This window comes from Chelon labrosus (genome assembly GCF_963514085.1).
Source record: "Chelon labrosus genome assembly, chromosome: 14".
Classification (NCBI taxonomy): domain Eukaryota; kingdom Metazoa; phylum Chordata; class Actinopteri; order Mugiliformes; family Mugilidae; genus Chelon; species Chelon labrosus.
In genome coordinates, this window is record NC_140347.1 from 26756995 (window position 1) to 26829083 (window position 72089).

The following is a 72089-nucleotide window of genomic DNA, read 5'->3' on the forward strand; positions in this document are numbered from 1 at the left end:
TTCAATGATAAACCACACCTTCTCTGTTTTTGAAGTTTACATTGTTGCATACACAAAATAAGGCAAGTAGTCTACTTTGTATAATTAAATACAACTGATCTGGTTCATTGATTCATGATCTGACAGTGTGAAAACTGAAAGTTTGGTAACTGATTATTCATTTGAGTAATAGCTTGATAAAATTGGCAAAAAGGGTGCAGTTGGTTACAGCTTAAATTTGACTGATTTTTGATTTGCTGTTGTAGCCCCTGTAATCTATATAATTGTAAAATAGTTTCTAGTAATTAAAGACGCACAAGGGGTCATATTTTTTTTCCTCATATCCTATAACTTTATAGGAAATTGAAATACTTGAATTGAAATACTGAAATAATAATTGCTAAATTAATTAAACAGTAACAATAACTGGTAATGTTTATCACTATGCTAGCAGCTGTGGCTCTGGAAGGTCATCTCTTAAGGTATGCTGCTTTCTTTCTGCAGAAAACCTGCTGGTCCAACTCTAGTGATGTCTTCTCCGTGGTGGGAGCCGTGGCCCCTGTCGGTCACAAACAGTAGCTCTAACAACAGCTTCTTTGATAATACCACCTGCTTCAGCACCCAGCAGAGCACCGTCCTCACAGGACTCGAATTTGGAGGAGTGCCACTTGTCCTTCTGATCAACTTCTCTGCCTTTGTTGTACGTTTCTGCCCGTCATATAATTCTGATCAAGTTTGCGACGTCTGGGATTCTTGTGACTTGAGTTATCTGAGGTTCTTTCTGTCTTGTTCTCAAGTCCAAAATGTATTCAACAAATGATTTATTAGTGATTTTAAAATCTCTTTTAATGTTATACTAGAACAAGTAAGCATTTTTCATAATGCAAAAATAAGCCATAGCAGTGATAAATTCCCTCTTTTCTTGCCACCCTCAGGTGCTGGTGTCCCTCTTCGCTATTATCAGGGAGAGGTACTGGGACTATGGGCGTTTAGCGCTGGTCGCAGACAATGACGGGTCAGTTAACAGTCTTGGCGATTAGTACACATGAGTAAACCTAGTTTATTTGTAAGATATCTTCTGGTTTGACAGTTTGACGTAGTCTTTGACACCAAACTTTGTGTACCAGGTTCACTGGGTCAAAACACCGTCGCTATGGTCGCACTGTGTCCAACCCTGAAGACCCTGACTATGAATTGGTAGGTAAAAGGACATTTTTGTCATTTAATCACCAAAATCAGTATTCAGAAAGAACAGATGACAAACAGTACTAATCTAGATTAGTGACTTTTTGAACTACACCTAGCTATATTTTAAAATCTTTATATCATATCATTTTTCAGTGACATGATATGGTCATGTATGAAGTTGGCGTTAGTCTCAACATGCTTTTAGAAGGTTGCAAAGAAACTACCAAATCTTTCAACATAATCTTTATAATGTTTCAAATATGAAACTCTTTTTCTGTTCAGGGATTCTGCTGTTGGCTCCCTTACATCGTCAGAATGGAGTGAGTGATGTTGCTCAATCTATGTTTCTCAATTAGTGCCTTAAGTTTATATCATCCTGCTTTGTAGACAATGTAGAGTACAGTATGTGAGGTATGCTTAATACTAATGAGTACTATATATGTGTGTGTGTGTGTGTGTGTTTTTCAGTAAGGAAAAAGTGAAAGCCAGGTGTGGCATGGATGCTGTCCACTACCTGTCCTTCCAGCGTCATCTGATTGTCCTGCTGACAATCATCACAGTCTTGTCCCTTGCAGTTATAATGCCTGTCAATATGACTGGAGACCTGCTGAGTGAGTTTGATATTACATCTTACATCCTGTGTCCAAAGCAAAGGAACAACAAGAGACTGTGTTGAATAGTGGCTACAGAAAGACATAATGATAATTACAAATTCAGCTCTTTTCAATGGATACATTTTTATGATGATTCAAATATACTGCCTGGCCAAAAAAAAAGTCGCCACCTGGATTTAACTAAGCAAATAGGTACGAGCCTCCTATTGCATAATTACTGCATCATGTTATTTAACCGCCAGTGATGCAATGAGTAGCTTCTCATTTTTTAAACAACCATGTCTAAAGACACATCCTGTGGTCATGGAAAAGATGTTAGTCTGTTTGAGAAGGGTCACATCATTGGCATGCATCAAGCAGAGAAAACATCTAAGGAGATTGGAGAAACTACTAAAATTGTGTTAAAAATAAAACTGGAAGGATATGAACTATCGTCTTCGAGGAGGCATTTCTACACTACAATGAGAAGGGAACTCAAGGGATTGGGACTGAAGCATAAAGATTGGGCTCTGGAGCAATGGAAGGAGGTCATGTGGTCTGATGAGTCCAGATTTACCCTGTTCCAGAGTGATGGGGGCATCAGGGTAAGAAGAGAGGCAGATGAAGTGATGCACCCATCATGCCTAGTGTCTACTGTACAAGCCTGTGGGGGCAGTGCTATGATCTGGGGTTGCTGCAGTTGGTCAGGTCTAGGTTCAGCAACATTATGTGTCCAAAGAATGAGGTCAGCTGACTACCTGAATATACTGAATGACCAGGTTATTCCATCAATGGATTTTTTCTTCGCTGATGTTCACAGGCATATTCCAAGATGACAATGCCAGGATTCATGGGGCTCAGATTGTGAAAGAGTGGTTCAGGGAGCATGAGACATAATTTTCACACATGGATAGGCCACCACAGAGTCCAGACCTTAACCCCATTGAGAATCTTTGGGATGTGCTGGAGAAGGCTTTGCTCAGTGGTCAGACTCTCCATCATCAATACAAGATCTTGGTGATGAATGCAACACTGGATGGAAATAAATCTGGTGACATTACAGAAACTTATCGAAACAGTGCCCAGGGAATGCGTGTTGTAATCAAAGCTCAAGGTGGTCCAACTAAATATTAGAAGGTGTGACCTTTTTTTTTGGTGGAGACTTTTTTTTTGGCTAGGCAGTGTATGAATCTAGCAGTCAAAATGCAAGCTGCGCTGTCCATTTAAATCAATCATTTTTTTCTGTTAATATTAATGCTGTCTTTGCTTATTTAAATATTGTTTGAAAAATGTGATTTATTTATTTCAGAAAATAGTCAGCAGGGATTTGGAAGGACAACTGTCGGGAATCTTCCAACGGGGTAACTACTATCTAATCAAGTTTATTTATATATCATGTTAAAATCACATGGAACGAAAGCAAAAATATAGGATCAATAATAACATAAATATACAGAACACAATTCAAACTGAGAAGATCTATTTGTAAAATAACATAATATATTTAAATTTATATTTTGAGAACTAAGAGCATTCAAAGGCCATTGATAACAGGTATGTTGTGTGTCAACGTAACATTTAATTAAAAGAGGACGGCTATTCTAAAGCTTAGGGGCACTCTTTCCCTTACCAAATAGCCCTGATCGTGGAATAAACAATTAGAAGAACCTTAAAACCAATGCTATATTTGACAGGTAGTCAGAGCATGGATACTAGTACTGGTTTAATGCTTCCTCTTTTACTAGTACCTGTTAGGAGCCTTGCAGCAGCACTAGCTCCAGGTGAAACAGTGAGGACTAACAGTGAGTGTCAACAATCAGTTCTTGAAGAGATTAATACAGTGGCAACAACGGTCATGTCTTTGAGCAAGAGGATGGACTTAAGTTTGTCAATATTCATCAGCTGAAGATAGCATCCTTTCACCATGGAGTTGATCATTTATTTAGATGTCAAATTCAAATGCCTAATGAAAAATGACATTGGGATTTCTAGCATGTCCATGAAAGTTAGATATCAATGGCCCTAAGTGGCTAGCTATACTCACTGTTGTGTTACCTCCTGGAGGCAATCAAAGGTGGATACAATGCAGGGGGGCGCAAAGAGACATTGTGTTTGAAGAAGATCACAGAATAGGGTTTCTAAAGCAAGCATGTACAAAGAAAATAAAAGAGGCCTCGTTGTGGAACCTTGAGGTACTCCACAAGTGATTGGGTAGCAAGTTACAGTGAACAAAACACTGGGAGCTTGTAACATAATAATGTCTTTATACATAAACAAAGTGCTAACTGGTGCCTAACATGTTTGCTTCTAGGAACAACATGTTATGGCTGCACACAGTGTTCGCTGTTCTCTACCTGGCCCTGACAGTTGCGGTTCTTCGACGATACACTTCAAAAATAAAAGGCATTCCCAGAGAGACAGTGAGTGCCCATCTACTCATTACACTACTCATTTTTTTTCTACACTGTATTGTACCAGCATAAGGAGGTAAGCCTGATGTAATGATTACAGACCACATTACAGGATTTAATTATTAACTAGATGCTGAGTGTCTCTCACCTGTGCTGGAGCCTAATGCATGTCATTCTGACCTTCTTTTCATAGGCCAGAAACACCTTGTTTGTGTGTTCAGTCCCTAAAACAGCAACAGAAGAAGATGTAAAAACCCATTTCACGTTAGTAAACTGAATGTTATACTTAACATTTTTTTCAGTTTCATGAAGCTGACGTTTTGTCTTATGTATGAAAAAAAAAGTTGTGACCGGTTCCAATTCTCAATGTCATAATACCGTTTTTTTTGTAGAGAGGCATACCCTTCTGTCCAAGTGTGCGCTGTGACCTTGGGCTATAACGTTGCCAAACTCATGCACCTTGATAAAGAGAGGTAAGAAAATCTGATTATTTTCTTTGTGCTAGTTTGTAGAAGGAAACATGGCCAAAGTCACTGACTAGGCTATGACCTGTAAGAGCTGCTAACTATGTACTCATTGTAAGTAATTGTATTGTGGCTAATAAATATTTACCTTCCTATGTGCAGTGACAAAGTACAAAAACGTACTAAAAGCTTTACTGAGCTGGCCCCTCATATAAATTTACTGTGTGGTTCAGTCTGATTGTTACTCTTCCTTGTTCCTCCTTCAGAAGAAATAGTTTCAAGCACCACTTTGTGAAGCACCTACTACGCTTAGGAATAAGCGTGCATTCATGTTGAGGGATGTTTACTTAAGCATTACTTAGTTAAACCAACTTCCGTGTGTTTGTTTCACTTCAGGATGCGAGCAGGAAAAAACCTGTGCTACTATGAGCGTGTTCTTGAGAAAACAGGGAATCGAGACTTGATCAGTCCCCGTTTGTGTGGTTGTGTCTGTTGCTGCAGCAGCGAGAAGGTGAGATGGAAAAGATGATCGGAAAATGAGTATGTAGATGTTTTAAGTTGTATGTTAAGAAAAGTTGTAATGGCTGCAATGCTCAAAATCTCAAAATCAGAGGCAGTGTATTAAGGAAACATCTGTACACCAAGATTTTACAATTAAAGAATTTATTCTGTGTTTGTGTTTTCTCAGGTTGATGCTATTGAGTACTATAATGCAAAAGAAAAAATCCTGCTTGAAGAGTTCAGACAGGAGGCTGAATCAGTGCCACAGAATCCCCTGGGGATTGCCTTTGTCACTTTAGAGAACGAAGCCATGGCCAAGTAGTGAGTATAAGTTTAACAATGTGTTTTTCTGTCGTTGCTTGCTGTGCAGAATGTACTAACTCTGTGAAATTTAGCTGTGACTGTATCAGAAAACCATAGATCTTGGTTTAAAATGGAGCAAAATGCTGTGACAAGAACATAAAAGTTGACACACAGTATGTGTCTGTGTGTTCTAGTGGCTGGACTATCATCTGTCGTGACTATGCTTGTTCTCTGAATTGTTATCTCTCAATTTTATTGTCACCACATGACTTTTTACCACTGCAGCATTTTGAAAGACTTCAATGCACTCAAGGGTGGAGGCACGAACTGCTGCTGCTGTGGTGGGGAGCCTCAACCCTCATCCAATAGCAAAGATCTGAAAGTCAGGAAATGGCGGGTCGACTTTGCACCACATCCCAAAAATGTGTTTTGGTAAGGTCTGAGGCACCAAGACTTCACATCACATGACTACTGGTGCCAATAGGGCTAGGCAGAAATCCAGTATCCCTGTTAGTGGAATCATACAGTGTTTTAGATTTTTTCTTTCCAATTAAACTAATTAAAAATAATGAGCATTCTAAGTTTCAGGCTCTTTAAGTTCTTGTAGATCTGATGTTTTTAAGTGCAACATTTTTATTGTATTGACCAGTATGTGACCTTGCATACATTTGCCTTATTGTGGCTTTATTGGTACAATGCAATTATTCTTGATAATACTGTGAATGCTGATTTTATGTCACCCACAAGTATTGAAAGTACTGCACGCAAGATCACACTTCACTATGCAACAAATCAACTATTTGTCCCAGTGTGAATCCTAGTGTCCTTGAGAATTCCTGAAAACGTATTCTTTTTATTATTAGAACTTATTATTATTTACCATCTGTTACAGTGAATTATGTCATCTGCTTCTTCTTTGCACTTTACTGTGTGTGTGTGTAACTGTCATGTTTCATATCCCACAGGGACAATCTCTCAGTGCAGGGTTTTTCCTGGTACGTGCGCTATGTGATGCTAAACCTCTTCCTTTTCATCCTGCTCACCCTCCTCACCACTCCCACCATCATTATTAACACTATGGACAAGTTCAACGTGACTAAGCCCATCCAGTATCTTAATGTGAGACTTAAATATGCACAAATCTAATTATTACAGATATGCTTTCAGAGCCACAAATCTTCAAGCTGTCTTGTTTTACACCCTAGAGCCCCATCATCAGTCAGTTCTTCCCCACTCTCCTGCTGTGGTCCTTCTCTGCGTTGCTGCCCACAATAGTGTATTATTCTACACTAGGGGAGGCACACTGGAGCAGGTATCACATCGACACACACAGTGGTAGTGCCAGGATTGGTTTCTGTCACCAGAGGTAATGTTTTTTATTCCACTGCCATCTGTGTCTCAGGTCCAGTGAGCAGCTGAGCATGATGCAGAAGTTGTATTTCTTCCTCCTCTTCATGGTGCTTCTTCTGCCCTCGCTCGGACTCACCAGGTAATTTGCATTTTCATCAATTTAAATCTAGATAAAATGTTTATCTGCAGTGAGAAACTCACATGAGGAACTTCAAAGCTTAACATTTTACTTCTTGTTTTGTCTTTCTGTTTTACCTATTAGTCTTGCAGCATTTTTCCGCTGGCTGTTTGATAAACAGTTTATCGCAGGTGGGAAGCTAAGGTTTGAGTAAGTAATCTTTTTTGCTTCTTTCTTCTTTAAGTTATAAGAAAAAATAAGTTTTTCATCATGGACGTTTTTACTGACATCATTCAGGTTAAGATGTGTTAAGATTTGTTACATGCATATGTTTTAGAATATAGTTTTATAGTTCATGGTATCTTGGTTGCTATTTAGTTTATGGTTTTTCCAATATTAAGTGTTTGTTGAGCTGCATTGGTTCAACTGTTGTCCTCTTTTGGATTTTCCTTACGGCAGGTGTGTCTTTTTACCTGACCAAGGGGCATTCTTCGTCAACTATGTGATCACAGCGGCCCTGCTAGGCTCTGCGATGGAGCTGTTGCGGTTGCCGGGGTTACTGCTGTACACCATTCGTTTAATTCTTGCTCGCTCTGCTGCTGAAAGAAAATATGTCAAACAGGTTTGTAATGGTGTTAGCTGCTACACTTGTACATTCAGAAATGTCTTTGTCCCCTTTGTCATCATTATTCTTTCATAAATGACTGCCACGTAGAATGAACTGAGGTGTTCCAGACATTTAGAAATATATCATGGGCTCATAACTAAACACCTATGCTGTCGCTGCCTGTAAACTCAAATCAAGTTAAAGGTTTGTAGTTTGCTTTTTCTGGCTCATCTCAACATTTACAAAATGTTTGAACTTCTTTTTACAGAACCAAGCCTATGAGTTTGAGTATGGAGCCATGTATGGTTGGACTCTGTGCGTGTTTACTGTCATTATGGCTTACAGCATCATTTGTCCTGTAATTGTGCCCTTTGGTAAGTGTTTAGAAGCATACACACAGCTTTCAGCTTCATGCTTATCATGTAGATTTTTTGCTTGAATCTTGCCTGATTGTGTGATGTTTGTTTCTATACCACACATAATACATCGCCACTCAATACATCCATTGTGGTTTCTTAATTGCTTTGTGTCTATCTCCAACAGGTCTCCTGTACATAATTCTGAAGCACCTGGTGGACAAACACAACCTATACTTTGCCTACCTGCCTGCTCAGCTGGACCGACAGGTCCACCTGGCAGCTGTCAATCAAGCTCTGGCCGCGCCCATCATCTGCTTAATTTGGCTTTACTTCTTTTCTGTCCTCAGAGCAGGTTAGATATAAGTGTGCAATTAAAACTGCAAAAAGCTACTACGAATTAAGATTACCTGAAAATGTCTGCCAACAATTGACCACAAGTGTGTAACCTTGATAAACACAGAGGCCAGTCCAAATAAAAACTATGTACATATTTTGGATGTTGTATGTAAGTTACAAAATTCTCCTTTTGTCAGGTGTTAAACATTTGTCTGTTAACGGGCCTTGTTTTTTACAGTAATGCTTACAATATTGCTTAAGTGTTCTATTTTAAACTAAACCTCTGGAAGGAATAAGCTAAAAAATGATTAGTAATGTGAAGTTGCCTGTACAGTGCATTTGTCAGATCAGGTTTCCCGATTTAAAACTCTATACATGATTCCGTATGTGGTGTTTCAGGTTTCTTGACTTCCACGTCTCTATTCACCCTGGTGGTCCTTTGTGTCACTGTCTTCATCTGTGTCAGCTATGCCTGCTTTGGTCATTTTAAGTACCTCAGTCCACACAACTATGAGGTGAGTGTTGTCTTGTATATGTTGTGGCTCCTTTATCGTCTTCCACACTGAGACTCATAATGGTTTGTGTTCTTTTTCAGACCAAAGAGGAGGACAATGATAAAGTAGACGGGGTGGAAGAAGACACCATGGTACTGTACATGTTCTTGTTTTCTTTTTCTTTTTTTTTTTTTTAACAAATTCCATATTTACAACAGCCCTGACCCTAAGTTCACCTCCCTGTGTATTCATTTGTCTTATTTGTCATCCTTCTGATGTTAGCCATTAACAAAGTAATGGAGATGTTGCTGCTAAAGTAGACTACCGGGACAAAGTTTTCATACCTGTTTCCTGGATCATGCGCTGAACTTTTGACCTATCCAGTAATTTTTGCGCATCAAGTTTGTTCGAGATACATCTTACTGAGTTTTATATACGTTTTAGGAGCCCTGTCTTTTCTTGTGTCAAAGTCATGTTTTTGCCTTTGTTTGCCTTCAAACACAAACATTTAGTAGTGCTTTATGTGTTTTCAGTACTCATCTTCTCTTGACTGCATATTTACAGATTTACCTTCCCAGAGTGCTTAATCCACAATCACCTGCCAACAACCCCCAAGGAACTGAACAACAGAAGTCTTATGGCTCTACAGAGGAAAATCCAAATTTCAGCTCCTGTCCAGTGGACGGAAGCATTTCAGACTGTTGAATGTATTTAAAAGTTGAGTCAAAAGTTGGACGTCAAGCTCTCCATGGTCCGTTTATAAATCTGCTTCCTTCAAGAGTCTAAACAAGAACTTTACCTCTGAGTCAGAGCAGCACTATGCTGTTAAAACAATTATCCAATATCTCTGTGTTAGTTTAAAAAAGATTCATGCAGGAAAGATGGTAAATATAAATTATTATTTGGGGAATCCATTTTCAGGGCACATGCAATAACAATAATAATAATAATACATTTTATTTGTGGGCGCCTTTCAAAGCACTCAAGTTATCTTACATAGAACAGCAATACATAAAGCATAAGAATAAAACACACAATGCAATACAAATAAAAGTAGATTTAAAAGTATATAGAAAAGAGATAAGTGTTCTTCAAAAAGATGTGTTTTGAGTCTGGATGTTTCAAATGTCAGGTGGCAGAATGTACCAAAAGTGTGAAGCTGAGCCACTGAATGGTCCAGTAGTCATAAAGCACAGTTACACTGAGAGGGACCAATGTATCAAGTCCTGTTTCACCAAAACCTCCTATTTACATGATATAATGGGCTGTAATGTTTGTATAGGAACAATGCAATTCCCTTCTTGTGCATGCTGATAATCAAATCCGCACCACAGATACCAAAGAGGTGGACACGCAGAACTTGCTGCTTGTTCCTCGTTTCGGTAAATTGAATCCAGTTTCCTGTTTGTATTTAATGACAGAGCACCTGCCAAATGAATAAGTCAATGATGCACTTTCTGTATTCCGTTTACTGAAATTAGCTCAATGTTTTTATTTTTGTAATATGAAAAAAAGACTTTTATCAGAATTGTGTTCTGTGTTATCAGGAAAGCCTTTCTTTTCATTGTTATGAGTGGTCAGATCTTTAGCATTAATGAAGGAATGTTTTTAGCAGGTCAAAATCTATTTGCTGGGAATAATGTCAATTTTTTATGTTTTTATATATATATATATGAATTTAACAAGGAATAAAATCCCAAAAGAAAACGTGGTCACTTCTTGTTTAAACTGAGTAAATGGCTTCAGATTGTTCATGTTAAGAGAAGCTTAGCCTTCAATATTAAAAAAATCTTGCAGTTTTAAGCGACAGGAGCAACTTAACGGTCATGAGCTTGTCATGTCAGTGGGTGGCACTGTTGAGCTGCAGTACTGTAGTGTAACTGCTGATGTATTCATAAAGCAGTAAAAGCAAGTATTACATTAAGGATTTCTAACTAATTCTGACATTGGTATGACCCAGTTGAGTGGGTGACACTTCCAGTAGCTCCAGCTCCTCACCTGATCATTTGCCATTGTCTCCTTTTCTGTTCCCTTTGCTTTTGCTTCCCTTTTTTTTTCCTGCCCTTTTGCCCTTTCTCACCACGGTGTCTGCCTCTGCAGAGAAACACCAGTGTTGGCAAATAAAAGGCTGTTAGGGTGCTGCAGCAATTAGCACAGTTGTTAAATGTGTGTAATGAAGTGCTAAGCTAACACATCTAGGTTAGTGGCTGTGGTGGAAGGAAAAGTTTGGGCTGTTGGACGGGGATCAGTGTTCACCAGAGGGGTCTCACAATACCACTTAAAGGACAAACAACTGTTGAGGAACAGCTATTGAAGAGTTTCATAATGGCTCACAGACGACTTCCTAGTCCAAACATCTAACTCACTTTTCCAATGTGCGCTTTGTGCCTTGCATACAGACTGCCTGTCAACAGAAAAGAATCCACAGTACAAAAGTAATGACGACAAAAACCACCTTGACTCTTTATCACACTTAACTGGATATTTAGTTAATGATTATCAAAGAATGTTTGAAAATAGACTTTGATTAACACCTATTTTAACATTTTGGAGCAATTTAAATGTCGTAATATCTGTGTGCGCAAATGTTACTGACAGCGCTTGACCTCTTATGTCAGTCAAAGATTAAGTATTACAAAACAGGCTCTTGTTTACTCTTTCTCAAGTGTTATTTTATCGTGCGATTAAGCAATAAAGACACTTTTCTTGGTACTCCATGATCTCCAGCATGCTGAAAGTGACGACACAAGCCATAAGATGTATATGTATATGCTAATATGTTTTTAATGAAGATCTAGTAATCAGACCAGCATACTCTGTGTGATTTCCATGCGAAGAGATTTGGAAACTGATCTTACCAGACATACCTCAAGAAAGTCACATGAGAAAGCTGTGCAGGGTCCGGATGCGGGGGCCGCTAATAACTTGCAGATATTTTCTCATGTGGCTCCAAGGATGAGCTGGTGAAATAGGTTAGAGTTTGATGTTAGACACCTGATATACTGTGTCTGTGTTTTGTGTACATAATACATGGTCGCTGCTGGAAGGACTTTTGCTAGCTCAGTAGAGCATACAAGCAATGCCGAGGTTGTAGGAGCCTGGGAAGAAACTGTCCAGCAGCAGCAGCAGCAGCAGCCAGAGCTACAGTGTACAGCTTTCCAAAACCACACATGCAACTTTGACCCTGTATTAAAAAACACCACAAATTCACTGGCTTTGCTTCGGCCCACACGGCTCTCTACTTCTAGTTATGGGTGTGCGAAAATCCCATCTAAAGTTTTATTCAATTGCACGCAAACTGGGAGTGGTTTGTGGCATCTTGTGTTCGGATAGCTCGCTCAGATGTTCGCAAATTGTGCGGTTTTACAAAAAAAGTGTTCGACATTTGGCCACATATACACGTCAGATACGTGTCTCATTCTCCTTTTCTCTCCTGCTTTATTAAATTAGAATATGTCGAGACAGACGTAACGTTTTTATTTGTATTAAGTTTGGTAAAGTTTCATTTGTATTGGCCTGTAATTTTCTAATACTCTTCCAAGTATTTCCAAAACGTTTCTTGGAAAAGAGCTATGTAATTTGGTACAAATTACAGGGAAAATTATAATGTCCTTAGGAGAAAAGCTCCATTTAAACCTGAGTAAATATTCATTCATTATAAATTTATTATTGGAAACTGGTGCTCTGTTATATGCAGAATTGTGCGCTTCCTTACTGAATATTGTGGTTTGCTAGCATCTGATTTGAAAAATAAAAAATAAAAATGATAGGAAACAGCTGAACAGCTGTGTTAGAATGAAATGGGAATGTTTGGGAAATTACAGATTTGTACATTAGGAGTTTATATATTAGCATCTTTTTCTAATCTAAGGTAAACTGAAAAAGCAGAAAACATTGATATTAGATAAAAAAATATATATATATATATTCAAAGAAGTGAGAGGTCATAGAATAAACTTTAACATCTAAGTCAGAGTGATAAAATCTTTTGATTATAATAATAGTTTGTTGGCACCCCAGGTCAAACGAAACTGCAGCGATTTAGCTGCTAAGGTATTACTAGCATACATAATACGCCCTTCTCTGGATCAAAATATTTACCAAGTGTTAATCCTAAACCTCTATGACGCTGTTTTTGTGTAGGTGTGCAAACCACTGAACTCTGTGCCCTGTGTGCGTTCTTGGTATTGTCGTAGTCTGTGCTTTTGTATACCGCAGACGCTATTATTTAGTCACTTCACTCCCTCACTCTCAGTATTCACTTAATTCTACACTCCCAGGCCACTGAACTTAAGAAAGAGCCACTGTGTTTGTGTGGGTGCATGTATGTGTGTGTATCAAACAGGAATTAAACCCATTTAGAGTTCTGAGGGTTTGGGGTCAGATTTCCTTCATGTCACCACCAAGATCGATGGATGTGACCTCTGACTGCTCCAATTTGTATATAAACATGGCACTGGCCAATCACCGCATCGCGTGGGATTGTGCCAACCAATGAGAGCCTCTGGCAGCATCGTGCTCTGTGGCACTCCTATCTTTTGTCCGTCAGGATTAGTGCCATGGCAACGCTGGTCGCCTGGGAGGTGAGTTTCCCAGAGCAGTGGGACAAGGACAGAAACAGACTGCTTCATTCCAAGTCTTACTTCCTTCCCGGCCAATTGGGAAGCAGCACTGGAGTGGTGTGTATGTGCGTGTCAGTCCAAAACTTCCACCTACATGGCCAACTCTAATGAGGTGCCATCCTGAGTCACAAGCTCAAAGTGTGTTTGTCTGTGTGGGTGAGTAGGTGGGTTGGTGAGGGGCTGTCCTTGTGTGTTCTTTTCTGTGTGGGGTACTCTGAAGAAAAGTCACCCCACTCTCCCTCCCTTTTCTCTTGGTGGACTACATTAGCCAGAAGGGCGGAGGGCCAGGCCCGGCAGCTGAAATCACTGCTGCTGCTGATGAGGCATGTGACTCCAGACCGAGGCCCCTTTGTTTGGACAATTACAGCCAACACACAGAGCCCTGGAAAGGCAGCGTGACATGGGAATAGACAAGCATGGGAATGAATGGACATCAGGAATAATTAAAACCTGCTTGTTGTGTTTTGTCATTACCGTTGTTGAGTGAGATCTTCTACAACGGGGTCCTAAATCATAACCTTAAGGATCTTAAACCAGTTTTAATAGAAGATTCATATTTTCTGTGCAACAGCCATTAAATGTATTTATATTTTGTAATTTCTCCTCTTTACTGTTGTTTTAATTCTGCCATGGTCCACCCCATGCCCCATGCTGGTTTCATACTGCTTTCACATGTGCAAGGGATTCATAGAAATCGATGCATGCACGTAAACCATGTTCCACCACCAGCTGCTGCTGCTGCTGTTTCACTTTAAACTGGTTGACTGCAGAAGGAAATTATGTATTTGCATTAGTAGTAATTTTACACTGCTCTGATATGGCTTGAGGTGAGTGAACTGTGAACTGCGAAACTGATACCACTGAGATAGGTGCGCCAACCTTAACGCATGATTACGCACAGCACATGCCCCATTTCCTGTGAGTATCCTGAGCATTTTAGCAAAACGCTAAAAGTGAAAGCTAGAAATATTACTGACCATAAATAGTATAGTGGTTTCTTTAAAACCTTAGGGGCTACAAATTTAAAGGGTGAGAATGAAGGGTGATAAATTAAAGCACATCCCACTTTTTTTGTTGTATTGTTTGCAAGCCTCACATACTTTCAGGGTATATAATTGCAGGGGTATATAATATACATGGCATGAATTAACACAGCGGAAGTCTCCACTATCAGGGCTAAAACAGGATCCCCATGCCGAGGATTATTCCAACACAAGCAGGCTGTCCAAAATCATTTGTTGGACAGTAGCCAATCATGTTTTTCTAAGTGTAACTTAAGCCAACTTCACGCTGCTTATTCTGGCTAGGACCACTGGATCAGAGCCAGGATAAGCCAAACAACTGATGTTCGTTCAGTGTCTCTTAAACAAGATTTGCTCCATACAGCGCTCAAAAGAGCCAGTGTTTCCAACTCTACTCAGTCTGTCTGTGTATATAGATGGTTGGATAGCATTACATCACTGCTATGAGCGCAGTTCCAATCAGAAGAAAGTAACTGGTAATGAATAACGCTAAGTATGGAGAATTTACAGGAAAAGAAGACAGGAAGTGAAAATGTGATGAGTGAAAGTTAAATTTCGCGAAACAACTGGATAATTACAAGGCCGCACAGCTGCAATGTCTGAAAGTCACAGGTATGTGTTTATTTCCTACGCTAGTGAACACTCGAATATTCAGACAAACACACACAATAACTGTGAGTATACAAGAAAAGCACCCTGTGTAGATTTCCCGGAACTGTTCGGTCATATTCCCATGAGACATGCAGTCACGTTGGAGGGATATACAGTAAGCATACATCCTGCCAGATGTTCACATGGCTTACCAGATTCTGTCTTCGAGATGCTGGTTGGAACTGTCAGGCATGAAACCGCCAGAGTCTTCAGCCTTCCCTTCCTCTGGATGCTTCCCTCTCTGAAAGACCTGGCTGAAAGACAAGTAGCGCCTGTGGCCGGCGCAGAGCCTTCAATCTGCATCTGGAGAACTCAGCAAGAGCCTGTTAGATAGAGAAACAAAAATATTCTACACACTACACCCTGTTTTCTAATGATCATGTACTGTATGGATAAGGACAGCACGGGAAATTGTATTATCTGTCTTTGATCCTGTTTCTTTACACACAAGGTATGCAAAGGAAATGTGAATACTACTTCTGCGATCAACTTATATTGTCAGAGAGTGTAAAAGCGACAGAATGAAGAAGATGAAGTGTTGGTATGAATGCTGATATGGCTTACTGACCCCTTCCATAGCTACCCGTGACACTTCTTTTAGGAGGCTCTGTTCCATTTAGGTATCTCTGTGAGGGAGCAGGGATATATTGGAATATAAATAAATACTTTGTTTTGGTTATGACATATCATATACGGCATTTCTGAGCTCACTATATGTTGGCTGATAAATGAAATAAAGCATTACCTCTTCTTTTTAGACATGTTCTTGTGTGTTTACACCTTCAAAAGCGCGGTCATCAATGCTCTTCCTTTGGACTAGTGATGTGTCATGCGCAAAAGAGCCGGCTCTATGAGCTGATGCTTGGCAGTGAATCAGAAAAGCCCATTCCCATTGAGTGAGAGCACTGTTTTGGTTTTTTTGGGGTTTTTTGCCTTTTGCTCGTTCATCTCAGCTCGGGTGAGGACCGGGGTGGAACTTTGTTTTGATGGGCACGCCATGTGGCCAATAACATGTGAGGACTTGGGATCATACCATTATGTGATAGAAGCTGTGGCTGACAGTAAAACAGCAGACAGCGGTGAGGAAGAGAGGATAAGCGCATGTATTTATGAGTGACACTCGTAAAGGAAGCAGAATCTGGCCGAAATTTAGTGTTTAGTGTTTTCAGTACAAAATGAAAATATATTTAGGTTCCACCACAAACCTGCACAAGGACATTTATACCATTTTTGTTTGTTTGCTTGTTTGTTTTGTGTTTTTTTTTACTGAGTTTGGTTCTGTTTTTGCTTGTGTGGATTTGATTGCAGAATTTCGTTCATTTGTATGCACAATTAAAGTTTTATTGAAATATTGAACAAAATTAAGAATGCTTTTGTAACAGAATGACTGTACAAAATGAGACAATTATTAGGTTTCTCATAAAAACATTGAATAAATAAAAACATTTTGAATTTGAATTTGCTGCACTGGGCTAAAATATTAGGCTATAAGTAATACTTACAGAGAAGACATTTTATTTACATTTCTTCTTATTTTTAAGGGTGTTGTGTATGTTTCGTAAGTGTTTTATTTAAATGTTGTGTTATACCTGTGACTCTTAAGTCGGGAGGCTATGCAAAATTTTGTTATGTTCTCATAATGACAATAAAGACTCTTGATTCTTGAAAAGAGCCGAACTTCCCATCAGTAGGAAGTGTGCACAGTACCCCGTGTACGTTCACAGTAGGCGTGTTCGACTTCATGCAGATCTGTGCAGATCTGACTTGACGTGATGCATGCTGGGTTGAACAAATTCATTTTAACCAATCATATTCGAGGTCTATGAGCAGAACAACCCAGCATGCATCACGTCAAGTCAGATCTGCACAGATCTGCATGAAGTCGAACGAGCCTATTTACTGCACCAGTCACGCGCTCACATCGGCGGAAGTGGAATGACGTAATGCGCTCGTGGTCTTAGTTTACAAAAACAATAACAAAACGTCAAACAAACTGAAACGTTAATGTTTATCTTTATTTTCTGACTTTGACATCTATTGATGGCACGACTGTTTAAATTCCGAAATAAATAAATGAATAAATAAATAAATATATAAATGGGGTAAAACTCGACCACCATGGCAACAAGGTTTGTTGTCATTAGCAACCATCACAACATTCGTGCCTGCAGTTAAGGTTAGCTCTAACGTTAACTGGCAAGGAGCAAGGAGTTAATAAAGACCAGATGACATTAAGATAAGAAAAACCTGCAGTATAAGGTCGCTAACAATGGATTCAAATTCATTGTACTATTCTTTTGAACTCGTTGCCGGGAGTGGCCTTACCTTAAACGTTGAGCAAAGAGCCGCCCTGCAGACGTCCCTGGTGATCGTGAAGAAAAACTACAAGTTCCATCGAGTCTTGTTTTGGGGGAAAATATTGGGATTAAAGGAGGATTATTTTATTGCTCAGGGGAGAGGAGAAGATGAGATGAAAGATAGAAAGAATCTGTACAGGTAAGTCAGCTACAAGAGTGATGTTACATGTTTCATTTTAGCCACCACACTTGTTTGGTTCTTTTGAACTCGGATGTGTGAAACACCCAATTCCTCTGGTTGGTCCTCTCCAGCTTCAACTGCATGGACTGGTTCCTGCTTCCATCTGTCACAGACTCTATGATTAAGGAAGTGTCCAAAGCTGCAAAGGGTCGCTTCATAGGAGACCCCTCGTTTGTGTATGAACATCTTGAGATCCTCAAGCAAGGAGAGGGGGAAGAGGCTGTAGAGGAGGAGGTGGTGGTAAGTGTGATCTGTGCTGTGTGCTTCCAAGTCACATAGCTTGCACCTGTGCGGCATCAGTTAAAGGGTTAAATGATGCTGTGGTCTGTAGACATAAATCCATCCACATCAACAGAGCATTGTGTAGAATAATAACTAAAGGCATTACAGGAATGGATGTGAGACAAAATTACTGCATATCCATATAATCTATCGCTGCAACAAGTGTTTTATATGATAAAGATTGATTCTGGCTGACATCAGTGTTATCTGTACATATAGCTATGAAGTTTTAGTTTAATTACTTACTGTTCTTGGTCACAGACCAAAGTGAATGAGGAGAAGAGGCTGGCAGCGACAGTTCATCTGATCGATGAAGAAGTGTCTGTGGTACCCCGTGGTGCCTTCGTCAAAGGTCCGCACGGCCTTGTCCAGATCAACCGCAGCTTTGGAGGTAAGTATACTGGACATCACCTGGTGTATGTTCCTCAGGGGTTTATCGGGACAATAAGTTGATCCTTTGTTGGCCTTTGATTGACTGCTGAACACCAACTAGAGAGCTACTACCCATTCTCAAATCCTGACTTCCTGTTGACTTAGCATCAAAACTTTGTTTCAAAAATTTGAAAAACACAGTCGATAGGTATGGGTAGAGCGGCAGATTTAATCATACACAAAACTGATGAAATAAGTTAGTTTACCCGCCAACATTGGCACAGTTCCTCACAGCACCCTACAGTGCATCGACAATACTCAACCCCACCTCGGGGTCCGCTTCTATCCTCCCTAGGATCGCCACTGATGTTCCCATGTCTTATTGTGGAGGGTTGACATCTGGTGCTCCATGTGAATGACCGATGTGTTTCATTTAGCATTGCGTTTATTTTAAACTGACTGCATACGCTGACAATGTATAAGATTTACCTTTCAAATCTGTGTTGTTTTGAAATTCCTCCTCAGGTCTCTCTGAGTCAGAGGCAAAGAAGCTTGACAATTTCCTGCACTTCAGCGAACCAAAGAATTTAAAGAAGAAATCCATCCTGGAGATGGGTGAATTAAACCCAGCTATTGACTTCTTGGACGTACTGAGTGATGACATTCCTAAAGGTGAAGCCACAGAGCTCAGTTTACCCTACACAGAAACATAGATAGATAGATAGATAGATAGATACTTTATTAATCCCAAGGGAAATTCAAGCATCCAGTAGCAGTTACAAACATTGAACATAAAATAGCAGTTACAAACATTGAACATAAAATACAAAAGCTATATAAAAAATAGAAAGTGACTAGAAATAAAATGTTTATACAACTATAAACTATGTTAAAAATATAAAGTGACCTGTTAGAAATATAAATATAAAGTGACCTGTTAGAAATATAAATATAAAGTGACCAGTAGAAGTAGAAGGGTTTTTTTTTTTTTTTTTTATAAATATGAGAGCTACAAATGGGAGAAAATGAATGAAAATCACAGTCACCAGATGTAGCAGGGGTAGACAGACATGGTAAATGAGAGTGTCCGGTAAGTAGGTGCAAAAGGTTTGTCCATTGTCTATTGTGTCTCCTGCCATCACTGAGAGCTGTTGTACAGCCTGATGGCCAGGGGGACGAAAGAGTTTTTCAGTCTGTTGGTGGAGCAGGATTGAGACAGCAGCCTGCCACTGAACACACTCCTCTGCCTGATGAAGGTGTTGTGCAGAGGGTGGTGGGCGTTGTCCAGTATGGACAGCAGTTTGTCCAGGGTCCTTCTCTCTGCCACTGTCACCAGAGAGTCCAGCTCTGTGCCCACCACTGAGCCAGCCCTCCTCACCAGTCTGTCCAGTCGAGCAGCGTCCCTCTTCTTGCTGCTTCCTCCCCAGCAAACCACAGCATAGAAGAGGACGCTGGCCACCACAGACTGGTAAAACATCTGCAGCAGTTTTTTGCAGACGTTGAAGGACCCCAGCCTTCTCAGGAAGTACAGACGGCTCTGTCCTTTCCTGTGGAGTGTGTCCATGTTTGTAGTCCAGTCCAGCCTGTCGTCCAGCTGCAGCCCCAGATATTTGTAGGTCCTGACCACCTCCACATCGACCCCGTTGATGGACACAGGTTGGAGATGTGATTTCTTCCTTCTGAAGTCCACCACCATCTCCTTGGTCTTGGAGGTGTTCAGCTGCAGATGGTTGGACCTGCACCACCTCATGAAGTCATGTCACATTTAACCTGTACTAACTAGAGCCTTTTATTTAATGATGCCAGAGATTTAAGAAGAACCTGCAACGACAACAGTATGAGAAACCAGCACAGAAAATATCAGCCTATGATCTGACATTTGCATGCAGTGGTACAATTAATTCCATAACCCATGCTACACTTCAGCTAAATGAGGTGCGATCTTGTGCAATATTGGTTCAGCCAAGCAGAGGCCTAAGTGGAAACACATTGAATCATTTTAACAGTAAAACAGTCGGTTAAGCAAGGCTAAACTGATAAGCGTAAATCCCCGAACCTTCTGATGTCAACCTACCAGCCAGATAGAAAAGGTTTTATGGGAACATCTTGGAACAACATCCCTTTGATTTAGCACATTGCATGTTTATGTACAATAACCAACAACCAAATGATTACTGCTGGATTTTAAATACTTGGGCTCTTTTGAGTTTGGCCTTTTGCTATCATGAGTTCCTCAGGAGAGCAGTATAAAAACAAGGACTAAAACCAGACATACCATCAGAATCCAAACAGATTTAAATGATTAATGAGATTGCTCACATTTGTAGGCAACAAAACTACGATAACACAATCAATATTATCAGTAGTTCTGCAAGTCTTGCCAAATGCTAACCGGAGCAAGTGATTATTTTAATATTCTTCCAATGATCATGCAGAAACTGCCTTTCCCGACACGGTTAATTCTCCACAACAGACAGACAGAGACTCTGTTGACTTTATTATTTGTCTAATGTATCACAGTGTGGTAATGTAGCTGAAAGCATGAAATGATGATAAGACATTGAGGTTGTGAGGTCAAATGATGGTGGAGAGCTCAAATACAGCATTACATATACTGGAAACACCCACAAGGCGTGTAAATGGGAATTTATTCATGCACAGCCGTGTCTAGCAATTCTTTGAGGTTAGCTGGTGTACTAGGCTGGACGTCAGAGTGAATGTACACATTAATGTCCTCGATGTAAAAATGTGTGTGTGAGAGAGAAAGAAAAAACAAAAAAATGTTTAGCACCCATAACTAAACATATAACAGATGTCTGGTTTAAGAGAGCTCCCTCGTGTGTATATGTTTGTGTGTGTTCTTTGAGATGATGCAGATGTTAGTAGTGTCATCAGCAAAGAGTTAACTTCTTTTTTTTTTTTTTTTAAAAACGGGACCCTTGGGAAAATGTGATATATGTCCACCAAAAGACAGGTGCTTTCCGCTGAGACCCTGAGCTGGGCGCTCTCCCCGTTTTTCGCAACTATCCTGCGAACTGTTCCCAGCTCCTGATTTACGTCCCTCTCCTCCCGCAACAGGCGCTACATGGTGCATATAAACGCGGAAATTCTTCACTTTTAATCGCACCATACTCCGAGATAAGCTCAAAAACAAGAAAGTAATGGAATGGTCCTACCGAAAATGCCTCCCTTTTGTGTAATCAAACCAATATTTTCTTAGTTGCCAATCCAATTGTTGTTTTTAATTCCCTCGGTCCTGATATTCACGGTCACACCCTAATATGCTGAGAAACAGATTAGGCAGCGGACATCAAAAGCACAAAGCGATGATTTATTATCCCTTGGCTGTTTCTACCATGTGACTAGTGCAGATTTCCAAAGATTACCGTCGCTGATTTTCAGCTAAGCTCCATGCTGCAGTCGGAGAACAGAATGTGGAAGCTTTCTGCATTCAGTATCAACTGTTTACGTGTCTCCTACATTTGTGTTTAGGATCGTGGAGTCTTCAATTTGAATACGCCGGCACAGTGTGCGTGCTTCGCAGCCTGCTGTGGCTCGGACTGACCTTTTACCATGTACCGATGACGTCGCAGCATGGGTACATGTACATCGGTAACGGGACGAAGAATTTGGACCTTTGTTTCATGCTATGAAAAGAAACATCTTAGATCTGTTCCAAGCTATATATTACCCATTATCCAATTCTTTTTGTCTCGTCATAAAGCAAATAAACTAAGAGGTATAGTCAACAACAGTTTGAGGCTCTGAGCTTTTTGTTCACATTCACAAAAGCTGTTCCTGTACAGTAAACACATGTTGAGGGGCAGAGTAAACACATGCTTTTTATTTGCACATCTGTGTTGCCTTGAGTATACACAGTCAACATACCACCTACTTTGAAGCCGTAACACTGACCCAGTTGTTGTTCACATTAAGTTGACAGCAAGTTTACTTCAAGGAAACCAACAGTCAGAATAGATGAGTCTGGGTGGGGCTGAGCATGATTCATTAAAAGTGTGACATAGCGTCATAAACAAAAGAATAAATACAGATGGATGAAGCTTTTAGGCCTTTCCCACGCCAGCATGATAAAAGTCAAGGTAAACTGCACAGATCGTTGAAAGACATGAAACTCCTCTGCAACCCTGAATAATGGGCCCACCCACTCTCCTCCAGTTGTTGCTCCAATTTGTCAGGCTTTCTGACCTTCAGTGTTTTAAATACAGGGGCTTAACGCCGTAACGCACGTTGTTCTTGAGGGCTGGGTGACCAACAGATATGCGTTTCTTACACCACTTCAGTCCTCTTTTATAGATGGGTTTCACGGAGTCGATGGACCAGCGAGTCAGGTACCTGTGCAATGAAACGAGAAGTAACATAATCATTGGCTTTACCTGCACTGGGCGGCCATTCAGATAATGGTCAGAAACAAATGTAGACAGTGTTTGTTGCCTCACCTGTTCAGTTGCGGCTTGGGCTTCTTTGGCACGTGGCCTTCTGGAAGTTTGGGTTTGTGGTCAGGGAGCAGACCTTAAAACACAGATAAGAAAAAGTGACACATTTATAATTTAAATATGTTGGAAACTCATAAAATACTTATTGGCCAATCACGGCTAAAAAAAAAAAAAGATTAAGATCGACCAGTTGAGCACTTGGAACTGAATAATGGACCCATTGTCACTGGCTATACAATGTCATCTGTGTAAACCAAGAGGACAAAGCTCGGCTTCAGTAGTTTGTGGTAATGAACAAATCGCTTAGAGGAAACCGACAAGCAACAACATGAGCTCAAAATGTCTCAGCCGAGTTCTCCTTTTGGCAGTGTCAGATTTACTGCCTTTGTGTCTACAGACACCACTGAAATGCACTTGAAATCCTTCCCAAAGGCTTGGAATGATCTGACATCGGTAACATTGCTTATCATGTGGCAAAACAGACAAAGTGATGGTCATCTGGAGAAGACGAAGACCTTAAAGCATGCACACAAAAACAGAGCCAGCAGAAAAGGTCACTTTACAGGTCAGTGCAAAGTTTGGAGGTTATGCTGGGTTCTCACGTAGATTCACCCGGTCCAAAATGTAACAACATCGAGGCTACTGTGATGACGGAGATGTCACAGCTGGACAGCAGACTGCCGGTAATCATCTCTTTTCAGAAACAAACATCTAACAAAGCACTTCTCAAGTGGCTTCAATAATATGAGAATCCATCTCAACACTGACCTGCTCTGTGAGCCATCTGCACACAGGCGGCAATCTTGCGATGCTCCTCTGCACAGAGACCGGTGATTCTCCTGGGCAGCAGCCCTCCATCAGACCTGATGAACTGACTGAGCAACAAGACGTCCTAGGAGGGGAAGAAATCAAGAAAGATTAGCAGCCTTTTCAACAGCTAATACACTTTAAATAATATCTCTGATAATCAGAGGCCAGAGAAAACATTTACTGTGTAGTTGTATTTGTGCTGCAGGTTCCATCTGTAGATTGGACACTTGGCTGTGGGATTTGGAGGCTCTGGTCCTGCAGGAATATCCAAGATTTGTCCTTCAATCTGACAGAAGACAAACATGCTACAGTTAGTCAAACAATACCAGCTGCTTGATAGTATGTGATGGAGTTGAGCAGTTGAGAGTGTCTATTTTTTTCTCCAATGATTTTCTAATTTAATCAGTGCCAATCTTTTTAAATTTAATTAACAGATTTATGTTCATTAACTCGAAATATAGCTTAGTGGGAACCGTAAAAAGATAAATATGAATGGAAAAGTTAGTCAACCACAGGCAAACAGTCAGGGGGAGGTGAGCTTCATCCATCCACTAAGAAATAAATTATCTACAAATGGTGAGTGTTCAAGACTGCAACTCGTACCAAAAGTGGACGCCCTTCTAAAAATCCCCAAGAAACATAATAAATCAGATAAAAGCCAACTTGAACATAATATCTAGAGAATTGCAGACATCTCTCTCTGCACCTTGGATACTTTCGCATGCTTCACCAATAAAAAGGAAATCCAACAGACATTAAAATCAAGGGAGGGATGCTAGCATGAAGCCTCTGATCTCTACATATGAATCCAGCATGACTTTGCCAGAGAACACCTGCACACAAAGAGAAAACTTTCTGGAGTCCATTGTCGGTTCAAAATTGAACCGTTTGGTCACACTCCAAACCAGCGTGTTAGGCAAACATCTGGGACCGTTTCTCTTCCTCTGGACCTGAATATGTCCACATGATCAAAGCTCTATCAAGAAATCAGTTGCCAATAAAAATTTGGGCCACTGAAGGAGGCACCAAGAGCTACAAATAGTTTTGCACGTGTCAAATTTAAGTTTTTGCTTAAAAGGATATACAGAATGTAAACATACAATGTATGTTTTCAAGTCCCTCTACCCCACTATACTATCTACCTCATGGTTACACACTCACTTGCCAGTTCGTTAAGTACACTAGTGGGGAACAAATGCGTTCTATTATAACATTCCTGTATTAAACCCTCCTTCATGAAGGATATGGTATTCAGCATTTGTATAAAATAACTGAGAAAGCTGTGTTTTCATTTTGGGGGTTGTAGTTTGTAGTGTTCCTCTGACACATGTTTCTGTTATTTTGATAACCCCCATGATAGTCAGTGGGCTAGGCTAAATAACTGAAACTCTTTTGTGTTTAATTCAATATAGTTTATAGTCACCACAGACAGCGTCCTCCATAATGTTGAATTACCAGCTTTCTGACGTAGTTGCAACATCAACTGGACATTATAACAGTAATAAACAGAGATTTAACGAGGGACATTTTCACTATTGTGTATCCATTAAATTATAAACACATAGATACAATACACAAAAATGTTTAAAATAATTACTGGTATACCACAGTATGCGTAACACACGAAAGATACAAAGTATATAAGTTTTACTCACAGTTATTGTGTTGCCGTCTTTCTTCTCCACCACTGTGAAACAGACATAATATAAATATCAGTCTTGCAGTTGCTATTTAATCACATGACATTCTATAGAGAAAAAAAATGGATGTTTATCGTGTATTTATCTTGTATTTTACTGCTACTTTATTCTTGGTGACTAAGGGCTGCGCTCATGGAAGAGTCAGAAAACAGCTATTTATTTTATGTAATTAGATGCCTCTCAGCGCCTTCTTTCACTCCTTTCTCCTCAGTCTCTACCTGACCCTGAAACTGATCTGTCATGGAGGTCTAGATACAACCAACACAAGCGTTCAACAGAAATCTGTTGTTGGACCAGACTGCTCTGATACATCCCCACGGTTTATTTACTAAGGCAAATAGCACATTGAGCTCAGAGGCTGGGACAGATTTCGTGTACTTATTTGGTATGTAATTAGAAAGACTGGTTTCTCACAAGATATCACAGCGATTAGTGTGATATAGGAGGACAGCACGAGACCAGCAGTAAGAGTGTGTCTTTATTATTACAGTGCGTAACATTACGTAGGACTTTACGTCTAAAAACTGTAGCGCTGCTAACACTTGCGTAAAGGCACCTGATCCAGACGCGTCGTAGAACTTCAACAGTGATCTTATTATTGTAAAAATGTATCTTTGCTTACCCAAAAAACATTTTATCGAGTCTTTAAGTGGCGATATGACGCCAGGATAAGATGCACCCAGTGTCTTAACGTTAACATGCTAGCTATCACGCCGACAGGCTAAAAACGTAGCGTTTGCAGAGAAGTCTCACCTTGGCGAATCCCTCTGCTCTGTACGGTTAAAGCAGACAGCTGGGGAACATTTATCCTTTGAAGAGCACCAAGGTTGGAGCCGGCAGAACCTAGTTTTAAACCCACAAGTGAGGTCCACACAGACCTCAACACACTGCGGGCCGCCATGTTTAACTCTTGACCTTCTCTCTCGTCTCTTCCTGTTTGATAATCTCGCGAGAATGAAGCAGTGACACCCTCGGCGATTAGCTTATACCGCCGTGAGGTTAAAAATAAATAAATAAATAAAATCATAATAAAACAATTTAAATTGAAATTATGTTTCAATACCATGAAGACTGTTTGTATTTTCCTAACGTATCTATTCAAACAAAAAAAAATAAGTTATTTGTCAAATCCCCTCACAATAAATGAATTATAGTTTAATGGATTTTCATCAAAAGCGTTACCTCAGCTGACCTAGTTTCATTTGAATATGAACAAAGATCTGAATCTAATTAATAAACTCACTCACAAAACACACTGCAGCCAAGAATCAAAACAAACTAAAGTAAACACAAGAGGGAAAAGCAACAAAGACACGACATGTTGAAAAGTATCCAATCTATTTAACACGGGAGATAATTCCCCAGGAAAGTGACAGCTACATGCAGATCAAAGAACAAGACAGATTTTTTTTTACAACCCTGAGACACATTCAGTATCAACGTACAATGGATTTGTCTGAAACACAACGCAGTGCAGGGAGGTTAATAAACTACAGCATGCATTATTGGATGCTTGAGATACTTTCAGCCTCCCGTTGCATTTCTTTAGATTCTTGGCTATAAGGTCAGCGTTCATACCTCTATTCATTCCACGATCATCAGATGAAAGTATGAGAGGCACCTACAGGAGCATTGTCGGAACATGTCAAGCTTTCCTTGCAGAAAGCAGAAGATGCAGGCAGACTCTTCCTGCAGAGATAAAGAGGAAGATGAGGTGTTTGATGTTTGATAGTGTTATCGCGGGAACACTATGCCATTGTCCAGTTGGCGTGTTTGTGTTTGCTGTTTTCAGGATTTATCTCATGGCTTTATCTGGTTGCATAAAAGAAACCTTTAACAGATCCTCAGCAGATCTCTTGCCTGCCTACAGCAACAGAACTGATGCCTTACAAAACTAATTTGAAAAAGATTTTTTTGGGGGAAATCAGGACCATGTGATAAATCTAAGTGCAGAAATATGATTTTGTTGGATCTTAAAAAACAAACAAACAAGAAATATATGTTGTAAAATATTGCCCTCTTGTTAATTTAGTGAATTTAATCATTGTCTTTGTTCAAACAGGTGGATATATATTTCCCCAACAAAACAATACGAATTATAACATAAAACAACTTCCTGCTCTTGAGCATTTTTCTATTTTCTCTTATAGCACAACAAATGGCACATGACAGAATGGCAGAAAATAGACTTCATAATAAGACCGTTTTGAAATTAAAGGCACACTATGGCGTTTTGACTGCCAGTGCTATAAAGCAGTTCAAACCTGTGTTAAGTTAACATGTTCTCCCTGCTCCTGGGTAGTTTTTTTCAGGCATACTATATGTGTTAGGTTAATTGAATCTAAATTGATCGTACGTGTGCATGCAATGCCTGTTTGTCTCTATGTGTTAGCTCTTTGATGGACTGGCCACCCGTCCAGGGTGTTCCCAGCTTCTTACCCGATATCACAAACCCCTGACTCTCTGCAGTAGCGGTTATGAATGATGGATGGAAAGCAATGTGAAACAGTTTGAGCAAAGTTTTCACATTGTCCTGACTGGTGATGGGGGTTACAAGTGATTCACAAAGACAAGATTGAAGGAAAAAGAAAGCCAGTAAGGCAGAAACCTGAATGTATCCAATGCATAATTTTAAATATTCAGAAAATTACATGCAAATGTTCAAATTATGTGCAAATGTGCAAATGCATTTTGGTAAGCAACTCAACAAAAGTCTTTTAACAGTATACAGTCTTGTATTTTAGTAATTGTGGATATTGTTCATCGCAGAACCTAGATAATTTTGATTTGATTTTATGATATTAGAAACTTTTATTGGCACCAAGACATAATAATTGCTCAGATCTTTGGTTTGGATGCACTGATTATGTCAAAGAATGTGGAACAAATTTAATATGACAGAGAATATTACCAGTTGTTCTTTTAATTTCTCAACATTCACTTACTTTTTCTTTCTGGGAAGCATTATGTACTCAGTACTCTTAGAGAGAGTGATTCAACAACTGTGTGCTTCAATAGACAACAGAAAAAGTATGGCACTACAGCGTTGGCGATGGCACCATAAAATGGTTTAAACCCTTTGAATTGTGAAGCTTTGTGCTTTCAGTCAATATTCTCTCTAATGGAGACCAATGCCATTCAGAATACTGCAGAATTTTCACTTGCCAGTATTCAGGCTGGTGAATGCTGAGAGGTTTGCTTTTAACATTGCTTCCCTTTTTGGCACATTGTTAGCAGGTTCTGCAGGTATGTGACGAGTAATGAAACAGCACGCCAACAAAACATCAAAAAATCGCCCTTGTAAATGTTTTACGGGGAAGCGAATGCACCCAGCATGTTTTTCGACTTCAAGGATACTTTTTTGGCAATTATATAAACATAACTTTTATTGGTTGAAAAGAAAACTACACGGGGCTACTTTAACGCCAAGTGTTCCAGAGACTGTCTATAGTGTGTTCTCTCAGCGCTTGGCTCGGCGTAGCGAACTGCAAGCTGAGACAATAGGACGTGCCAGAAACATGTTCGCCATCATGGCTCCTTGGTTTCACAGGCAAAAATGTGAACAATTTCTCGAATGCCATTTAAAGTGTGAAGCCTAAAAAAAAAAGCTGCACCCTGGGGATGCAAATGGACTTCTGTGTTCATCTCAGCCGCGGAGCTGAGAGTAGATAAATAGAGATTACGGTCACCCTGCCGCCACAAAGGTTGCATTGTCTCAGTGATCAGGTCCCTCCATCTAGGACACTTAAGCAGTCACATTCCTTGAGAGAAGCCCAAAAAATGTCATTTGAAGTGTCTGGCCACCTCCTCACAGGCTTTGATATTCAAATGAAACATGGCCCTGTACAAACAGGCGCCTCAGCTGAGGAAGAGGGGGGAGAGTAAATCAGATAGGATTTCCCTCAGATGAAAAGAGCTTGTCTGACATTTTCACAGCGAGCACTGAGGGACCCTGAAGCAATGTTGGTTCGATGTCATGGTGGGAAGTTATTGCTGTGTGGAAATGGTTAGCGTTTTCACCCCTGCTTTCCTGGATAAACTGCTTAAGCGCAGCATGGAAGGAGCGGATGAGATGAGACCGGAGTGAAGATGAGTGGGCACGGTCACATCTCACAAAAACAAATCCAGCCCGCCCCGTTGCATTCCCCCTTTATTGTCACACTGGTCTGTTTGTTTTGGTTTTAATGTTATGGAGGGCCCCTGGTGATAGTTTCTGCAGAAGAGTCTAAACAAAAGAAGACCTAAAAGAGGGTCATAACAGCGTAAACCGTGGGATCTCAACAGCAGAATTTGAGGTGCCACCTTTAATTAAAATCACAGAATGAATAAATCTGACTCTTGCAGTTTGGCTTTCTAATGTTTCCTTTGATTTCTCTCAGTGAGAACCAAAAGTTTTTGACAGAATACCTCATTCCCATGCAGATGGAATTTGTGGATTTGCTGCATCCAAATTGATGGGCACAGTCTGGTATGCAATTAAGGCATAGCTGTCACTAAGAGGCTTTCCTGGATGATTAACTTGTAAGGCCTGTTGCATCCAAGGAAGTCAACTGAACACAATTAGCCTATTTCGAGGGAATGAGTTTGGTTAAAGGGCCCCATTGCTGTAAAAAGAGGAGAGAGAAAAAAGAAAAGCAGACAAATGGAAACAGAAACGAAGGCTTCATCGACCAGGGAGTGGGAAATCAAAGTCTGGGTGGACGCACATTTCTGATGTTGTGTAAAGCTTTCGTGCAAGTGACACAAATCTTTATTCATCCAGCTATCAACAAGCCTCCCCCATCCTTTTCTGTTTCCCAGCCCCCTCACTCTCTACCCATCCCTCACTTATTCGGGTCTACGTGCTAAACGGCACCAGCTTCTTCAACAAATTCACTGTTCTTTGAAGGGCCTCTTATCCCCATTTTCCCCACTGCGAGTGCCAACTTCTATCCTCTCACACATCACACAGGCTCCCCTGCATCTGTCTTTCTCATATAAACTGATCAGCCACAGCATTAAAACCACTGACAGGAGAAGTAAATAACATTGACCATCTTGTGACAATTCATTGTTCTGCTGGGAAACTTTTGGACCTGGCATTCATTAGTGTGGATGTTACTTAGACATGTACCACCCACTTAGACCAGACCAGGCACCCCCACCCCATAGCAATGACACTCCTTGATGGCAGCAGCCATCCCCAGCAGGATGCAGCCTGACACAGACACACACACAAAAACAGTTTAGGAACAACTCGAAAAACATGAAGAACAGCACAAGGTGTTGACCTGGCCTCCAAATTCACTAGATCCCAAACTGATCAAGTATCTGTGGGATGATCCACAGAGGCCCCTCCCCTCAACCCATAGGACCCAAAGGCCCCCACTAACAACACTCCGTTGCCAGACACCACAGGACACCCAAAGATGGCTCATGTCCATTCTCTGATGAGTCATGTTTTGGAGGCAGAAGGGAGACCTACACAATGCCAGGAAGATGGGCATAATGTTATGCCTGATTGGTATATATTCTGTGCATGGTGCACAATCTTTTCGATTGTTTTGCAGTTTGCATTGTCTGAGTTACAACAACTCCGTGGCTCCTAAGCGATCTGCCTCCGCCTTTGCATTCTTCCTCCTGCTGGGATGTAGTTTTTGTTTTAGCTTGGAACTGGTGCTGCACCTCCCAAGAGCCACTTTCCTTTGGGTGAGTTGTGTTCGTCTGACCTTTAAAATGGTCACCCCCAGTGTCTAACAACAAGCAACTCAGTTAAAACAGAGGGGAGAACAAAGGTCCGAAGGGAATGACGAGACAGCTAACTTGTTTTCCTTCCTGATCAGGACCCAGAATTTAAAATCATAACTCTGACCAGGAATCTCCATCAGGCTGCTCCATCTGGTTTAAATGAAACAATCATGTTGCACCTGTAGGAAGAAGAAAAAGAAAAAAAAGTTAACCGGAGATTCACACGAGCTCTGAAGGATGTTTTAATGTGATACAGGAGTATCGCATGCTGTGCTGCCTAGATTTTCTTCCCACCATGGCTGCCCCTGCTCTTTACTTCCTCCTTGTGCGTGTTGCCATGACGCCTGCAGCGGCATTCTTACTTAGACCAGATGGTTTCCAGTCAACTGCAATCGTTTCGAACTAAAAGGCTGTCTACAGGTGGTCATGTGACTTATGAGGTGACCAATCCTATTAGCGGAGATGCCGCTTTTCTTGCTGGAACTTTTTGTCCTGTTTGAGACAAGGCAGGCATGCAGTTTACTTTCATTTTGGACCATTCAGTTTACGCCTGCATTAAATCATTTTGGGTTGACGCTGCATGACTTTATAAAGTCGCCACCGGCTTCTAAAGTTGTTAGGAAATAGCGTCATACTCCTACTTCACGCAGACATGCAGCAACATTTTAATTCATTTGGAGCTGTAAATCAAACAGTCACACTCATCTAGAGGAGAACTGCTACGAGAAAATATCTGATTCATTAGTGGCTAAAGGCCACATATGTTTGCCAGCTAGTGCTATACACCAACAAGGGGCTCTTTCTAAATGAGCTGCCTGCTGCTGCTGGAAGTAAAGCTGATCAGAGCTGTGAGACAGAGCCAAAACATTAAGTTAACAGAGGCACAAGTTCCTCAAAGGCTCTAAGTAACTCTCTAGATCTGTCTTGAACTGCAGATGTTTTTTTGCAGCCTTCTTCCTTTTATAAACATTTTTTTTTTTTTGTATTTTTGAGATGCGTTGCCATGGTGGCGTTGAGTAAACACTTTGTAGCTAAACAGACTTCTGGGCTGAATACTTGTGACGTCTCTGGCGTTTCTGGCCCTGGCAGAATGAGTTGTTGACCGTTCCACGTCAGACTCTGGAGAACAGTCGTCGGCACAGTCTCGTGCTTATTTCACCACCGTGCATTTCATCACAGCCAGTCTTATCTGAGTGTGGCCTCAACGTGTGCCATTCTTTCACTCTTTGCATAAGGGGAGGGAGGGGGGAATCGCGTCAAACTCAATTGTGAATTCAGATTATTGTTACGTCGCCCTGCATCGCATAGTCTAATATCGCCACTTGTTTCAACAAAAAGTGAACCGGTTTACCCGACATCTTTAGAAACCACACACAAAAAAGGGATTTATAGCATTTTAAAAGTTGATACTTTACTGAAGTGATGCTGGTCGTACCCCTGCTTTATGTGAAGCGCACCTGGCTTGTAAAGAAACTGACTGTGACACGGGGTCACCACAGCCTTTTCTTCACCCTCATTAGTCCGTCTCCTTTTCTCAGGGCCAACGTATTGAATAGTATAGAATACACAAGCAGGCTGGATTGCAGACAGGTGGAGCCCAGCAGGTGGCAGTGGTGATTGTCAGGTGAAGCTCTGCTCCGCTGACTCTTTGACTGCCTCCCAATCTCCTCTAGACGGTCGCCCCGCAGAAATCAGTCAGTCAGGCAGACCTTGAGGATTAAATAATAACACGCTGCGCATAGACACAATTTTCACATCTTTTAAGGCCTGGTTCCATTATTATCACATCTCGGGCAGTTATGGTACAAGTCATCTTTATAAACTTTAAAATAAACTATATCTCAATGTTAAAGGAAGGCTATCGCAGTAAGATGGGGGAATAAACTGTACTTTCTAACTGTAATAAAGGTAGACATAATGATTTTTCCTTCAGAGCAACATGCCTTCAGCTTAAGAACCCTCTCTTCCACCACTGAGACATGTTATGTGGGTTCCCTGATGGGGAACATGACCTCCGTCCCTTGTTCTTTTCCTTTCCCAGTTGGGGGTCATTCATGAAAACAACTTGAGACAGGCTTTTTTTCTTATTTTTACTACCACCTTTTTTTGTTGTATTTTTAACACCATGCCCAATACATCTTGTCCTCTGAATGAGAATGTAAAAACGCCACTTTCTGCCTATGTGTGTGTGCGTGTTCAGTCTGCATCGCCCTAGTGAGAAGGAGTCGTACAGTGAACTGCAATCAGTCAAGGGTTCCTCAAGTCTTTATGCATCGGGCTTAATGAGGAGACTTTCTGTCAAACAAAGAGACATGATGCAACAAAAGAGTGGACGCTGAAAAGAAGCAAACCTGAAGTCCTTCCATCTCCCATTCACTCGTATGTATAAGGACTGGGAAGTCAAACACAAGGCAAACTCTCCAGTAAAATTCCATCGCTGGCAAACACAGGTCTAACAACAGAGAGAGGAAGAGCTACTTTTTCCAAGTAGGGCTTTGTCATTTAGTGGAAACGCACTCACATGTTTGATTCCTTCCATTCACATCAAACAGTAATATTTAAAGGGGAACTACGAGTGTATTTTTACCCCAATTTCCTTTCAGGAAATTTCAGTCTATAATCAGATCACCAGTATTCAGCTGACTGAGGACTGTTGTAATGGTAAATTGTAACTTTAGGGAATCTTGTGGCAACACAAACTGTCATCTGACGGGATAGCTGCACTTTGAATTTGAAGGTATGGTGAAATACTCAAAAAAATTGCGTTCTGTGCCTTTTCCTAAACATTTCTTCATGATGTCGAGGTCAAAAAAGGAAAAGATGTTAAGGAAAATTTATATGGACTTAAGAAAAGTGCCAGGAGAATCTGACTACACTAGGACATGTAACTATGTAACAGTGGAGGCAGTGCTGAAACTACAAGGTTCTGAGGACGGGCCACTGAAAGTGCATCTTATTTACAGAGCACTTTTCTTAACCTGCATTACAAAGGCTTTCACATAAGGCAACGACTTCATCGGTGTCACAACAGTGGTGCAACGTTCTTGGTTCATCTACGTTTAACACAATGAAATTTCAAGATGTATTGGTTATGGCATAACGGCAACTCACGAAGATCTGTTGATGGTTTTGTCTTTGTAAACAGACTGGTGAAGCATTGTGAATGAATGTTGCTGCCACAAGGAGTTATTCAACGCAGTATCTCCCTTTCTTAACGATGGTACAGCGCTAAAGGAGATAAGAAATGAAGCACTGAAGCACCTTTGCTTATCTTGGCTGCAACTTAGATACACCCAGTTACTGCACTCAATTACCTTCTTAAGCAAAAAAAAAAAAAAAAAAAGACGGTTTAACCCCACTCCATGTTCTGTGTATTACAAATTCTGCGGTCGGAGGCCATCGTAGCCATCTTGTCAACCTATGGATGGATCACGAAGCATGACTCAGAAGTTCAAGCTGTTGCTGCAATTCTTCCATCAACTCTGGAGGCATAGTGTTTTACTTCTTGTTCTAGTCTTGTATGGAAACATTTGAAATAGCACATGCATGGAAAACTCATTAATCAGTCAAGTCTCCATTGTGTCAGTCACACAGCAACCTTTGGATAGCGTGAGTTAGCATAAGCCAACATTAGCCATCACAAGTAAGTAACTGACGCTGCCCCAGCACCATTCAGTGTGCTGACCTGAATAGGGCATTTCTTTATTTGTACTACAGATTATTTCTGTGATAACTGCTGAAAACACAGCCTGTTTTGATAAAACACTGCTACAGTCTGAAGTACGCAGCGCAGACAGTGTGTCTGAACAAAGTACCGTATGTGCCTGTGACCAGTTTGCTATCTGTGCTGTTAACTGATATTACACATTATTTGGCTCTAAATTGGAGACATAGCTAGTATAGCATGGACTGCCTTAAAGTGACGATCATGAGGGGATTTCATCACTGTTGTGGATCACTGATCTGCAGAGCACTCGTTTTTTACTTTCACTCATAACACCCACATTGTCTTAAGTGTTGTGGATGAGTTTTGAATTGAGGCATTTTGATCTGTGGTTTCTAAACTACACTCCAGATGGTTCAAATTGAAAGGGTCTGGTTATTTTAACATATGCTCTATATTTATTATCATTGTTAGATTGTCCTGTGGGTTTTTCTGTCAGCACTGGTTCTGCAGACCACGTCGTCCTTCACACTTCCAGGTGTAGCAACTTTGGTTTGTCTGTTGCCAACGTAAATTAATTCTAATCCATTTGAGCCATAGCCAAGCTGTTGGAGATGGTTGTGCTACCTGAATAATCTCACAGATTTCTTTGTGGTAATTTATGAGTGATTATCTGTTGATAGCCACAGAAAAATAAAATAAAAGGCAACCTGAAGAGATTGAGACATTCTGACCTTTAATATTTTGTAATAGTTAGATTTATTTCCTCTTACAAAAAGGCCCGGTCTTAAACATCTGGCTGACTGAGAAATAAAGCATCAATTCCCATAGTGGAAAGGCAGACAACAAAAACACTGTCCAAGGGAGGAACTTGGAGAAGGAACAATTCAGTGTTATGATTATTAAATCCCCCACAGCCCACAAGAATCACAGCGATCCTAAAACAAACCTTCACAGTCTCATTCAGCACTTCAGATGCGTAAATCAACCCGGGGGAATCACATCAGAGAGCATGGAGGAAGGTGTCAACCGCGTGAAATGTGAAAATCTAATTAGATGGGATTGGATCGCACATTTTGCCATCATCCCACGTTGCTGGCTGCAGAGATTTAAAAGAGCAGACTTCCTTTCCCCTGATGAAACTCTTGTTTAACAAAACCTGTCCAACTGGCAGCGGCCCATTTACAAATGTGGGATGTTTTCTTCTTTGTTGTGGTAAGCACAATGATCCCGAGCACCGGGGAGCTCACGGGGGAACTTCACGGGCTGTGATGGCGGAGAGAAAGAAAAGGATTAAAGACGAGAGTGAACAGCGAGAAAACACAGAAACACAGCAAAGTACCAGAAGAACAAACACAAAGCCTTCTCAGCTGATTTAAGTCTCTTTATGTCTTCTAAATGCCCCGTTGTCAGAGTCTCCCCATACGCTCGTACAGAAGAATCAAAACACAAAAGCATCAAAGACCCTGGACCCTCATGTACCCTACATTTGTGTTTCATGTGCTCTTTTATGTGTTTGACCACACAGCTGTTGGAGAGCAGGGAGACAGTCTACCCGGGTTTTTTCAAGCGAGGGTAATCAGGGTTATCTTTTCACTATCCAGTAATAATATACAGTACTATTTGTGTATACCCAAACAGAAACCCTAAAGTCACCATCTTAGTAAAGCCTGGCCTGAATCACACAAACAGAAAACAAGTGGAAAGGTCTGACTTGTACAAAAAAAAAAAATGGTTTGTGCAAAGGTTTTGATTTGAATGGCTGCTAATAGACCGACAGACTACAATCAATCTACAAGCAACTCATGACCGCCAACAAGTGTCCAGTTACTTTTGAACCCTTGCAATCTTGGAATTACATTTTAAAATATACATCCTCCGTATTGTATGTTCTATATATTGATGTAAACCTACTTTAATTAAAGCTCAGACGTTAATGTCGTTTCCATATTTAATTTCAAATTAAATGCACGGAAGAACAAAACACCACAAGAGGGATTGCTCAAATACTTTTATATACAATACATTTTGCTCGATGATTGAGGAGCTCTGATTGCACTCACCCCTCCGCCTGCTAGATGTTAACGAGATATATCTGTTGTTGGCTGAAGGGTTATGCACGATTCAGTAACTACCGGGACTCTTCTCCTACTGATCCCCAGGAAATCTCCTGACATTTGATCGGAGGACAGTGTGTTTGAAAGCTCAAAAAACGCAGAGCTGAACTTAAAACGAAAGCCACTTGAAACCATGCCACTAATGGAGACAGTAACCAGGCACTTGTACATGAGTATGAACATAAATTTGTTGATCTCTTGTGTTTACGTCCTTGCAGTCTATCTTGGGCCTATTTTCCATAGTTGTCTGGCCAAACATACTGTATGTAATAGATAACAGGAGAATAAGTCTGTTAAATGATTCCAACAGACATGTTTGATTACCTTAAGTAAGCCCTGAATTGACAAAAAGAAGATGGAAAAGTTAAGAGAATATACTCTCCTCTACTTTCTTGCCAAGAGTTGCAAGACTGATACCATTCTTGTGTCTGTGCAGCAAATATGAAGCTACAGACAGTAGCAGCTAAAGTTTTCCACTTACCAGCATCTCTACATTGTATTATACACCACTGGTTGGTGCCTGGAAACAACATATGCTAACAATTTAGCAAACTAACTAGTGGGTAATGTTACATGGGAAAAGCAAAGGCTTAATTAAAAGGTGAGGCCATTGGGAATATCAAGAGTTTCCTTGGGCATATTACAAAATGACGCTGAACATGATATAAACTTACCGTCCACACGGGAAAAAAAATGACTTCCATAGCCTCCATACTTTCTGATAAAGTCAGCAAACATCTCACAACTCACTCTAGAAAATGTTGAAAATGCTTACGAGGCCATGCATACCACAATCTGGACTCTGGAAGGAGAAATAAATGCAAGAAGTAGCTGGTTACAGCTAAGAATATTTAGGTTAGGTTGTTAATTCATTTACCACCTCACTGTCCGTTTTGTGTTTTTGACTTCATAGCTTCGGAAGGTGTTCTTGGCTCCGCATAAAGACAATTTCTAGCCTTCATGCTAAGCTAACCTGGTTTCAGCTACATGTTCAGAGTAGACAGGGGTATTGATCTACTCATCTCTGAGCCACAGAAATACAACATACATATATTTCCTAACTGTGGAACACACACAATAGAGCCCTGCTCAGTATTAAATAATGTTGGGTTCTGTCCACTGCAATTTGACAGTATCATCACTACCTGAACCTCAATGTCCACATCCAAAAGACAAAAAAAAAAAAAAAAAAAACTCTCAAAAGTTTCCTCCCTGCAGCAGAAATGTGGCTCTGATTACGGGATCTGTACGGTGAATGAGTTGGAGGGTAAACCTTGGGAGGCACAGCATAATGTGAAACAGATATATATACATACAACAGGCAACACTTACAAGGGAGACATACCATTGTCATCATCTAGAAAATCATGTTAAACTCTTGTGCTCTGGGCTGTGAAGGCTGCTGTTCAAAGCCACATAGCAGACAAGAGTCTCTGAGGACACAGACAGTATTACCTGCCCGCTGAAGGAGATTCTTTTCCCTGAAGTAATATCTGCTTAGCCTGGGGCAACGGAGCGTTCACTGACAGGAGGTACAGAGCTTGCATGCCAATAGTAATAGGATAGTCCGGCATCATTAAGTGTCATGCACTGTCAAAATATTTGCAACTCATTCACAACTAAGTGAAGGCTCTACGGCATCTTTGGTGGGTTTTAGTGTTTTTAACTGCAAATATTTGGGCAGTTTCCCATCTGCACTTAATCCTGTGTGGAAAGTGGTTTTCGACTTCCCATGTGAATTTGTAGCACATTTGACCTTTTCCTTTGACATTCTAAACATGCATATCAATATTGTGATCAGGCTGCACTCGTATGTCATAGTTTGAAAATTAAACAGAGAATTAACTCCTTCAGGTTGTAATTTATATTTAAAAAATTTAATTAAAGGCAATCTGATCATTTCGGATAGATGGAGTTGATTGTGGCTGTGTTTTCATAAACAAACATGATTACTTTTTAATCTTTTTATGAAGCCCTTTTGATGCAGAATTAATTTCAGCTCAGTAAATACTTGATATGAGCTGGCTTGTCCTCCTACTACGAGTGGTGTTAATGAAAATGAGTCCAGATGTGAAACAGCTGTCTTGGTCACATTCAGGCCCACAAGAAAATGTGACAGGCTGTATTCAGCGTTCCAGCATAGTTCTGCGGAGAATTCAACAGAAAGCTGTCAATCTGGGCGCTAATTTTGCTGAGGACACAGACAACCTCTAACCTGGCGCTGTACAGTACACGAAACTGGCCTCTGAACGTTTCCCTGGGACTTCTGCCAAACTGCAATCACCCTGACTGCCATTCAAACCAAAGACCCCAGGAGTGTGTGTCTTCAAAGTACTGTTCGTTATTCATGTTTGTGTTTTCAAATAGAGTTTTTCCAGACGCATTGAAACAGAACAGCTTACTTATCAATCTGAAGTTTTACAATAGCCAAAATCCTTGTAATGTGTTTATATAGCCCGTAGATCAACCTGTTAGAAGCAATATACGTGCAGAGTTATCTTTTGTCCCACACAGGGGTATAATTTTCTTACCTCATTCACTAGATATGGCAGAATCCCAGCAGCGAACTGAAAAATAATGAAAATCACAATAACCTACTTCCCCATTGACTTATTAAGACACGCACGCAAGAATGTTTATATTGTATTAAATCTGTATTATTGAATCGGTTTGGGACATGGTAAAAGTTTAGGGGGACCTCAGGGCCCATGTCTAGGGGCTCAGCCTTCACAATCAGCCTTAAAACGTGGACGTCAAAGAGCCTGCGTAGGTCTGAAATCTTTTCATCCAGGCAGGGGATCCTGGTGAATCCGCTCCAAGCAGAGTGTACCTCTCTGTGGACTGGGGCCCTGCTGGAAATTAAATTAACTCTTTTACAGGGAGGCATGGTGGTCACATTTAAAGAAAACAAAAAAACAGTCCTTTTTAGATAGCTAAAGATAATGTTGATTAATAGACCCACGCTCCCTTTGGCTGTTGTATTATGTTTTGTTCAACACCAGTTTGCATTACACGCTCACTGAAATGTACTGAAAGGATGTTTTGTCTGCATGCTACAGAACGGAAAATATATTTTTCACGGATGTTGCTCTAACTTCATGCCTGTTGCACGGTGTTGACAGTTTGACCCCTTTAAATCACAGAAATCTGTTCCTTTCCCAAAACACATGTACAGTATAATAAATGTTTAGCCATGTGTCAGGTTTGTATTCTATATCAATTTGCGTCGCCAAAACTGGTTTTGGAATTTTTATCTTGAATGGATGGTTTTGCTGAAGGAAATCTTTGATGTTCAGTCATTGTTTAATGGGAACCATGTTCATAGCCACAGTAGCAACGTGACTTTTTTTTGCATATCAACTTTCACACATAAAATTCAACACAAAGTGCTTAAAACATAACACAATATAACAATATTATTAAATATTTAAGAAAAATATATCTGGGGATAACAGTAAAATGGAAGCGTATGTATGAATATGTATATGTATGTCATTTTTTCTTGGAGTGTAGTTGCTTAAGCCTCATGCATCAGTTTAATTTACTACCCTGTTGAGTTACTAAGGACAAAAATGTCCACTTTCCACAAAAACTGCCATAAAAACTTAACTGATTCATATTTTTCTCTCCTTTTTTCTGCATAAATCTCTTAAACCACTTCAGCACTTTACAAAACTAACACAAATTCAATCATTTTGATGATTTTAACCCTTTAAATGCCAGTTTGATTACTTAAAGTCACTGTTGTTGGAAAAAAATACAAAAAATTAGTTATTTTCCATAAAGCTAATGTTGGAGGGCTGGGGCTAATGACTTAAGAGGGTAACACATTTTAAATCTGATGTTACACAAAAACTAACATTGCTTTCAAGTCAATATTTTAGATAATCTTGGACATGTCCAAGACTGATTTGAACAAAATGCTTCCAGTATTTTTTATTTTTATTTTTTTGAATTTCAAACTTTGTGTAGAGAGAGACTTTGTTGCGCCCCATGCACAGCCAATGATGGCCGGATGAAGAGGAAAAATTTGCCCAAATGGACAAAAATGTCCCTAATGATGCTTCTTCTGTAACCGCTTGTCCTGTTAAGGTCGCAGGGGAACTGGAGCCTATCCCAGCTGTCATCGGGCGAGAGGCGGGGTGCACCCTGGACAGGTCTCCAGTCTATCTCAGGGATAACATAAGTTGAGGGCTGAGCTAGCTTCGCTCTGTAGCACTAACTAGTCATGCTTCACATATACATGATCAACCAGACTAAGAGAATTTTCAGCCAGTTATGTGGATCAAAACTAGTTTAAAGACCTATCTGAGAGGCTTATTCATCTTTCAAGACAACTGATTAGAATATTACGTTTGATGCTGTGGCACCTCAGAGATCATTTTCTATTTTGATTCATGCTTTTTCCATATTATGGTTGGATCTAAAACCTGACTGGAAAGGGATTAAGTAAAATCGGGTTTCTCAAAGACTGCTCATAAAAGGTAGGTGGGATATAGGGTTGAATTCACTCAGGATGTTTTCATCTAAATTTAGTTTCTTTAATGAAGGCTTTACAACTGCAGACACCTGTTTCTACAGAAGTGTTTGTTTTTGGAACAGAACTGTCTCTGTTGAAATGTTAATCATCTCCAGGACATACAGGCCACATACATTATTTGGGAAAGTTGCCAGGGACTGGATCAAGAGTTCAAGTGGAGGAGGATGTTTGAGCTATAACCTGACCAAGTATGTATGAGTCAGGATGCAAGATACTTGTGAAAACATTTAAAGGAAGGCCGCTGCCGGGTGTGTCACTGATACCTGATCTGCACAGCTCTGTCTTTAAGAAACTCCTCACATTTCACAAGGGAAACTGATTTGATAACCTGTCAGTGGTGGGAGATAGGACTCACAAGTTTCCATTATTCGCAGTGAGGATCCATCTCTTACTGCAAACGTTTTTATTATATATGGCAACCTCTTTCAGAATAGATTTACCTCTAGCTTGGTTTTCCTCCACGGGGTGCAGGGAGAAGCAGCTGGTAGTGGTGCAATATGTTCTCACAACGAGGGAGCAGATTTAGATCATTGATTTAGAAGGACATTAAGAGGAGTTAGTGGAAGAAATACCCCACGGAGCTGAAGTTGAAAACTTTGAGTGTCCGTGCGTGGGAGGAGAGGATCGCCAGCTATTGTATGTTCAGTTGGTTGGGATTGCAACCTCTTTATGACTCCAGATGTGACGGGGCAGAGCTAACAGGGGCTTTTGGGCTTTTCCCCAACCTGTAGCCAGGGGTCCTTAGACATGGTGACTAGAGCAGGTACAGAAGCCGGGGCTGACGTAGAAGCAGACAAGGATAGGGAGGAGCGGCATCCGTCTCAACATTAGTGGCAAGTTTTACGTGCAGGGCAAGGAGGGTGGCGTCCAAGTACCTCTCACCCTGCTGAATTTTGTAGAGCGTGGACATTCTTTGCTCCAGCTCAGTGATCTTCTTGCTGAGACAGATCCAGCTCACGCAGCCAGCCAGATGGAGAGTTGAGTGGAGTCGTGGCTGACCTTAGCTTAGCTTGTTTCTTTCACGTAACTGTCCAGACTTTTAATAATGATTTAAATCCTTTATCTTGCTAGAAAAAAAAAAAAAAATATCAAGGTCTAAAAAGTGTGGCATAAAATGTGGCTTAAACTGGATGAGAAGTCAGAGGGACCTACACACTGCTGAGTGAAATCTTGAACAAAGATTGCAGTAAAATGTATTACAGGTGTACAAGGTCTTCAGAGGATATATTTTAATTACTACTTTTCTAAAAATCGTCCTTCAAGTCTGGGCAGAGCTTTAGACATCTGGAACCAGACTAGCCCTTGGATAAACAGTCAAATGTCTTCAATCAAAACAACGGTCCAGTGATTTGGACTCTCCAGACATCCAACCAACTGGAGTTATACCTTCGAGGAAAGTGGCTTGTAAAATAAAACAAGCAAGGAAGAAGGTTGTTAAATACTTGATCTTACTCATTAAACAGCTGCATTTGTCTCTGACTGACTCATACCTTGGACTCCTACCTTTATTCCTGCAATTCTTTTGATTTACTCTTCACATACACCCCTGCTGTTTGTGTGTTTGGTAGTCAGGAAGCATTACAAATTATATGAGCGATATCCTGATCCCCTGGCCAGGAAGTATTAGCACAGTCATTTGCTCTCATTATGGCAGAGTCATTCAGTAATGTCCAAACCACATCAAGGCAGCATTTCTAGTTGGTCTGGAGCTACAAAAAAGATTTTAATTCTTATGTCCAGACATTTAAGCCATTTAAATTGTGAACCTGATGGATTATGTTTCAGAAACTAACTCGCCATTTTCCTGAGATTGTTGGTATTTTGACTCTCTTTCCATTACTACCACTAAGACAGGGAATTGCTGGAAAGCAAGTCAACACTCAACACTGAGAAATAAGCTGCAAAGTGAAAGGGATGCCACATAAGTCATGGCAGAAGAATGAGAAAATAGTCTTTCATGTTTTGCTTCGACAGTGTCAGAAGTGGCCCTAGGGCATGTTTTTGCTGTTTGTTTGTGTTGCTTAGGGGTCCCAAGTACACTCTGGCAGACAAATCTTGACAATGACATATAAGAGGAGGATTCTTCAAAGTCATCGCTCTCAGGTTTTTTTTCCCCCTGTTTAGCTCCCCGTGCTTTTCATTCTTGGCTTCTCGAATATCGTTGGACAAATGACAGAGAGGATGGATGGCCCACAACCAAAGGAGCTTCTGAGGTATCCAGTCGTCTTCTTGCTCCATCTGTTAATCAACACATCACAACAAATGTAGACACAACAAGATGGAATGCAACCCACACAGCGACGTCCCAGAAACTTCAACATTTAACACCGGAGTGAGAATAATGAAGCGTTTCTTCTCTTTAAATCACTTACAGTAATACCCTGGCATTTGGTCAATTTAGTTCTTTAGCTACACATAATTAATCTCTGGTGAACACTGCCTTTTAGGTTGGACAAAGCCATTAAAGTTCATGTATAAAATGAAGACCTACAGCGATATGTTACATGTGAAGTCTTTTGGAAAACCTAAATTGTTTACTTTGAGCCTGACCAGCAAACGTTGGGAATTCTCTAGTGCACCACTCAATGAAATGCTTTCCTAACCCATATAGAACACAGTTTATTGTATTTTTCAACAATGTCTGGCTCCGTGCCTCTTGGCAATTCTGCCCTTGCTGTATTTATTTCCTGTCAGAAACTCATCCTAATAATTCTGTCATTCCCTGCGGTCCCACCACCCAGACAGCAGAGACTCCCATTTCCCTCACCTCTGGCCCCCTGCCTCACCCCTGGAGACAGTGACAGCCTCTTCCCCCTCCTTATCCTCCCGCTATTCTCCTTCTCCCTCTTCTCCACTCTTTCTTTCCAGCATTATTTTCCAATATCATTGCTGCACCTACTTCATCCACACCCTCTCTCTTCTAACTTGCACATCTGGGAAAGGTTAAGAGTGTGGAAAGTTTAGCATTGTGGTCATTTAGGTCGACTTCATAAAGCCAATTAAAGAACTCTAGTCTCATCTTAGTTAATAAGATATAGGTGTTTTAACCTCTGAAACATTGTCTGTCAAAAAATGTCACTTCATGCTACCGAGGAGCTGGTGATCTTACAGGAACCCTGTAGAATCAGGTTGAGTCCAGTAATCCTCAACATTAACCCTATTAAATGAGGATATTTGTCAGTTTTTCAAAGTTCATTGAAGTGTGACTGTCAGGTTAGGAACTCAGAGGAAGCTGTAGCTTACTGCAGACAAGAAGATATAGTTACACCTCTCAGTTAGGAAGGGTTCAGCATGCTTGAAACAGGCTAGTTTGTAGGGTGAGAGTTAGAATGGTCTAACCAAGTATTTATAGTATTGTGTAGTCAGAGATGGTCGCAGACATTCCAACAACCCAACAAGGACTTTTTGTGAATCATATTGACACCGCAAATAGTTGGATTTTTTGGGAAAACAGTTTTATATCCAAAAGTTTGGTCAAGATGTCCCGAACTTGCACTTGTTAAAATAGGTTTGAGTTCATGAGTGCATTCATGCCGACCAGTATAGTAACATGCAATTAACAACCAAAATGGTGCACGAGTGTGAAACAATGAACTCTTCTCATCCTCAGCGGTCGCCATCTTGCCTACGTGGTGGAGGGGGAGGGACCAACTTGAATTTTCAAACTTGTGAAAATTGGCAGAAGCTGCAGCTGTTGGAATGGTGAACACTGCACCATACAGATGCTAAATCACACAGAAGCCATTCGTATCTTTACTGGCTTTATTTAGCCAATGTGTCAGTTGATGTTAGCTTGGTAGATCATGCTCCCATGCTGTCATCATCATTTCCAATTAGTGTAACTTGCCAATTTCTGATTGGTTCTATACTGTGCACAGTGTACTGCATGGAAGTTTACTGACAGAAAAATCCAAAATGAGCCACGTTACTTCAAGTCACTATTCGGTAATTTGGTTTTGAATGATAAATGAGATAAAATATGAAAATTAGTGAATTTAATGGATTGGTGAATTTAGTAGTTTAAGACTTCACCCTAAGTTGAATCATTTCTTGGTTGTACATTTATATTTTTCGTACAGACACAGCAATGGTGTCAATGTTCTCATCTAATTCTTTGCAATAAAGAATGGAATATAAGAACCGTTTAACTTCAAGACAACCGTTCTGCAAGTAAGTTTGATACTTGAAGGATGGAACTATTTGATTTTATTTGCTTGTATGCATTTTTTAAAAAGAGTTGAACAATCTAAAGTATTTGAATATGAACTTCAACACATCCATGCGTTCTTGGGTTCAGATTTGAAATTGGTGTTTTCAGGGCGGATCTGCTGTGAAGAAAAGAGTAAGAAGAAGAGTTAAGTAAATTGTTCTTCTAAATGTTGGCACAAGGATGAACTGTCATATGAGGCATATGACTAGAGAGTTAAGGGTAATGAAGAGGCGTGGTGAGGACCTTCAGGTGAGCCCTACCTGGTTGAAAGTGGAGGACCACCTCAGACGAAATTAAGACGTAACACTTAGCAGTTTGTCCTGAGGCTGCTGAGCACATCTGGCTGGGCTGTTGTTAAAAAGAACCTGTTAAATCCATTATCATCGCAGAGTAGCTTAAATTACAGCCATAGAACAAGAAAAAACAGCTGTGAGAGTGATAACCTGTGAGAAAACTCCCACGAACACACCCTGACACCGTCTGCCAGCTTTACAGAGTGAGAGATTGACTACCAGCTATAAAATACTATCAGGAAGGGTGTGTTGCTATGTCAGTCAGAGCGAAATCCAATCCTAATGTCACAAGGCATGAGGGGAAAGTGGGCAGTGACCTTGTGACTGCCTGCTCCAAAGAAGTAGACGGTTCTGTGTGACTGTGTAAAAATATTGCAGATATTGTTCATTTCCACCCAACTAAATATGCTCGGGTATATTTTGTCATCCTGTCGGCTTGGAGGAAACCTGGAGAAAAGAAAATCTCTGACCTTGCTTACAGCGAAAGTTCTGTCCTTGGGGAGCTGCTGTTCAGGAGAGAAATCATGGGGCCTGACTGGAGGCCAACTCCGAGACCGTACTCTTAAGGGGGCCCTTTGGTATTTGAAGGATGGAGTGATGACAGTGGGACGTTGTTTGTGTATAAAAAGGAAACAAAGTGAAACAGCTCTGAACATGTCAGCCCCTCTGCTTGTCACCTCAGAGAGAAATGTGCGTTGACCCTGCACAGGCAACTACAGGCCTGGTAACCGCCAAATAACACTGCGATAGTGTGCTGAGGTTTATTTGTTTAAGGGTTTTCATTTTGCAAAAATCAGTTCAACGTAGTTAAGGTCTGTGATTAATCTTAGGACCTAGGTCCGTCAGTTAAATATATATATTTTTTAAGGAAAACTTTTTTTTTCTTATTTTCTATATTTCCTTATGCTAATTTTGTGGTTAGAATTTTATATTATTTGCTGTATTTTAATGTAAAGCACTTTTTTTTTTAAATCTGAAGAAAGTGTATGTGACCTGCTCTCATTTACATTTCTGTTTTTCTATAAAGGTGCTGTTAGGTGAACTTTGTTACCTTTGGACAGAGGCTGGGTATTTGTGTCTCCACAGGTGTTAAGCTAGCTGTCTCCTGGCTATAGCTTTTCAAGGCCAATCCACATATAAAGTGAATGTTTTATAGCTGATAGCCGTCCGCTAGTGGACATTCCAGGCTCTGGTTGCCTAGGTAACCCTCATGTAAACTTCCCTCCCCAAGTGTTTTCATAATAATATGTGAAAGTGCCTGGATGGAGCCAACTATTCTTAAGGTTGCTTATCTCTATTTTTTTAAAAATAATGTATGGGTTCATCCAACATTTCAAACATTCTATCAGCATTTGGTGGTAGGAACCAAAGACATGGACGGTGTAACCTTCCTGTAAACATTTGGGAAATCAACTGCAACCCAGTCGCTTCCACTGGTCGCATTGGTGTCACCTCAAAGTTGGGGTTAGTGAAGCTTGGGACCTGCTCTATTTGCTCTGAATTGTGAGAAAATTCCATAGGCTTGTGTCGCTACATCACTACTAGAGTCTTCCTCTGTGTATGCCCCTTTAGACTCCTAAATATTCTCTCCTAAATCTAAGGAGGAAAGCAAGTGTTTTTTCCCAAATGTCAAACTTATTACTTTAAGTTTCCTAAGTTTTCATTGGAAGTCACAATACAGAAGGGATGAGCTGCTAACCTTCTGGTTCATGGAAAACCAGCTCAACCTACTGAGCCACTGCCGCCCCAACTATAGGATACTTTTCTGTCTTTAACTAAAAGAGATGATATATTTAGATCTGTCCCTGTCTTATAAAAAAAACACCCGTGTGGGCTTCCATGCTTTTAAAATCAAATGATCCATTTTAGCTGGATGTTCCTGCTTGATCATATGGTCTGTATGCTACATTTCCCCCAGTTTGTTCCACCACAGACTGACGTCTCCTGTTTCAGTCTTGTCACTGTACCATAAATGCATAAACATTTAGCTCACTTGGCACCAGTCGAAGCCCCCCCACCTCAGCCCCGTCATTCTGCAGGGTCAGTCCCATGACAGGGCTTTTGACCACACATCCTGAGCGTTTGTTGTGATGATCATCGGTCCAGTGGTGCGTCTGTCACGGGCTGACAAGTTAAGGACTGTGTGACCCAGGTTTTGGCAGACACTTCATGTTGAAAGGCACAGGGCATGGAAATGTCACAATGCCTGAACAGTACTATTAATGAAAAGTGCGTGTGGCATCCGTCAGTCATTCCCGTCCCTCGTGCTTCACGGGTACACGCAGTGCGCACAGATAAACACACACATTAATGGAAGTACTGTACAGAAGCTGTCCCCAGTTACAGTGTTGTGTTGTGGTGTTGATGACAGAGTCACCTGCGAGGTGAGGGTGCTGACCAGGTGGGACAGACAGCTGCAAGGCTCTATTTTAGTTAGATATGAAGCAGGGTAACCTAATATAGGCATGAAGACAGTGACTGCCCCCGCTGCTGGGTGTGCTCCTCTGCCTGCAATACAATGAACGATCAGTTTCTGATATTTACTGACCAAACAAATTCATGAAATTTGTATTTATTTATAACCGTTGATCAAAGAAAGGAGATTAAAAGTTGGCAATTTCAAAAGAACTTCTAGCGAATGCACCTGTTAACTCAGACACACACAGATGGCAGTCACGGTGCACTTGTTCAACTGTCCTGGGCTTCATCCTATATCTTATATTGGCCTGACAGGCAGGAACTGAGCTCTGCTGAACAAGGGCTTCCCCCAACATACTGGCCCATGAATGTTTCAAAAGAAAGGATTGTGTGTGGGGATATCATAATCCTCTAGTCAGTGCTTTCCAAAATACTTTACAGGATACTTTTCCAAATGAGGTGTCATTTAGCCCCCTTGTGCTTGCAGGCAGCCCACCTGTGCTGGCATGGGAACCCACCCCTCCTCCACATTTCTGTGGGAGACGGCGAGGGCCTAGTATGGAGCTGCATTTGTTTCGTGCTAATCCTCCTTATGAGAGAGACAGCTCTTATAGCGGGACCCAGCTTTGATCCCCAACAGATGAAGACAAAAAACACTTAAGCTACTTAGACAGCCTCCTTCTTCTTTCACTTCCTTCTTCATCTCTTGGCTCATCCCTCGCCTCGCTGCCCTAAAGATGTGCAATGTGGGATGAGAAGGTCAGTGAGGTTGTGCAGGGCAGTGGCCCCAAATGTAAGCATGCATGCAGATGTGAAAGTCAGACTTAACAAAGTCGAGTGCAAGGCACTTCTGGTTAGTTAGTTATTTATTAGTTTGCTATCTAATAACTGAACACACATGTGTGTCTTTGCATATATACAAAAAAATAGCCTCTTGCAGTAGTCAAACTCTTGAGGTGTTTGTGTCTCTTGTGTGCCAACTGAAGCTTAAAACTAAATAAAAAACAGCTGTGTTGAATCTAGCGTCAACAGACACGTCCATGCATGGGGTCCAGCTCGTGAGATGAGGCAGCTTGTTTCATTCATCCCTGTTTGCTGTGATAAATATCACACAACAGTGTGGCCGTGCGTTATAATTGTGTTTACAACAGTGCATTCAAGTGTGGGCGCACATTTCAGCTTTGACTCTGCGTAGGAAGAGGCTGTCTGGATAATCATTTAACTTGCTTGTATGTTGCATCTGCAACAGCACACGGTAATGATGATTGTCACGGTCATGTGACCAGTGCCAGAACCCGATGACAAGGAAATGATTGTGTGTGTCTGTCGATGTGTTTGTTTTCCAACTGCAGTGACCCTGGAACTGAAAAGTATACGGATACAGACATCCTAAACACTTTATTCAAACTCCAGGTGTCCGACGCGCACACACAGACACGTACACCCAGACACACACACACAAGCACACCCAGACACGTGAGCGAATGTGTGTGCAGAGAGGCAAATTTCAATCAACAATATAGATCCAGTGAGGGCTAAAAATACTCCTTAATTTTGAAATCTTTTGTGATTACATTATATCTTTTACAGTCTCACTTTCTCTCTCTCTCCCTCTCTCTGTCACACACAAACACACACACACTGTTTGAAGGTTAAGGAGTCCAGCTGCTGCCACCTCCCCCTCCTCTGTCACTCTCAGTAATCAGTCTGTCAGTATGGTGATTAACCTACGGAGTAAAGTAAGCACGACTACTGAACTGCCCCGCTCCATCTAGCATTCCTCTCCTCCTCTCTTTGATTCTTCGTCCTCCCCCTCACTCAGTGGCAGGCTGAGATTGCTCATTTGCTGATTGTGAGGGGCTGTGATGTCCTGAAGAGGAGAGTAAAAGGAGGCCTCTTGTTTTACACTGCCCCACCGAGAACGAAGTAGTGTGACACAATAACACAAATTGCTGCTTTATACAGTTTGCTCTGGTCACCACTAACTGAAGTTAAGTTCTTGTCTACCATTTCTGTCACTCATGATAGCATCATAGAATCCAAGCTAGATATCTGTATGCTGATATCTATAATATACAATATGTACAGTATGTATGTGAAAGGGGATCATTCGTAGTGACTGATGCATGCATGGCTCTCAGATTTTACTTTTTTGGTTCATATGCATCACTATCATCTACAATAGTAGATACTTCCAGCACCAAATACATGTCAAAGGTAGCTACAAGCTGGTGACAGCAGTCAAGAATTTAAATGATAAAGAGCCACGATTCCCTCACAGGACCTAGTGGAGGTCAAGAAGGAGCTAAAAGTAGAGCGAATAAAAGAGGTGAATTCATAAAGGGGACACACACGTGACTCCAGAAGAATGTCACTCTGTGTCTGTTGGATGTATGAATAGAAAACTGTGTGCTGACAGGTTCTCCATATCAACTTACGAGCTAATGATATATCAGTGTTGAGTTCACAGCTTGCTCCTGTTGTCCCCAAGCAGCAATAAAATTTGTTAATGTCAGTTTAAGAATAGCTTTCACAAGTAGGAGTGCTTCATCTTAACAGTGTCCCGTGACAATTAAACTACTTTTTTTAAGCAAGGCCGACGTTAAAGATCAATATGATGGCTGAGTGGTTTTCAGATTCTGTATTTTAATGGCTTTGTATTGTCCAATATATAATAGGAACAGGAGTAGAAGTTGCAACATTTGTTGTTTAACTACAGCCAGGCTTTAAACTGTAAGCATTCACTCTATCCATGTTGGTAAAAATGACTACTTATAAAAATGATCGACTCTTCTTTGAGAATCAGTAAAATGCATGGATTGAAAGATTCAGCTATAACAAAACTGTCCTTTCTAAGAGAACAGCAAGCAGTTTCTTTTGCAGATGCTTAGCTGGCAGCAGTTCACATCAGCTGTCACTAATTAAGGTTCATTCTGTGAGAAACTTGATGTTGTCTGGTTAAATTGCTCTCTGCAAGCTGTGTCAGTACTCAGCCAAGTGTTTCTGCACGATCTGTTCTTCTAGTTAAAACCTCTGACACAATATATCACTAATTTAGACTTAACTGCTTTATGGTTTGAAACAGTTTGTCTGCAAATTTAACCATTGTGACAAAACCTCAGTGATCTGGACATGATTTTCTTGACCAGAGAGCGACTTAAATTTTCTAAAAGGCAGGTCACAAAAATACAAAATCAAGCACTGGAAGTTGTTGGTTTCTTGCAGGATTTATTTCAAACCATCCGACGGGGTTGGAGGTGCAATCAGGCAGTAGCTATTGTCCGTGGGAGAGGAGTTTCTACAGCACAGCCGTTCATTCAACGCTGCAGCCCACACACAATACCAACACACATGAACATGCAGTTTTAGTTTGATGAAAAAAAGCATGTATCAGTTAACTTCCCTGGAAGAAGGAAGGTAAGAAAAAGCCCTCACAGAGACACTGTGGGCAGTTTGCCTGCGGAAAATACAGTATGAAATGGAAAATGGCCTTTCTTCACAGAGTAGTTTGATTGTTCTTGGACCTGAGAGCGAGGTTCAGGTAAAACTGGCCCACATGTCAACTCACCAACATCAGGAAATTGAGAAAAGTAAATGGAACGTGATGTTTCCTTTGTGTGCTACAAAATCTGCAGCCATATCTTTTCACCTTATAATCAAAAATAAGACTGGGGGATTTCATTCGCATTTTAAGCCATGCGCACAGGGGATAGCATAATAAAATAAATCCAAAGCAAACATCAGCCTTGTCTGTGCTCTGTAATAGTACGGTGGTTGAGCGAGATCAATGTACTGCAACACGTGCAAACACGCTGGCAAATAACCACATCAGTCTGATGACGCATGCACTCCAAATACTCACAGTACAACCGAACACAGGAATGTAATTCAAATACTCACGACCACAGTACACAAAAACGGAAATATTTCCAGGCAAGAAGTGATGAAAAGGCTCAGAGTAAATGTTTAAATATTCCTAATGCCGTCAGTCTGCAAATGAATTGTGTAAGTCATCAAATAATTTGAACCGACAAGCTAATCAAAAGCAAAAGGTTTGCCATCATTCCTCAGCTGCAGTTGTTGCTTTTTGATACTGCCATGGTATAAGTGCATCTTAGCATGATGAAGTTAGCATTTAGCTCACAGCATCCCTGCACTCTGTGTGAGGTGTAGCTCCTTATTCCCTTGCTCTGCATGCACAGTTTACTTTTCAGGGGAGGTTTTCTAGACAATAGAGCCCTGACAGGAAGCAAAGGGAGAGAAATGATGCTCGTATACAACAGAATGTCCTCAGCTGAACTCAAACCGGGCATGCTGAGGTTCCATGGTCACTGTTTTAACCTCTTTGGTCACCAGGACTTCCTAGTCTTGTTTTTTTTTTTTTTTTAAATGCATGTAAACAGAACTCTGCAGACTCCAGTTTGACCCACTTCACAGGCATTTTCCCAGCAGTTTAAAAACGGATCACCGCATAAAAATACTATTTAAACAAATCCAATATATACTTCTGTGGCCAAAATAAACAAATCTCTTTGAATTCTTTTCCAGGATAATGTGTTTAGAGTCAGGCACTGTAACAGCTTTGTCTCATGAGTAACTGTATCCTCAAATACCAGAAGCACAAAAAATTCTTTTCTGACTCCTGTGGTTGTCTTCTATTCAAGAAGCAGAGGTGGCTTATAGCCGGTGCCACATGGGTACTTGAGAAGAGTGATGACAAGACTTACGGTAATTCGAAAATGGCTTTTGCTGGTTTTTCCCGAGGACCAGCCAGTAATTAAAGCCACTACTTCCCTTTACAGAAACTCTGTGTGTTTACCATGGGAACTAATAAAATATCCCAAACCTGATATCTTTTCTTGTTTGATTTTTGGCTCTTAGTCATCCTGCTGCCTAAAGCAAAGAGTCTGGATGTGAAGCAGAGCAGGAAGTTCTCATGTAAATTTGAGAGGAAGATTCCTCGGTAAACATTCACGTTCATTCATTTCTGTGTGTGTGTGTATTTATGCGTGCAGTGTTTAGGTTCACTGGCTGTTCAGGATTTTCTCCCTACTTCACTGCTGTTTATAAACTATTATCTGTATTGCCTCATGCAGCATATTGGAACAGGGGGGCGTCTTTGAGCTGTCTATAGTGATTCCTTCTGACCTGAGTTTCACAAGTTTCCCTCTTCAGATCCTCAGCCAGGCTAAAACAGGCAAGCAGCTTATCCAAAAGCTTCAACATTGTTAGTGCAGAAAGTTTCCAAATGCCAGAAAAGTAAACCTTTCTCATCCAATTTTAAGTCAAATGCCGTACTTAGATGTAGGAAAACAAATTGTGGAGAAAAGATTAATTTCCTCAGCCGTGTTTGGACCAATATCAGAGCAACAGGAAGGACTCTCGGGAAAAACATGCTTAAACCTGACCAGTCTTGTAATGTCATCCTATTATGCACTAAAAGGGGGAAATTTTGGATAAAATTCATGCATGCATAAAGATTGCACAGATTATTTTAAAGACAGAGGACTTTTCAACATGCCAACACCAGCGCTGCAACCATTTTTCGGTGTGAAATTTCTTCCGTAATTTATCATTATTGTGTGATGTGCAACAACACCAAAACAAATTCCTTGTATGTACAAACATACTTAGCAATAAAGTATTTTCTGATTCTGATTCTGATTCAATAGAGGGTCTGCTTGAGGTAAATTTGTATCATCAGTGAAGTTCCGAGGTTCTGTTTACAACACACAGCTAAAAAGTATTTAAAAAACTATGTGAACTGCGGGATAAACCCAATGCACCACATTGGCACTGAAAAGAACAGTTTTGAAAGCGCAGGCATTTTCAAAAAGCACCATTAAAAACCATTAAGCCATTGGTCTTTCACTAACTTCAACCAATGAGTTAAAAAATTATATCACATAGTACACAAGTCTGAAGTGTTCTGAAAGCTGGCAAGCAGTCAGCTAGCTACGTAGTTAGCATGTAAGCAAACGATTCTTGCCAACTCTTTAAGGAAACCTTACACATAAAAAGCACTCTTAAATGCTGTTTATACCTCTTTGAGACTGGATGCCGTAACCTACGCACGTAGCCGATGCCAGTGCGCCACCCAAACGCTAGTCCCTGCTGTGTCTTTTTGTCAGTCAGATTAATTTTTTTCTACTTCCTGCTTCACTTTCTACTTCCAATCGCTAACAATGGCGACTGAAACTTTCACCTGAAACTTTCACTGAAATTTCACAGAAAACGAGTCATACAAATGCTTGTACCTTCAAACCTCTTCAGTTAACCTTTCCTCAATGTGTTCCATCTTTGTTGGTCCAAAAGTCCAAATACACACACAGTTCCATTTCTCGGGAGGTGCACATCAGGCTATTTGCGTTAGGGTCTGCGCTGTCGCTGTAGCTACGGCGTCAAATTTACGCAGAAGCATAAACCTCCTATCAGAAGTGACTGTTGTCGCACTTATTGGTCATCATCCTCTGAGAGTGTACAAAGACAGAAGGACACTCTGTGACATCACACATGGAGCTGAAATAATACAGAGAATTTCTGCAGAAGTTAGTCACTGTCAAGATGGCGACGGCCGGAGCTTCCACACTGAGCTTCAAAACCGCTTCAGGAAAGGATTCCTGAAGACAGTGACTAACTGTGACCAAGTTCTGGAGAAATTAGTAAATGGTAAAAGATGTGGAGCATGAGTGGTAAGACCAAGAAAAACAGCTAGCAACTTGTAATGGCACCCACATGTTACCACGCTCTTAGTTATGTACTACTTTATCTTCAACTTTAAGTACATCTGCACATTCCTCCCACAAACAAACAGACTACACCTGTTCTGCGCTGTAATGGAAAACCTGAGGGTGATGCTACTCTGCAACAACAGCGGACAAGTTCACACACACACAATAAATGCTGACACGGCTTGCGAAATAATAGCGGTGTTTACTCTATAAACACATTTTATTTCTACTGTAGTTTGCACATGACGCAATCGCACTCTCACTTTGTTGTGTCAATGCAGCATTACATCAGCTGCTGTTCCACTCAAAACAGCCTCTGGTTACAAAGACACAATAAAAGGGTTATTCATTAAGATCTCTGTATTATTTCAGCTCCATAAAATACTGAATGGCCACAATGTAGTCAGCTGGCAGTGCACTGGCTACATGCTGTATAACCTGTTTGGGATATTCAGCTTTGACTTATGTCACACATGTTATTGTGTTGCTTTTTGTGTCCCTGACAGAGGACACCCACGGCTTCTTAGTGATCTAACACATATTTGGGGTTTTATTTGCTACCATGAAATGAGTGTGAGCAACGCAGGCACACTTACGCAATGAAAACGGATGAGAGTTTATTTGGAGAATGACATATATAGATATGGTAATTTTGTTCATCATAAATTTTAATGCATTGTTTTATACAATTTCTGGGAGCTTGCATGTTTCCTCTGTAAAAGAAGTCAATAAAACAAAAAGGGAAGTAGATTCAGACACAGACAAAAGACAGGTGTGTGTACTAAAGGCCAAAATAAGCCTAAGTGTATGAAAAACCTGTTTCAGTTCCATTAAATGTGTTTGGATGGAAACTAAATATGCAAATGTAAACATTTACAGTACGCCCATGTCCTCCATGAATCATGTTGGTGGCTTGGATAGTTTAATTAACCTTTCAACGAACCTTCTGAGACTGAAGTGGTCGCGATGCTTCCCGCAATACCTCTGTGATACTGTTTCATTTGGTAGGAGTTCTTCATTTTTGGTGCTCCTTATCCTCATTTATCTTACAAGAAACAGAAACGGTATGAATCACTGGAGCAGGAATCTTGGAGACAAAGCCAGTGCTAAGCAAGAAGCAGAGAAAATGCATCAATGCGTGTGAAACTTTTTTTTACAACACAAAGTGGCTGACAGCGATATTCAAATAGGATGTCAATACGGCCTCCATGAGTACCAGAGTATCAGTGGACCAAATCACAGGATGAATATTTACAGACCATTTGAATATATGAATAGTGGCTGAGTGTTTAATAGCTACAACAGGTGGGCAGTCGTTGACTGAGGTGTCAGAGACATGAAGGCATTATGCATAGTTTATCTGTAACTGCTCCATGTCGGGAAACTAAAGCCAAAGGAATCTGTGCTTGATGCAGATGTATTTGCTGTTAAATGTTAAACGATGCTCATTTGCTTCTTTAAAAGGAAAATGTTATGGCCAAGAGGTTGGAATTTACACAAGGCTGACTTGCACTTTTGGCCTGCTGCAGTTATGAAAGCATGAGCTATAATCTCTTCTAATTCATTTTACTGCATGCCACCACTTACAGCGATGGCGTTAATTTTGGAAAATGTTCATGTTTGCTGAAGTTGGCCTCCTTTCAGACAGCTTCCACTTTCCACTCACGTAGAGTGAACTGAGGAGGACGGCATTCGAGACAACCGCACAGCTTCGCTACTGTTCCTAAAAGCATGGAAAACAGCTAACCTGCTGAGTCGTCACATCCTCCTAATGTTTTTATAGATGACTTTATTTTTGTCTGTTATTTTTTTTTTACATTACATAGTCAACACTTATGTGAACAGAGAGCATGAATAATTCCTTGACCAATGTAAACGGTAAATGTGAGCAGTGTCTGTGGGAGTTTCTCCAGAATCATGACTTAGTCTTTACAGTTCTTCCCACTAGGCAAGTGCCAACAGTTAGTTGGTATTAGTGTCTATGTCTGGAGAGGAAATAAGAAAAAATCCTGGTTAATTTTTTTACCTTTCAAGAGACGTTAATTTGACAGTGTGGTAGGCCGCGTTGCCAGTGTAGCCAACAACATCTGTAATCAGTCACTGATGATCATTTTTTAACCAGTCTAAGCGTCTGCACAAAACGCTCCAGTTCTATCCCTTCGAGGGCCTGCTATTATTTCCAACACCGGCTCTGCGCCTCCATTAAACCTCTTCTATCTTTTTATGAAACGCAGAGCGGGAGGAATAAGCATGACAGGTATAAACACATGTGAATAAGAGAGACAGACGCAGAAAGAGAGAGAGCTTCATCCACTTTGCCCCGCTTTGATCTCCTTAATGGGGTGCTGGCCTCGCTCCAGGTGGGATGTGTCGCCAGGGGCAACAGGACAAGAGGAGGCTGATAAGGCAGCCAGCTCAGACAAAACACACTCCACACTGGCCTCCTTTCTGTACGGGGCTGGGTGCACTCAAGAAAGGTCAAAATGAAGCAGCAAGAAAGGTTTATTGCCAAAAATCAAAATAATTCCAGGTGCTTATTTGGCAAATTTGCAGGATTAATTTACAACTGCTGTTGGATACACTTTTTTTTCCCAGCAGCAGGCGTTACTTGGAAAATGGTGGCGTCACTGACAATAAAATGAAAGGCTCTGTGTAAATCTGAAAAGGCCTGTGTAGCGTTTAATTTTAGTGAGCCAATGGCCTAACCCATTAGTCACTGGCTAAGTAGCCCATTACAAAAGGTTTTATTCTCTTAAATTTTCACTTGAGTCCCCTCCTGGTCCCTCCTCTCCTTTTCTTTCTCTCCCCTGCCTATTTCCTGACCTCTATCCCGCTATCTTTCTTTCATGGTCACTCCCTTCATCCCGCTCAGGAGTCTGGACTTTCTTTGATATCCCGCAGGATTAGCCCGGAGCTGTCTGTCTGCTTGTTTGGGTGTGTCTGATATAGGGGCTCCTCCATCGTACCTAATCACCTCCTATTCCTCAGCGCACACATTCACATATAAACACACTTGTGCAAACACAGAGTGAATCCTCAGTGGATTCATGATGTGACACTTCTTTTTTGGGGAGAAGACATCCCTACTCCCTTGTAGAGCTATTTATATATATTTCAAGAATTTTTAATAATAAGTTTGTGTATCCGTGACTTGAATATATTAAGTGTCACATTTGCGACAATGCACCTGTTTATGCTCTCTATTTCTTTATTTAAAAGTCAATCCCACATGGCTCCTATAATTTAAACATGACAAAGACAAAAAGAGTAAATGTAATACATTTTTCTGATAACAGATTAAATTCTCCCCTATCGCTGTGCTGGCCGCTCCGGGAGGCTGTGAAGAAAACCAGAGCATAAGAAGGATAAAAGTTGAGGCCAAGATTAAAATTTCTAAACAGTTTTATAGTTTTGAGGGCTGCTTCCATCTGGACAATAAATCCCTATGACTGTGGTGATCCTCACTAGCTTAATACTTTGATTAGGGTTACCAACAACTAAACACAGTCTCAACAGTGGCTAGTTGTTGGTGCTGTTTAGTGTCTGTTAAACATGCTATTCTAATGACATGCTAAACATGTGAATGTTAGAACTGGCACTCTGAGCACGCCAGGTTACAGACCTTTGCGCCAAAGCACCACAGTGCAGATGCAGATGCAGAGCTGTTAGCATGACTGTGGAGTCTGGAATGTGTTCAAAAAATGCAGATTAAGCTAATCAGCTCCAGTCAAATCTTTCTGTATTTTGCTGTTTACCTAAGTTTTAAATCTGTTGTCTGTGGCGATATTCTCACACTAGTGCACCAGAAGGAGGGAAGCCATCAACAGAAATAAACAGCCTACAGCAACAAGGAGTATGTCACAAGGCATGGCAGAAAAACCTAGGAAGCATCTATAGTTTCTGATGCTCTCGATAAGAAAGAAGCTCTGCGTTCAGAAGAAGGATTACAGTCTAAACACGATGACTTGGGCAAATGCGAATTCGATTTCCGGCACGGATAATCACCGCATCCGTCTTCTCTCTACGCATATTTGTGCAAGGGAAGACCTGAAGAAAGTGCTCCTGTTGGTGGAGGCGAGCACACGTGCAGGTTCATGTGAACGTGTCAACAGTGTTTGTGTAATTATTCTAACTTCCTGAGGAGGGAGACAAAGGGTACATCCTGGTACAGATGTGCCTGGCTGATGTTGTGTAGCATGCTAACGTGTGTCATTAATAATGCTGGTATCTGAACTAAAAATTTGAAGGCCGGATCGATTAAGATTGGCTAGCTAAAGTCTCCCCGGAGAGAACATCAATGTCCTCTCCGAATCTGATCTTCACAAAACCATTTCGCTCTAAACCAAAGTGGTGAGCAGATAGTGATTAACGTGAGCTTGAAGTTCCTCCACCCACACAAAGTTTGCAGCAGAATTTTGAGTCACTCTGTTTGGGAGTGTCCAATAAAATCATTTGGGCAAGTTTTTGCAGATGGACAGAAGAGTAATAGCAACATAGTCATAGCGTCATCAGAGCACCGTTGTGATGATTTGTCATGGGTGAAGATTTGACAGTGAAATTACTTAAAATTAGGGGTGTAACGGCATTTGTATTCGTCTCGCGGTGACGCGGTACGGGCGTCACGGTGCACGCAGTCATTCAGCGAATACGTCTGAGTGAGTAGCCTATTAAAAAAAAGGAAAAAGTCGAGTCCTCGCTTCAATCCAGGTGGCAGTAATGAGCCTAAAAGCTGCCAGCTAGTCATTAGCCTACAGAAAAAGAAAAACAGACGAAAAGAAAAGTAATGGAGAATGTGGAGCATGGATGGATGTACTAAGAGAAGTGTTGGAAGAGCCTCCGGCTTCATTTAAATCACCAGTGTGGGAAGACTTTGGTTTCCCGGTGCAACATAATGGCGATGGCACGCAAGTGGTGGACCGGACAAAGACTGTGTGCCGACGGTGTTTCACGGAGGTGCGGTACGTCGCTGGAAACACATCAAACATGCTAACACACATAGGACAACAACCCCCAATATACCTACTTTTTACTTTGATTTTTTACTTCTATAACAGGAAGTGTTTTTTGGTTTTATTCAATCAATTGGTGACTTGTGTGTACTGTTACACCCCTACTTGAAATACATCCCATAATGCATTGCTCTGCTTGGCTGTCAGACTATCCAATTGCATGCAGAGAGTGTTTATAATTTCTGTAAGGTAATGCAAAAGTACTGAGTGTGGTGATGTCAGGCTGGTGAGCCGACTGATAACACTGCAATCCCTGAAAATCATAAGCACTGTCGTCATCATCATCAAACTGACCACCATCATTCTCCCCACAGACATAACCGTTTGATCTTCATCAGGGTCTACGTCACTGAAATGTTATTCTGCGCTCTGCAAAATATTATTTTGTTTTCCATAAAGATTCCAAAGGACACAGAGTAATAACAGTGCAGGATGTTACAGAGAAGGGTTAATGGGCCACATGTTAAAGCTCATGGGAAACATATTGCCAGCACGACAGGAGGCTTCCCTCACATTGATGGAGAGGGGCATGAGGAGAGGAGGGGTGGGAGGGGTAGAGCAAGGTTCACTGGTTCCCAAACTCCTGTGGCGCTTCAGTAGCCTTCACTGCCACCCTGAGCCTCCTCTCACCCCTCCTGTCTTGCCTCTTTCTTCCCCTTCACTGCCCTCCAGCACCACTTCTCAAGCTTTTCGCCTTTCTTTTGTCCGCCCCCCCACCAAAGCCCCTTACCTACTGGCCTTTAACACCTCCTCCAGGCCTCTCTGTGTTGTTTTATCTCTTCTTTTCTTCCCGTTCTACCCACCTTCCTGTTCCCTCTCCTCACATCTTTTCCAAGTTACAGCGTTTTCCTGAAACATAATATAGGAAAGTGTAATCTTCCTATACACCAGTGTGGTTCTGCGTGCTCATGGGGGGGGTCTATCTCCTTTACATCTCCGGATTTTACTGTACACACTAAATTACATTAGATCTGAGACCCCGCTTTATGACTCAAGGTCAATATTGACTTTCTGCAAAACCAGCAAGGTGGAATAGAGACAGAAAGAGACAGAGACATACAGAGAGAGAGAGAGAGAGAGAGAGAGAGAGAGAGAGAGAGAGAGAGAGAGTGGTCAGTGTGTTCTCTGAGGCTTTCTGCTTGCCTTTTCGTTTGGGTGCCCCTCGCTTTCACATTATTGAAACTGGCATGCTCTCAAAGTCAACACAGTTAGAGATTTCCTCCCTTCAGGAGAAGCTTTTTGCTGCCATTTGTTTGTGTACAGAACAAAAAAAGATTGCCCCAGCCACAGTAGACCATCCATTACAGAAAAAACAGACCTTAAGTATGAAGGCTGTAGGCCTCCAGTTATTCTCTAGAGACTATCTGAGGATGGATACATGAGGGTACAGGTTATCTGCTTATCACACAGGATTACACACTTTACTGTGACTGATGTTGTCTTGCACACATATATGAGTGTGTGCGTGTCAATCATGTTTACTCACAGACTCTGGAACTTTTCTTCATTGTTTTTGATATGGATTACCTAGACATATTGCCAGCTGCTTTTCAGGATCAGTCAGATTGCAGAAACTGTCTTATCTACTTTTTTAATGTGTTGTTCAGTATTGTTAACTGAAGCCCGGACTGAAACGAACCTGAATACGATCAGCAAGGGAACTCCTTATTGCTCTTGATCTCCTCAATAGTTGACCCAATATTTCTTTTTCTTCTTTCAAGTAGCGTCACTGCTTGAAATTTTTGGGGCAAACGGAATACCAAAACATGTTGTGCAAGGTTTCTGCGCATAATGATTTTTATTGGACAGTGGTTATAAAAACCAAACAGGCACGACAAATACGTACATTGTGTTCAAATGCCTTCACAAACGGACTATATTTCAAAAGACGCAGCATTCTCTACTAAGCTGCTGGAAAAGAAGAGTTAAGGCCGGAGAAAGAAAACTAATCATGAAATCTGTCTCTTGAGGCCCACTGCGCCTTGCACGAATACAATTCACACACACACATATACACACACACACACACACACACACACGCACACACACTCAGGCCTGTCATCTGTCTATATCACTTACAAGTTTTAGCATGCAGCCTTCCTCCAGGTGACAAAAAGCGCAGACTTGTGTGTCAACAAGTGTTCCTCACTTCCCTACCTGGCCCCGGCAGGCCTGTTTAGAGGTGCAGGCAAGCAAAACCACACACACACACACACACACACACCCACACACCCACACACACACACCCCACACACACACACCCCACACACACACACACACACACACACCCTTGTCGGTTTTCCCCATACATTTTATTTTCCTCCTTCTTCCGTGTCCTGTTGCACACATTTCCTTTAAAATATCTGTTATTTGGATTCTTCTGTCCTGTTCGGGCACATCTCTATGAATGCTGCCTCCTCTAAACACATGCCAGCATCAGTTTAATTAGTTTTGTTTTAATACTTTAATAATTGCCCATCTCACTGGAACATTCATGTGTAGGGAATTTTTTAATCTTACCCCCAAAACCAAATTAAAAGGAATTTTCTTGTCATGAGTTATTCCTCTCTAGTTGTATTCATGTTTTTGCCTCACTCACCAGCACCAGCAGACAATACTTCAAACAATGAAGTAACCTGAAGCCTGTCCACTATTAACCTAGATTTTAACAAACGTCTTCTTCTTTTTATCATAGTAAATTTGGACAATCTCAGTGTGCAGTGCTCTTCTCATGAGGAGACCTTTGTCACTGTCCCTTCATCTTCATTTACGGCAGCTGTATCTATCGATGTAGAAATCCCTTCTTTGTTTGCATGAGGAATGACTACCAGAGCCGAATAACCCCATATTTACATTGCTATGCTGTCAGAGCAACATATCAGGTAGATTTCTGAGTTGCTATACAGACAGCCATATGTCACAGTATTATATATATATATATATATATATATATACATACACATACACACGCTGTCTGGCCAAAAAAAAAAAAAAAAAAAGAATCACCACCTGGATTTAACTAAGCAAACAGGTACGAGCCTCTTATTGGATAATTACTGCATGGGCAACACATCCCGTGGTTGTGGAAAAGATGTTAGTCTGTTTGAGAATGGTCAAATCATTGGCATGCAGAGAAAACATCTAAGGAGATTGTAGAAACTACTAAAATTCTTTCCAACGCATTATTAAAAATCATGATTGATCATGATCAGCAATCACTTAAACGTTTGATGAAATCAGATCCAAGAAAATCAGAGTAGAACTCAGGGCTATGTTTAATAGTGAAAGTAAGAGCATTTCCACACGTACAATAAGAAGGGAACTCAAGGGATTGGGACTGAACAGCTGTGTAGCCTTAAGAAAACCACTAATCAGTGAGGCTAACCAGAACAAAGGCTTCAACTTGCTAGGGAGCATAAAGATTGGACTCTGGAGCAATGGAAGAAGGTCATGTGGTCTGATGAGTCCAGATTTACCCTGTTCCAGAGTGATAGGGCATCATGGTAAGAAGAGAGGCAGATGAAGTGATGCACCCATCATGCCTAGTGTCTACTGTACAAGCCTGTGGGGGCAGTGCTATGATCTGGGGTTGCTGCAGTTGGTCAGGTCTAGGTTCAGCAACATTATGTGTCCAAAGAATGAGGTCAGCTGACTACCTGAATGTACTGAATGACCAGGTTATTCCATCAATGGATTTTTTCTTCCCTGATGGCACGGGCATATTCCAAGATGACAATGCCAGGATTCATGGGGCTCAGATTATGAAAGAGTTCAGGGAGCATGAGACATCATTTCCACACATGGATTGACCACCACAGAGTCCAGACCTTAACCTCACTGAGAATCTTTGGGATGTGCTGGAGAAGGCTTTGTGCAGTGGTCAGACTCTCCCATCATCAATACAAGATCTTGATGAAAAATGAATGTAACACTGGATGGAAATAAATCTGGTGACATTACAGAAGCTTATCCAAACAATGCCACAGCGAATGCGTGCTGTAATCAAAGCTAAAGGAGGTCCAATGAAATGTTAGAATGTGTGACCTATTTTTTGGGTGTCGACTTTTTTTTTGTGCCACGCTTATATATATGCCTTCCGTTTTCTCGTGCCATAACAGTGGTTACCTCTCTGTGGTTGGCTGTTTATTGCTTTGGTGGTAATACAAGCTCCCTGTGGAAGTTACGGTTTACATAGGAAAACCGAGGCTTGAAAACCCAGCCTGACTTTTCACACAAACTTGCGTGGTTGCACTTAAAAAGGTCAAGAGGGGAGGAACTTCTGTGGCTTACCTTCGATGTTTACCACAGTGGTACAAAATCATGTGTTCGCATGCTGGAAGCAGAAGAAGCACCTCAGGGCAGAATAACAGGCATCCATCAGGCCGATCGGGCTGCCAGTTGATTTGGTAGAGCGTGAGCACTTCTGTGGCTTGCTGGAATATTTAAGGTCGGAAGCAAAGGTTACTTGAGTTTCAGTACACACTGTTTACCTGTAGAAAACTTGTTCTCGTTGCCCAAAACAGGAAGATCCAATCATCGCAATATGAGTGGAGGATTTTTTTTTAACCGACGTTGGTGGAAATAACCGAGCCAGAGGATGTTGTTTTGTTTCAGTTATAATCAAGGTCAGGTTATGTCGGTGAACTCAGGGTCTTAATTTTCATGACTGAAAAATCCTACCCATGATTCACCAGCTATGATTGGTGAGGACCGACTGATATATTGGTGGTCAGTGTTTTAGTTGACGGAGCTCACTGAAGGAGACCCCTTCCTTAATTCAGCAGAGGTCATCCTCAGGTCAGAGTAGTGCAGGGTCAGAAAGTAGTCCTTTCTCCTGCTGTGTCCGCAGCCATGTGTAGAATGTGGGTCATCTTCAAAGAAGCTGAAGTATTAGCCTTCGACATGAAGCTTCAGCAGCTTCCACGGTACGGTGAATTCCAGCTTCAGTTGGGAAAGTAACGTGGGAAGTGCAGGCTGAAAAGGGTCAGTGGTGTATAGCTACAACATTTCACTTCCAAGCTTCCTGTCTTACAACAGTTTAAAAATAAACAGACCTGTGTGTGTAGTACACACTTGTGAATATGTGATATGCTGTGTTATTATACCATGCACTGACATGAATTCCTGTCTGCATACTTCCGTCCTAGGTCACCATTCATTCAGTGCCAATTCACAACCTGGGATTTGACACACTGATTCTCACCTGCAGGTACTTTACTATACAGTTTCCCATCATCCAAATGTATGAATGAATTTAATAGGGTAGTAAATAACATTTCATGGCCCCATAGCACATGACGGCCATATGTGCGGGAAGCTGCAGGTGCTTGTACTTACTTTCAAGTCCTGACTGGAAATATAGGTATGTTCACCTCAACAATGGAGGACAGCACCACAAGCATGTATGTTTCAGTTTCAAACAGCCTCCAGCTCTTGGCAAACTGAGGAAATTAGCAAGCCAGAACAGACAATGTGTAAATAATACAACTACTTGTGCAAATTTAGCAACTACCACCAGCTTCAGACTATTTACAGAGCTAACATGTCTCGGGATATTTGTCAACTTCTTCCACCAATGTGAAATTGCAACCATCAACCAGCCGAAACCATTCAAACTGTTGTTCAGGCAGCAAACAAACTGACCAAGTAACTGTTTAAGTAACAGCTCTGATGGAGAGATAGATTTTAACTGATGAAATACCGTACTGTATTACCACATGGCACCGCACATCGAAAGTTGTATCTGTCCTAGATGTGAATCACTTTCAGTCACTTCCTCTCATTATGCTTTCACCAAAATTGGACAAAACATTCCTTGGTTTCTTAAGTTGGTGATGTCAGTCGTAATCACATCCTTTCATAAAGCCACCATTTGAATCATACATTTCACTCTTTCTGCATGAATGCATTTGGACCACATGAGTCTTACTCTACGTCTGGAAGATGTCTCTGGCCCATTGGCCTCTCATCATCTGCGGAGGAAAAAGGCTGATGGACTTTAAACCGCTTAATTCATCTCTCCTCACACCATATTGCAGTTTACAACACCGAATCTGGGACCTCATATACAAGAAAATTGCCTTTCCCCTCGTTCCGGCTTTGTAATGAAAGCGGCTTCACTTGCGTCTGCTGATTTATCTGACACAGACCCTGTTAGCACAAGCCAGTTAGCATCTACCCCAAACTGTCTGAAGCGAGATGATCATATGGCCTCCCAAGGTTTATAGAGTGCAGCATTATATCGTTAAGTCTGCGAGCAGACCACACAGAGCCAGCGAGGGTGTCTGTGTCCTCATTAAAACTCTGCCTGGGCAAACCAGAGACGGCCAGTATACACAGCAGATAAGACAGTTAGCTGCTCACTCAGATTTACTGCCTCGGGGAGCGGGAGGATGAGGGGCGAGAGAGAACATGAGTTCATATATTGTTTCATGTCTGGCAGCCAGATGAACAAACCGGGGACTATTGGTGATTTTAAAGCATATAAAGATGAAAAAATGGGTGTGTATAGTCAGGGCTTGTGACTGATCGACAGCAGTGATCTCGGTTATACAGCTGCTGAGTGAGAGTGAAAGGCCAGAGGTGACACAGGGAGGCTGGAAAAATGAGATGGATGGAGCGTCAGAGATGTAAGACGAGAAAACAGAACGGGTGGAAATGTATTGGTAATGGTTAATTAAAGGAGAAGTTATGTCCAAATCGTGTCACGTTAATGTGTTACTCCTGCCGCAGCAATGAAAATCCATCATCACTCAGCTCAGCACGTCATTTTTGGAGTGGGAAGAAAATGCACTTGGGAAGCCGCAGCTTTCTGAAATACTGCATGTCTCCGTCATTAGCAATCTCCAGTTTTACGCAAAATGTCAAAGTTTCTTGTCAACACCAGAAATCAGCCTCCCTATAACCCCAGCCTGATCCCTCACCTTGCTCACATAAATAACCCTCCCTCATGAGCAGAGGTCAGCGTTGTCTGATCCACTCCACTATCCCTCCTTTCCTCTTTTCTCTCTTTGATTTACATCCACAGTATTAAAACCCAGGCATCCTGCTCTGGAAAAACACAGCGTCTTAATTTCTTTGAGTAAATTTAAGTGGCGTGGGCTCTTTTTGGCATGTTCAGTGTCAGGTTTTGCAGACTCCCCAGCGTGCAGGCCCACCTAGTGTGACACTGCACCTCGTAAAGAAATCAAGCCGGAGTTTTGGGAAAAGCTTTTCTCCCCAAGTGAGTGTTGGGTTTCACTACCAGTCTGAGGATTCAGTCGGAGCGAAACAAGCAGCGCTAACAAAGACAAGCCAATTTAGCCACCTGAAAGCAGATACACACACAGTGCAATGTTCCTCTGCTTTCAATCACACATACTCGACACGACCTGTGTGCTTTCATTCTCTCTCCGGCACTGCTTTCTGTAGATTAACATCTGTCACATTGTTAGTTTGATTTGACAAGTTTTCGTGCTGAACTTGTGCGGATTGTAAACTTTTTGGGAACTTTTCCAGGTAAAGAAAGCAAGCCCTTTATGAGCTACACATCGCTGTTATTTAGTTAGGTCTTTCTAGATTAAAAAAAAAAAATGACAACATGAAGATATTTGCGCAGCTGTTTATCCACAGACTTCCCAGCAAGTTTTCCCAGAGGGCCCTTCCTACCCAACATACTGGCACTCGTGAGAAAACCACAAACCTTACAAAGATGAACTCAATGCACACTGCTTCTTTAGAATACTGTCTTCGAACTTTGTTAACCTCCGAGTAGAAACACCAAAAGGACTCTGTGCTGTCAAGTTGAATTAATGCGCTAGCTATGCGAAAGTATCTTGTTTCTCTCGTGCGCCGATTCCAAAAGGACAAACATGCTGAGGAAAATGTCATCTTCACTTTGACCCCTTTATTCTTCCTTCAAACACCAAAAACATGACAATATTTCACCCTCTGAGTCCAGCCCTCAGGGCATTAGTAGAGGTGTGAGTAGTGATCATATTTCTTTAGTTTCCTCTCTCAGCAGGTTGTCTATTGAAGAAGCCTTGAGCAGCACACTGCATCCCCAAGAGCTCCAGAGGCTCATTTTCTCACTTAATTAAAGCCAAATTGTGTTGTAACTTTTCCATTTCCAACTACATTAATGTCTATGTGAAAAATACTGTGAATATCAGTCTATGTAGTATGTAATGACGCTAATCATCACGGGACAGACTTGGAGCGGTTCAGGCAGACATAAAAGAAGTTTTAGGCGTTTCTAGTTTAACTAAGTACGTGAGTGGAACACAAAATACTGTTCGCTCATTACGGGAAAGACAGTAAGGGATCATATTGTTCTACCAACATCTACTGAACATGGCCTCTATATACTTCATTACCCATGAGCCACTGCTGCCATAGCTGTAGAGAAGAAACCAGTTAAGCGCGGTTTATACCTCTGAGGGACATAGACGCCAGCCATTTATACTCATGCGCTCGTCAGTCTGACTCACTCTGTAACAACGCCACCCAAGCACTGTGTCTTTTTCGGATCCATTTTTGTTTGTACTTCCTGCTAAATTATACGATGAGTCATACAAATGTTTGTATCTCCGAACCTCCTCAGTTAACCTTTCCTCTATGTGTTCCGTATTTATTGACCCAAAACAATCAATTCGAAAATAGCGGCAATGGAGAAGCAGCCAGAAATACTAAAGCGGAAACATGCTACTACCAAGCGGACTAATCACAGCGATGCATAGTTCCATTTCTGGGGAGGTGCACCTCAGGCTACCAGGTTAGGGTCTGCGTAGGGTCTGGGCTGTCGCCACAGCTACAGCTACAGCGAAATTGACAACAGAAGCATAAACCGCACATTAGGGATGTCAATCAGAGCCGTCTCATATTCAAATTCAAATTGTTTATGCCTCCTAAATGTGAGACTAATAGTACCTCAGCTTCTGCAACTGGCTGGAGTACATATGAGTGAAAGAAATCTTAGACATCTGTTTTACCAAAATTTGCAGTTCTGACCACTGAAATACAACGAAACTGTCTTTTGTTGACTTTCCACAAAAGTCAAGATTATGTAAGCCTTGTGGCCTACGTTGTTCCCTGCTTTACAGAGTAATTTGTCTTTATTAGTCACTCAACTCAGGGGAAATTAGAAGATTTTGGTCAAGGAATAAGTCTGTAATTAGATTAGAGAACACAGTATTGCTCAAGTGTCTGGGGGGAGTTTTTTTTTCTTCTTCTTCTTCTTCTTCTTCTTCTTTGCATGTGTTTAATGAACACAACGTAAAAGACAACAATCTCCAGGAGTTAACCCAGTGACGATGTTGAACAAGAAGTTGGCTTTTCCCAAAGCTACATCCAAAGACGGTGTTGCATAAAAGTGACGCTGAACAAGAAAAGCTTCCAGTTTCCAGTATCATCATTTGCTTCTCATTGGCACACAGGGTGAGACATGTTAGCATTGAAAAGAGCATATTCTGGAGAAAAGGTGAGTGGGTCTCCGCGGGAGGAAACGTGGGATCTAAGAGGAGATAAGTGAATAAATTAAAGTTTCCACAACCCTTTGAATTGTGAATCTCCACGCTTCATGTGAACTGAGAATTCTTGTGTATTTCCAGTTTCCATGTTACAGGAAGTAAGAGATTATATTTATTTTCCAGCCTGATTGATCAGATCATGTCAGAACATGTTTGGATTTTTTGGAAATTTCCTACTAAAACAGACGCAAATGATTTTGTTATCCAATCTAACAACCTTAATCTCATAGTAGGATGTTATATGAAATAAGGATTAGTTATCTGATAGTCATCATGACATTGCTGATTGAGGCGTACTGGAAATTCAGCTCTGCTTAAATAAATCCTCTGATAATGTGTGGCCGTGCCCGCTCAGAGGAGGGCCTTTTAAAAACAGATTCCTTCCTTTAATATGTGCGTGTGTTTGTGTGCAGTGCACGTGTGAAATCTCCCATGACCGGAATACACCACACCAGCCAGTGAATGTCAGTGCCATTCTACCATCAATCAGTCTGAAGTTTACTACTTCGCAACACCAACAAACTGACGCAGAGCAGCTCTTTACATGCAACCGGGAGAAGAATTGTGTTATGTGATGAAATGTTTGTCGTTAATTGCAGGGTGCTCCCTTCGAGAAAAAAAAAAAAAAAAAAGGGCGGTCCTAACAGCAGGATGTGCTCCAGCTGTGATTACAGATGAGGGTGGAACCTTTTTGCTGGGAGGGAGAAGTGGCGTATTATTATGGACAAATGCAGTATTATGTGTACAGACGAAAGTGGTGCGTCATGTAAATACATAATATATATAAAGGCATTTTTGAAAAGTGTGTCACTCTGTAGAACATATAAAGCTTTGCCCTTTGGACCTTTTGGGATATGTACCCATTTATAAGTCTGAATATGGGTGTGCATGTGAATGCGTGTGATCTTGCATTGAATTTGTGTGTTTTAATCTCATACTCTTGTTCTCAGGAATGCAGTGAAAAGCTTTCTCCAAGAGGGAGGAGCGGTGAGCGGTGAGCGGTGAGCCGGGTGGTGGGGGCATGCGTTCTACCTTCCTCCTCCCCCTTCAGGTTAATTTCCACTGCCTTTGATTAGCTGGAACCCTGCCTTACCTATTGAATGCTGTGTAAACATGTTTCAGTCATATCATATATGTCACATTAATGCCACATTAATCCCACGGGTGATTAACGAGCAGCAGGCTGTTTCAAAGTGCTTTAGGTGGGGCATCATAGCACGACAACATTTACAGAGCCAGTTTATGAATCAAGAGGTTTATGATGCAATTGTGCACTGTGTTGCATTTATTGGGTAAGGCCCTTTTGATGTCAAGGGAGTAAATACTTGCAAAGTGAGTTCACGGAGAGCATGCCTTACAGCGTTCATGTGGAGAATCACAAGCCGTGGGGAATGTCCGACTGGAATAAAAAGAGGTAAAACTAGTCATACATTTAATTACAGATCAAACTGAAATCAGATTCACTACAGACAGAAACACACCACAACAAAGCCCTTTGCGGTTGCTGTAATAATCTTTTTCTACACAGATTACAATGTCTGTATTTTCTCACGTGTATATCATTGCACTATCTGTAGTATATTGCGGTTTTAGGTGAATTAAAACTTTTAATTATAACAGGTATCTTAAAAGCCCACATAGTGGCTTAAAATGCCACACCTGAATCGTCCTTGTCAAATATAATAAATTCTAAAAGTAGTTTGCCATCAGACTGTGAGACAACGCTCAGAGAGTCATATATGTGAAGACATTTTTTTTCCAATCAATTATACAAAAATAAACGATAGTGGAACATATCTGGTATTTTTCCAAAATAAAAGGGCAGGTGGGAACAAGTAGGACAGGCTCATTCAAATTACAACGTACAACCTGGAGGAATTCAAAATATGGCCTAATGTTGCCATATGATGAAATGTTGTGGCTGTAAATTATTGTGATTCTTCCTCTGGGGCCCTCAGCTGTCTGCGTCACATTTCAAGACAATCAACTCAGTTGTGGTGAGATTTTATTCAAACCCAAATATGAGAAGTAAAAACGTCACCGCAGACATCGTGATTCACTCAACCATGGATGTCTGTAACAAATTACAAGCCAATCCTTCCAGTGCGAGCTGAGATAATGAAGTCTGGGAGAAAACAGATGACCATCAGACACTGCCATCAACAGAGCCGAGCTGATTTAGTCTGGCTAAAAAAAAAAAAAAGAAAAAAGAAAGAAACATGTGTCTTTCCAGATATCCGTGTTCCCTTTACTCTTTATAATCCATAAAACTGTCATCACAGTGACAATTTCTTTGGTAGAAAGCATCCTCCGACACCGAGATCTCCTACGTTTAGAGGTTTAAAGTGACCCAGCTATGTAGTGGTTGTTAAATCAGTTGGCATTTATCCCAGCTTGACAATGCACTAATTAACCTGAGGTCACAACCTAGGGTCACAGGTCAGTGTTTGTGAGGAGTAGGGCATTCTGATAAGTAAGTGGGTGTGTGTTTGTATTTGTGCTTATGAGAAAGCCTGTGTGGCCATCAACAGGCCCGGGATGGGAGAGTTGTGACAGGCCCACAATGAAAGGTACACACAGATAAGGCAGCATGTGCGTAAGGAAAGTGACTTAAACCCAGAGTTCCCAAACACACCTGGGAGATGTTCTAACAAGAGATAAAAGCTCTAAAAACATCCACCGCAAATACCATTCATTTGAAAGCTTGACATTTAGGATAA

General features: G+C 41.1%; 3 protein-coding genes across 3 annotated transcripts; 2 read left to right on the plus strand and 1 right to left on the minus strand.

The window, feature by feature from the left end:
- Positions 1–419: 419 nt before the first annotated feature.
- tmem63a (transmembrane protein 63A) lies at positions 420–11387 on the plus strand. Its single transcript, XM_084560563.1, has 22 exons — positions 420–679; positions 915–994; positions 1107–1176; positions 1450–1487; positions 1636–1778; positions 3070–3121; positions 4072–4180; positions 4365–4435; positions 4564–4644; positions 5032–5146; positions 5324–5457; positions 5725–5871; positions 6405–6558; positions 6645–6751; positions 6842–6928; positions 7052–7117; positions 7367–7529; positions 7783–7888; positions 8058–8225; positions 8609–8724; positions 8805–8855; positions 9268–11387. The coding sequence occupies exons 1-22, from the start codon at positions 464–466 to the stop codon at positions 9406–9408; spliced, it is 2415 nt and encodes an 804-aa protein (XP_084416689.1). The 5' UTR covers positions 420–463; the 3' UTR covers positions 9409–11387.
- A 5706-nt stretch (positions 11388–17093) lies between these two features.
- rsph9 (radial spoke head component 9) lies at positions 17094–21881 on the plus strand. The gene is made up of 5 exons (XM_084560198.1): positions 17094–17494; positions 17608–17776; positions 18080–18209; positions 18716–18862; positions 21683–21881. The coding sequence occupies exons 1-5, from the start codon at positions 17268–17270 to the stop codon at positions 21841–21843; spliced, it is 834 nt and encodes a 277-aa protein (XP_084416324.1). The 5' UTR covers positions 17094–17267; the 3' UTR covers positions 21844–21881.
- A 133-nt stretch (positions 21882–22014) lies between these two features.
- Positions 22015–26113, minus strand: mrps18a (mitochondrial ribosomal protein S18A). Its single transcript, XM_084560197.1, has 6 exons — positions 25908–26113; positions 25110–25141; positions 23636–23740; positions 23413–23536; positions 22648–22720; positions 22015–22543 (listed from the first exon to the last, which is right to left on the minus strand). Exons 1-6 carry the CDS (start codon positions 26053–26055, stop codon positions 22399–22401), a joined length of 627 nt encoding a protein of 208 aa, XP_084416323.1. The 5' UTR covers positions 26056–26113; the 3' UTR covers positions 22015–22398.
- Positions 26114–72089: the final 45976 nt, after the last annotated feature.

Excerpts from the sequence above, each read along its gene's own strand:
- rsph9 (XM_084560198.1), top strand. The coding sequence starts at position 17,268 with ATGGATTCAAATTCATTGTACTATTCTTTTGAACTCGTTGCCGGGAGT. Across the intron at positions 17,495-17,607 it reads GATAGAAAGAATCTGTACAG|CTTCAACTGCATGGACTGGT; the intron begins GTAAGTCAGCTA and ends GGTCCTCTCCAG. Across the intron at positions 17,777-18,079 it reads CTGTAGAGGAGGAGGTGGTG|ACCAAAGTGAATGAGGAGAA; the intron begins GTAAGTGTGATC and ends TCTTGGTCACAG.
- tmem63a (XM_084560563.1), top strand. The coding sequence starts at position 464 with ATGCTGCTTTCTTTCTGCAGAAAACCTGCTGGTCCAACTCTAGTGATG. Across the intron at positions 4,181-4,364 it reads AAGGCATTCCCAGAGAGACA|GCCAGAAACACCTTGTTTGT; the intron begins GTGAGTGCCCAT and ends TTCTTTTCATAG. Across the intron at positions 6,929-7,051 it reads CCCTCGCTCGGACTCACCAG|TCTTGCAGCATTTTTCCGCT; the intron begins GTAATTTGCATT and ends TTTACCTATTAG.
- mrps18a (XM_084560197.1), bottom strand. The coding sequence starts at position 26,055 with ATGGCGGCCCGCAGTGTGTTGAGGTCTGTGTGGACCTCACTTGTGGGT. Across the intron at positions 22,721-23,412 it reads GCAGATGGCTCACAGAGCAG|GTCTGCTCCCTGACCACAAA; the intron begins GTCAGTGTTGAG and ends CTGTGTTTTAAG. Across the intron at positions 22,544-22,647 it reads CCCAAGCCGCAACTGAACAG|GTACCTGACTCGCTGGTCCA; the intron begins GTGAGGCAACAA and ends TTCATTGCACAG.